A 72,089-nucleotide genomic window follows, 5' to 3' on the forward strand; every position below is an offset into this window, starting at 1 on the left:
ACAGAACAGGGTCAACAAGTCGAACAGGGCAGTGAGCAAGCCAAGGACACACAGGAAGCGGCCAAGGAACAGGAAGAGAAGAAGAAGAGGGATGAAGATGAGAAAAAGAGAAAAGAGAAAGAGAAGAGAAAAGAGGAAGAGAAGAGAAAAGAGGAAGAGGAGAAATGAAAAGATGAAGAGAAGAAGAAGCAAGAAGATGATAGGAAGAAGAAAGAAGAAGAGGATAAGGAAGAAAAGAAGAAGAAGGAAGAGGAATAAAAGAAAGAAGAGGAGAAGAGGAAGGAAGCAGAGAGGAAAAAGAAAGAAGAGGAAGACAAGGCACAAGAACAGAAGAAGGAAGCAGAGAAAAGGAAGAAGGAAGAAGCAGACAAGGCAGCAGAAGCAATGAAGAGCACATAGATGGAGACTCTGAAGGCAACCGGGAGTCAAGCCAAACTGGCTGATATCTCCAGTCCTATCGATCTCCAGTTTGCAAGTGAGTCGGAGCTTATGCAGAGCATCAAGGTTGCTCAAGAGCACCTTGAAATCATCCGAAGGAAAAAAGAGCAAGACATAATTCAGGCGGCTGTAGACACCCTTACCGGTTTGATCCCCGGTACCAATCTTCCTAACACTGAATCATCACTACCACAGCTCAAACTACTATGTATTGTAGTGGATGATCAGGTGAAAAGCCTAGAAGAAGTAGTTGAGGCAAATGTCAAGATAGAGCATCAAAAGGCTCTTAACATTGCTCTAGTGAAAAAGTTGAATGAGCTTCGGTCTGAACTTCTAAAAGACCAAAAGGATATAAGGGACGCTTTGGATGAGGGAAACTTGCTGCTAAGCAAAATATGTCAACCCCATCTATTTTGCGATGATGTGCTAACTCAAAAGCAAAAGCTTCAAACAGACTTACAGTCCTACTTGAGCACATTTAAGCCACCCTATGATTCCTTTGCAACTTATGGGCAAACCGTTCACCGGTTCCAGATCCAGTCAGCCAAAATGGAGCAAGAGATCAGTACATGATCTAGGGATTTGTAGGAGCTACAACTGGTTTTACTTCCACGTCTGCAAATTCTTCAGAAGTGTTATCTGAACCTTGATGCCTTGACAGTTACGCAGGAGCTAAGCACAGTTGATGCCATGGAGGAACAGGTATCCCAGATGCAAACATAGAAAGAAGTGGCCACCTCCCAACTTGAGTCCTGGTCTGTATCAATGAAACAATTTTTTAAGGACTATAAATCAGTTTTTGACAAGTATTATTCATTGTTGTCATAAACTTTTATTATTTCAATATCAAATGGAAACAACGTTGTTCAGCGGTACTTTGTCATTGTTGGCAAAGGGGGAGAAGTACTCTATCTATTTTGGAGACAAATAGGGAGAAGTATCTGGTTTTAAAATTTTGATATATGCTATATGCTCTGATATCTCAATGTTTATGTTATGTATGCAAAATTGCTATACATTGTATTGATTAAGGGATAGTGTATATGCCTAGGGGGAGCAATTTTGTTAAAGGCATGTTTTTGTTGTAAAACACTTAGATGTCAAAATTTTATTTTCCTAAGTGTTGCCATCAATGCCAAAGGGGGATATTGTTGGCATTTTTGATGTTTATGTTGTGATTGTCATTGATGGACACACACTTGTATTGAGATCTCCTTTATATGTATGAGCTAGAGCTCAACCGGTATTTGTTCCAACCGGTATGTTGTATTTTAGTCTTTAGACTATTGGTAATTCTGCAGAATGTGTTTCCCGGTCTGAAATGGCATGTCGACCCCAAGCGGCTCAAAGATCTCAAGCGGTACGAGGAAGCAAAGCGGCATAACACATTCTTACCGGTCTTCATTTTTGTCAAACCGGCAACCGGTATTTTGTATGAACCGGTAATACTCTGTGATGAGTTACCAACCGGCATTTTGTGATGAGTTACCAATCCACCGATTGATTGATGGTGCCGACACACTGACGGTGCTTTTTGTGTCGTGTTACTGATTATGTCTAGATTCATTGAACCTAGGAAATTGTAATGTAATCCTATTGGACCGACATGAAATCAGATTCCTTTAAAAGGACATCATGTCTAGGGTTTTAGGTTGTTGCTAAAAGGGTCTATGTTGTGCTAGGGTTTAAGGTGATTGTTGAGTTGTTGAAAGAGCGATCTTATCTGAGAAGATCAAGTTGTAACTGAGAGAGAGAGATAGATAAGACTGACGTAATGTTGGAATGCATTAGCAGTGAACTATACTAGATCTAACCAAGTAGTCTGTGCTATTAGATAGATCAAACACTTGTTGATTACTCACATCTTTGACAAGTTTGTAGCCCTTAACTAGGTAGGCCCAAAAGCCTATGTAAAATCCTCTAACAAGGTGGTTCACTTCTGTGAATCTAAAATCCTCTAACAAGGTAGTCTTTAATCGGACTTATCTCCTAGCAGAGATTGAGATTCCTAAGAGGATATGTTCTGGTGAAGAACATTGTAAGACCTTAACCGGTCTGGTTTCTATTCTACAGATAGTGACTTGTGATTTCCATCTCACCGTGGTTTTTCCCATTTGAGTTTCCATGTCAAATATCGTGTGTTATGGTTGTATTTCTTTTGTGGGTGAATGCTTTACTTGCATTTTGGTTTGCATGTGTGATAACCGGTATGTCTGCTAAATTGTTTTACCGGTTTGTCTTCAGACTGTTTAAGTGTTTTAGTGCAGAGATTTTTGGCATACTAATTCACCCCCCCCTCTCTTAGTATTCATCAAGATGCTAATTGTCCCAATGGTGATAATGAGCACAAGCGAGACAAGTTCAAGAAGTACAAGGGAAAAGGAAAAAGAGATTGTCTTATTGTAGTTGACGGTGGTATCACTGATGAGGAATCTAATTGTGATGCTAATGAAGACATTGTGTTTGTAGCCATTAAAGAATTATTTGATCAGAAATCTTTAGTTTCACGCATGGATAATTCTGATGATTGGATCATTGATAGTGGTTGTTCACATCATATGACCAGTGATCAGAGCAAATTTCTTTCTTTGAAGGAATTTGATGGTGCAGTTGTAAGATTTGGTAATGACTCACCCTGCATGATTAAAGGTAAGGGAACTATTTCTATTAATGGAAAGAGCAGTGCAGATGATGTCTATTAGGTTGAAGGTCTAAAGCACAATCTGTTCAATGTTGCCCAACTCAATGGCGGAGGATATCCATTGGAGTTTAAAAATGGTATGTGCAAAATCTATGATAGCAAAGGTGAACCGATTGCAACCGGCAAGAAAACTAAAGGTAACCTGTTTCACCTGAATCCTAAAGTCAGCAACTGTTTAATTGCTAAAATAGATGAAAGTTGGCTTTGGCATAGGAGATTTTGTCATTTGAATTTTGATAACATTGTTAAAGTGAGTAAGTTAAAGTCAATGAGAGGTTCGCCTCAATTGGACAAACCGGTTAATGCTCTATCTAAGGAATGTTAGTTAGGAAAGATGACATCCTCAACTTTCAAGAGCAAGTCTTTTTCAGCAGAGCAATTGCTAGATTTGGTTCATACAGACCTATGTGGACCAATAAGGACTAAAAGTATTCAAGGTGATAGATATTTTATGATCTTCACTGGTGATTGCTCAAGGATGATGTGGGTCACATTCTTGAAGGATAAAATAGAGGCATTTGGTAAATTCAAGGCATTCAGGGCCTTAGCTAGAAAGGAGAGTGGAAAGAAGATAAAGTGTCTGAGGACAACTCAAGGCAGAGAATTCACTTCTTAGGAATTCACTAGATATTGTGAAGAGAATGGTATCAAATGACAACTTTCTGTACCTAGGACACCACAACAGAATGTTATTGCAGAGAGAAACAACCAGTTAGTTGTTGAAGCTGCTAGGACGATGTTGATACAAGGAGGTGTAGCGAAAACTTTTTGGAGAGAATCTGTCAGCACAACTGTCTACACTATGAACAAGATTTTGGTAAAAAGAGGTAAGGACAAGACTCCTTATGAATATTGGTATGGTAGATCACCTAATGTTGATTATTTTAAGATATTTGGTAGCAAATTTTTTATTAAGAGAGGTGACTATATTAGCAAGTTTGAGGCTAAAAGTGATGAAGGTATATTTCTTGTTTATTCCACCATGAGTAAGGCCTACAAGTGTTTTAACAACCAGAAACAAAGAATCATTGAGAGTGTTGATGTTCGAGTGGATGAATATCCTGAAGTCTCAAGAGAAACCAATGTAGAGAAAAAGGATGAAGACCCTTTCATTTTGTTTTTGGAACCAAAACCTGTGAAACCTTAAACTGGTAAAGCAAATATTGATGTACCAGTTCAACAAGAATAGGTAGACTCAGAAGAAGATGATGATAATGAAGATGAACCCAAAGATAATGAACATCTTATTCCGAGGTATGTGAGACTCAATAACAATCCTGAATAAATTATTGGAGATAAGGATGCTGGAGTGCAAACTAGAAGAAGAATCGGAGAAAATTCCTGCATGATCTCCACTATTGAGCCTAAACTGCTAAGGAAGCATTTGGTGATGATCATTGGGTTAAAGCTATGAAGAAGGAGCTTGAACAAATTGAGAAGAAAAACACATGGACTCTAGTACCTCGGTCGGTAAATAAAAATTTAATAGGTACTAAGTGGGTTTTCATGAACATGTTCAATGAAGATGGTGTTGTAGTTCGCAACAAAGCTAGATTGTTTTGCAAAGGTTATGCACAAGAAGAAGGAGAAGATTATGGTGAGACTTTTGTACTAGTGGCCAAACTGGAAGGTGTCAAAACTTTACTGGCTTTTGCAGCTCATAAAGGATTCAAAGTATACTAGATGGATGTAAAGTTAGCATTTTTGAATGGAATACTAGAAGAGGAAGTATACATTGAGCAGCGAGATGGTTATTCTTTAACAAACAAGAAGGACATGGTATTTAATTTGCACAAGGCACTATATGGATTGAAAATAGCACCAAGAACATGGTATGAAAGGCTTCATTCACACCTAATGAAGATAGGATTTTAGAGAACTAGTGAAGATAGCAAAATATATCTTAAATCTGAAGGAGATAAAATATTGGTTAGTGAAGTGTTTGTAGATGATATCATATTTGGAGGAAATGATGACATGAGCAATAACTTTGCAAATGAAATGAAAAGTGAGTTTGAAATATCTCTAGTGGGAGATAAAAAAAATTCATAGGTTTGCAAATACAACAAATGAAGAGTGGTATTTTCATCACACGGTATAAGTATGTGAAAGAGGTATTAAATAAATTTGGTATGAGTGACTATAAACCAATTGGGACACCAATGGTTACAGGTTGTAAATTGTCTAAGGAAGATGAGGCCACATCTGTTGATGAGAAAGAGCACAGGTCAATGATTGGAAAATTTCACTATGTTGTTCACAGGAGAGCGGATATAGCTCATGCACTTGGTGTAGTTGCAAGATTTCAGAAGAATCCGAAGGAAACACATTTGATAGCAACTAAGAGGATTTACAGATATTTGAAAGGTATTGTTGACTATGGATTATGCTATCCATATGGAGGAAACTTTGATTTGAAGGTGTACACAAATGCAGACTGGGCAGGTAATGTTGATGACCGGAAAAGCACAATAGGTGGAGCATTCTTTCTTGGAGGAAGACTTGTTTCATGGAGTAGTAAAAAGAAGAGTTGTATTTCACAATCTATTGTTGAAGCTGAGTATGTTGCAGCTTATATGAATTGTACCCAGGCTATTTGGATGAAATACATTTTGGAAGGTTTCAAGATGAAGTTTAGAAAACCTATAAAGATCTTATGTGACAATACTAGTGTCATAAATATTTCAAAGAACCCTGTCTTGCATGCACGAACCAAGCACATTGAATTGAAATATCATTTCTTGAGGGAAAAAGTGCAAAGTAAAGATGTGATCTTAGAGCATGTTTCTACCAAGGAGCAACTTGCAGATATCTTTACTAAAGATCTTCCTAAGACTACTTTTGAGTATCTTAGAAGTCAGTTAGGGGTTGTACCCCTTCATGAGGTAAATTCAGCATGATGTAGATTACATCAGTCCCGGAGCTACTTGCAGAATTTTACAGCAAGATTGGTGTAGAAGTGGAGTTATTCCACGGGGGGAGAATCAAGTTGTAGGTTGTTGATGCTGCACAATGAAGTTTTACATTGCCTGTTTTATTTTTTATTTGGCATTGTTGTCAAAGGAGGAGAAGAACTATGTGATTATTGTGAGAAGAATTGTATGATGTACAACCAACTAGTAGTTTAAGAGAAATTGAAGACAAGATGAAGACAAGGAGAGTACAATGGTAAATTGTAAACCAGGATTCCTATTCACAATCACAACAATCAATGGTATTGATATTTGTATTTCCATCAATGCCAAAGGGGGAGATTGTTGGAATTTGCATGAAGATTGCATTAATGATATGTTATTGATGTCAATTAAGCGGTAATGTTATTATTGTAATGATGTTTTGTAACCGGTAGGAAGAGCTAAGTGAAGGAACTATAATCGGTAGGAAAGTTTTTGGAGTGAGCCGATATTGCTAAGTATTGGAGGGTTGAATCGGTAAACCCTACTTGTTGTTTTGATAAACCCTAACCAATTAAGTTTGGTGAATTGGTTATATTGGTTTATGATTTGATGATGAGTGTTAATGATTATAACACGTATGCATATTGTATGAAGAGAGTTTCAAAGTGATTTTGGTGCATTGAGGTAACATTTTTTTGTCTTGGGAATGAGCAAGTATATTGCATATAATGCAAAGTGCATGATGAGTTACTGAGTTCAATGAAGCAGTGATCAAGGAGCGATTGCGGCTTTCTTGAATGATGTGTAGAGATTGTTATGTAATCCAACGGTCATACTTGAACCAAATTTTTTGTAATCTCTATGAGAATTAAGTTTTTGTTATGTTATCGACCTAGTTGATTTGTTTATAAGGTTGATGAGTTGTTTAGTTTGAGTGTGTTGGAAAAGTTGGATTGAATGTGTGGTTGCCAAACTAGATGATGTATCTGCAATTTGAGTAAAGGCAGATAGGAGCGTGAAAAGGATCTGAACAAGCAAATGAAGTGCTATTCAAACATATCAACAAACTCTTGTTGTTTTCTAACAATTACAGCAGTTAAATCCCCTAACCGGGTAAGCTCTAACAAGCTTGGTGTTATTCAAATCCTCTAACAAGGTGATTTATTAGTTTGGATTCTAAATCCTTTACAAAGTTTACTCCTCACAGGGTATTGCTTCTAACAAGGCATTATAGTCAATCTCTTGACCGGGTGGTTCCTAACAGGATCAGTTCTTAACAGGAGTTTTTGTAGAGCTTTAATAGGCTTGGCTCCTAACAGGGCGAACTTCAGAAGAGTTCAAAATTTCTTGTGAGTTCCATCTCACCGTGGTTTTTTCCATTTGGGTTTCCACGTCAAAAATATTGTGTCAAGTGGTGAATTTTTTTTGGGTTATGTTTCTATGGTTGATTTTCTTAACTACTTATTCCACTTTGATAAGTCATGATAACCGACAGCAATACAAAATGAAGTTTTACTTATGTCAACAAAAGTATTTGAATGGTTATAAGTTTCAAGCTTATTACTGTTATCTGTTGTAACAAACAACCGGTTTAGTTTGACAGTTTTTATCTTGACGGAGATATTGCATTGATAGTTCTAAGTTTACTTTGAGAGATTGATTTTGAGATTGGTGAAGTTTTATCAGTTTTTCTATCTAGTGATTCACCCCCCCCCCCCTCTCAGTAGTTGATCGGATCCTTGTTCTTTCATCATACCATCAGTCAACAATGTGAAGGTATTCCCATTAATCCAGGCAATTAATATAGCATATGCATAGAATAATTTGATATAATTAAAAAATTAACATCAAACAAATATAAAACTATTTATGTGTTTGTCTAAACATAGCCAACGGGGTTCTTGTGGACACTTTAGAGAGTTTTGTATTTCCTCTTGAGATGGGGTTTAAGGAGATAGGTGAAGTTTTCCATATCGTGTTCCATTGGCTAGATTTTGTAGTTTACTTGGAAGACCTTTGTTACAATAGTAATTGTGATACCCTCTCTAATACATCAATGTCTAAATTATGTTTTCCAGGAGAATATTATAGTAGTGATGAGAGATACATATATACTACTTTAAACTTGAAAATTATGTTGTCACTCGAACAAAGAAATTTATAAGATTGCAAAGGAAACAAACATCAAATAGAAACTTTATATGAAACCAAAGAAAAAATTCATTAGTTAAATCTTTTTTGTGATAATTACAATATTTTTAAGATATATCAAATGATTAAAATGATCATGATTACAATTTAGAGTCAAGTCACTTCACACTTGAAAATTATGTTGGACACTCTCAGTGACATTTGTTATGATTATAAGAGTAAGGAACATTAAATAGAATTTTTTTATGAACACAAATATAGAATTTATTAATGATGCCAAAGGAATATATCAAAAGAACAAAAAAAGGGTAAAAAAGAAAAAATAGTAGTAGACAATAATAATTTCATTCCTCCATATATGAAAACATGGAAGATTCCATGTTTATGCTCCAAAGAAAAATAAGGAAGCAAATTTCACCAATCTCGATGCCACCTTATTTGAAGATGCTAATTTCAAATGGGTTCCAAAGAAAAATCAAAATATTAAGAAAGAATAAGTGGAGCCTAGTCCACAAGTAAAATACTAACATAAAAAAAGGTCAATCTACTATTTTGCATACATCAAGCACATTAAACAACAATATATCATGATTAAATTGAAAATATTAAAAATGTTTGTAAAAGTACAAGATGAGAATAATCTAAAATATGATGACCCATCTAACATTATTAATTGAGATTTGAATCTTTTATGCTCCTTTCTTTGGTAATTAAATTGCGGATAAGGACCTTCTCTTACTCTATTAATAATTAGATAGAATTTAAATAAAATATCACATTGATTATAGGCATGATTGAGACAATACATATTTTCTATAACCAAAAAGGATGTAGGACAAGTTAGTGAGAAAACCCAAGATAAAAAGATAAAAAACAAAACAAAACAAAAAGATAAAATGATTGAGAAAGCAAGTCACACTAGAGTCATTAGAAAATAGAAGCACTAAAAACTGTGGTTGAGGGAGATATAAAAAGAATCTTATATGTTCCATAGGGGACTATCTATATATAAGATTTCATTAGGAGTAAGTGTATGAAAATGGGGGGCCAAATGGGGCTCTTAAGTGGCCACTTTTTTCTTTTAAAAAAAGAAAGACTTATAAAATTGAAAATGTATGAAAATAAGAGTTATAATGCACCAAATTTATTTTCTAAACTACAATTTTTTTTTTAAATGGTGAGAAAAAGGGGGGCCACAAAAAGTGGTCATGTTTTTTCAAACCATAAAATACATTTCCGTAAGGATCGTGATGGGCCAAACTAGGCCTCTAAGTGACAATGAAAAAAAAAAGTTCAACAACTTCACATAAAAAATTGAACAAGTTATTGTACTATCGTAAATTGTATACCTTTACAATTTGACACTAGGTTTGGAACCACTTTGGTATTTTTTCAAGTAATTTATGCCTAATTCAACTTAGTTTTACGATTGTTTCTTTAAAACTGATGCATTACCCTATTCACAACCTTTTTCATGGCTCATTTTTCTAGGAATAGAGTGGGGTGCCCTTGTTCAAACAAATTAGACTCAAAATTCAAAAGATGAATGTTGACTTTGCAAATTGTGGGAATTTACTTACCTTTATTAACCTTACCTGAAAATTAATTTTGAAAAGGTTTAAAAGCTACATATAAACACAACTCTCTCTCTCTCTCTCTCTCTCTCTCTCTCTCTCTCTCTCTCTCTCTCTCTCTCTCTCTCTCTCTCTCTCTCTCTCTCTCTCTCTCTCTCTCTCTCTCTCTCTCTCTCTCTCTCTCTCTCATTTCAAACTCTAAGTCTCTAAAACCAAGTTCAACCAAGCATAATCAAGCAATTCAAGTTCAAGTATGCATTCAAGGAGAAAAGCATTCAAGCATACAACTTTGTTACAAAAATCATGTTCGACTACATTGTGTTTCTCCCTAATGAAATCATGCACTAACATGTTGTGTGAATTCACCCAATCTACAACAAGGCTTGTGTGATATTTCATGCCAAGGGTTTCATATTTGGGGTAACATTTGTCAATTCAACATTTTCATTATTATTTTGCCTCTATCCCCCTAGGACATGCACTCTTCTTAGGATGTTATGCCCCTATGATGATATTTATCTTATATAAGTTCCTTTTTGTTATTTTATAATATAAATTTAGCAAAGAGAATGGTGGCCATTGATCTTTCTTTGATCTAATGGCTTGCATATTTGTATTCATTATCAAATCACATGAATTAGTCATCTAATCTTCACTTGATGATATAGTTCATGCAACTCCTAATCAAGACCATGAAATGTCTCAAGGCCCTCAAGCACCATTGGATGACCCCCATTTTTATTCTCCCAATTATTCTTATGGTAGCCATTATTACATAAAATTGCCAAATTGCATTAACTTGCAACCTATAAGGATTGTTCAGAAATTTCCCTCCAAGTGATGTGCCAAAAAATTACTCCAAGGATTGTTTTAGATCTTGTGCTCATGTGTTTGTTGTGCTTTGTGCTTTCATGATTTATTATTGCGGTAATTTTATATAGTTGCGACTTGAACTTTAATTTAAGATTAGAAATTATGTAAATTTTTAGGTCCAGACTAATCCCCCCCCCCCCCACTTCTACCCTTCCCCCCCTCCCCTCTCATTCTTGTGGTGTGTTCAACAAGGAGATGGTATGAGAACAATGCTTTTCAATAACTTAAATAACAATGAATAGACATTTATAGATAAAATATATACATATCCAATCTTGACTATATGAATATTTAGGTTCAACTCCTATTGTAAGGACAATGACAAGACCTTGACTATATACACAAAATTAATACTTATTAAATTTTATAATGAGATATTGCATAGTTTCTTAGGCTCAAAAAGGTATTATAAAATAATTCAGTGGCTAAAACCCGAATTTTATTACCAATGTAGTAAGCTCCAACATTAAAAGTTATAAACTTTATCTAATGCCCTAAGTCCACAACATACATTGCTAATCTTAAAAATGTTATAGTTAATATTGGTTAGATGATCTAATGACATCCAAAATTAATTATTGATCTTGTTTGATTGTCATCTATCACTCATGCACAACTATCATGTGGACATTACATTGACTATAATCATTTGTGCTCTATCTTTTTGCTATTATGTGCAAACAATGTGGTTTTACCAATCATGAAGAACTCGTGGCACTATTTATGCCATTGCATGATCTTACCTCTTCCACACACAATCTAAAGCTTACTTACAAAACTTCATAAATTGTAGAATTTTACTTTCCAAAAGCATGCCCTTACACCAATAGGAAAATGAACATCACTATATCAAGTGCCTAATATTGCAAATGTAAGCCAATTGAAGTTTTGTACTAGAATGTACCTTTAAGTGTTAGCTTGATAATGGATGATAATTGATAGAAGAAAGTTAACTTTAGATTGATTTATGATGTGATTGAATGACATGCATATGCAAATAAAGAGAAGAATTTTTTCAATGTTCTATCAAAACATTCTTGAATAATGTGAAAATGTCTTAGGATGAAATTTTAAAATATGTACACACTCAATATATGAAATTAAAATTTGGCATTCATATAAGTGAGTAATGGTTGGATCTGAGAATTATTAGATTTGAAATATGAAAATTTGTATTTTTTATTTTTTTTTATCGATAAAAGGTCGAGGCCAAAGAATTTTATTAATTTTTAAAAAATAGATAGAATTACATTTACACCTCCATTCGGTGTGGGCACCGGTAGGAAAGAATGGAGGGAAGAAAACCTCTGGTCTAGCCCAGATCCTCAAGGATCAGAAAAAATTAAGAATGCGATACAAAATGGAGATACAAGATCACAAAGGGAACTTGTCCAAAATAATGAAGATTGTCTGTAGAAATCCTCTGTATAATTTTATTGACGATGAATAAGCTATTCAAGTAAGAAATAACATGATTCTAAACAAGAAAATAAAATATACTATTTTAATCAACTAAATTTTAAATTAATAAATACATCAAAATAATCAAATCGTATGCTAAAATGATACAAACAAAGCATTGAAATAAAATACTATAAAACTATATAAATATCACTCTACACATATATAAAACAAGATAACCTGTATAGTAATATCCCACAATTATAATGTTGAATGAACTTAGTATAATTGTGAATACAAAACCACACATTTATTGTAAAGGTCAACAATATTCCTACTTTGACAAAACAAGTAATTGTCTATTGAAATATCTTACCTGAATGATAAAAGTTATAGTCTATGGAAATTTCTTATCTGAATAATGAAAGTATGATCTAATTTGGGTTCGATTTTTTTTTTCATTTAAATTTCTGGCTTTACTTTTACGAATGCATGTTTAATAATATCCCTATTTTTACACCAAGGGTGTTGATCACCTTGAAGATTTATCTATGATAAAAAGAGAATACATGATCTAGTGATGGCACTATTAAGGTATATTCTTGGGTAGTACCCCATAATCAAGAAGTTATATGGTCAAATCCAATAGTTGTAATCATTAGTTGCTTATAATTTTGATTTTAGTAGTTTTTATACTTTGTGTGTTGTGCTAAATCACATTAGACAATAAGAAGGGTATATTTTTATTAGTACCCTAGGTATTTCATGGTAGAAAGAAGAACTAAGAAATAATTAACCATGATGCCTCATTATGTTTTAAAGCCACTCATTAATGGAGACTGGACATACATGGTCACTCTTGTGGTCACTATTGATATCATAATAAATTTATAAATACCAAATAATGGCTATTATACGAGTGGAGAATGATAGCTATTGACTTTTTAGGTGTTTCAACTATCAACTTGTGCTTGGCCCCATTAGAGATGTTGTAGGTCTCTATATACGTAAACAAAAGTCTAATTAATTCAATAGATAAGGTCATGTAGAAGGAATTTGATTAGCATGTATAGAACATACTATTTATAATAGCCAACTCTCTATAATGTATGAAAAATACAAGGCATAAAACGAATTCAATAGTTGATAAGAATTTGATCTAGAGTAGATTTATTGGCCACATCTATGCAAAAATGGTATTAAGATTTGAGACTAATACTAATAGGCCCTAGAGATTGTTACGTGGTCATTTGGTAGAGAATTTAAAAATGCGTGATCTTTATAATCTTGTATAAAATTTCATATTATTTGGTTTACAAGCTATCAATGTTATGTTTAATAGCTAGATAATACGGACCTTCTGTTGAGTTTGGATCTATAGTGGTCACATGTAATTAAGTTATATTTTATCTTCAAAGAAATTCCTAGTATTTTAATATTCACTCATGAACATTAATGTGTATAGTATGTAATGCATCAAAGTCAAACAATTGACTTGGATATGAACATATTGTTTCATAATTTAGGACTAAGGTAAGATATTAATCATTGATGCATAGAAATTAAAATTTTAAGGAACACATCAAAACTTCATTATTAAGAGACAAAGCTTAATTCATGTTTAGGTTTAAAGACCTTCATCATAAGCTTAGTTTTAAGAATATATTAGACCCTTTTAATATTTATCCGCATTGGCCTCATGTTTGAAGATGTTACGCCCCTATAATGACATTTTATCTATTTTTTATATTATAGACTCTGACTTCACACCTGCCATTTAATTTGGGTTGCAAGTTTCTAAAGCCTTTTCAACAAATCCATTTTGTTAATCCCCTACAATCAAGGGGTTGAGAAATTATTTCTTTGAGGCAATCTATCAAATAATTCATATTCCTTTTCTACGCTTACAATTTTTTGTATACACGGACCTGCAAGGGCATTTTCAACTACATGTAACAAAATTAATCCTATGTAGTTTGTCTTGTGATGGATGTTAATACCTTTCTCCAATGCTCCCACTTGCCTTTTGAAATATGGAATTGTCACACTGATATCTAGTGAATGGACATTTTTTTATAATTTTTTGTTACATAATTTTTTTTAGTTAATTTTTGAAGATAGAGTAATTGTAATTTGGACAGATGCATATTTTGTAATGCATAACTCTTTTTTTATGCATTTAAATTAGCTTCTTCTTTTTGTGTTGAAATGAGGATATCAATACCTAGGGAAAATATATTTTTGTACAATTTTTATTTTCTATTTTTCAAATTCTCCACATGTGTGAAACATGTCCTTAATTTTTGATGAAAAACCTAAATTCATAAGAAATAAAACATAAATATATTAAGGAAATTAAATATATTTAAAATTATACTATTTGGAAAGCTTATAATAAGGACTAAATACTTTAAAACTCAAAAATTTTAAATGAATTCATTTGACCCCCAAAACCTAATGTAAAGGTGGGTTTTAATCAACATTTTGATAGTTGCGAAGGAGACTCCATTGCGGGTATGATTTAGAAGTAGAGAGACTCTATCCAAGAAATTTTGATCTAAGAGCCTTTGATCTAACTCTCCTCAATTAATTACTTCAAATGGGACCTCTTCTAGCTTAAATCACTATATTTTCTTAAAAAATGTATGATTTCAACAAAAATCAAGATGTACCAAAAAGTGTAACCAAGTATTGTGGGGTCACCCCATTGTGAATTTATGTGTGTGCGACACTTTCCTTTGTGTACACGTCACTATTTTATGTGAATGTGGCATAGCAACCTGCAATTGCATTACCAATTAAAGCAAATGTAGTGAAGATTCCATGAATGCAGCACATAAAACTTGCAACTTGTAAGATTTAAAAACCCACAAAATAGATTTAATTAATGCATGATTTCACATCAGGTTCATCAAATGTAACGAATATAAAATGTGAAACATGTAATAGATCAAACGAGAAACCACAAACTCAAATCAACTACTAAATTCTCAATCGCGATCAATGTAAGAGTAAAAAATAAAAATCAATAACAAAGTAAACCCAATGTCAAATTCATGAAAGAGACTTCCATTGCTCTCCTTCTTTTTGTGTTGTATGTGATGGCTCTCAAAATCGTCAAACTTTTCCTACAACATGATAACAAAAAAATTTGAAGACTATGATTATTGATGAATGATAATTAGGTTTTCTTTTATAGATTTCATGATATTGATCAACAATTCACATTAAAATAGAAACGGAATTATCAATGGCTGAGGATTGTTGAGACAATTTGATTGAGAGTTGATTTCTCATGTGAGTCAGACTGACTGATTAGCCAATTGGCTTGATTGATGTATTGGGATAGATGACTAGGCTATTATCTGAATTGATTGGGAGTGAGGTAGATTAATTGGCTCGATCAAAAAAAGGTGATTATGAGTTGAAGTGGAAGTCGGTGGTAGTTAATGGGAGGGAATAATTAGCCATTTTAAACATATGTTGTAGGAGAAATAATTAAAATAAATATTTTATCTATTTTGGAAGAAATTGATTTTTGAAAAGGGATGGACAATTAAATAAACCGGTAAATTAAATAATTTGGAATAATTGTTTAATTGTGAGAAATTGATAGGAAGAGATATTTAATTATAGATTATTTAATTAAATGGGATGAGGGGGTTAATTAAATAATAAAAATATCCAATTAATATTACAATAAAATAAGATGATTAAATAATTAAAAAATATTTAATTATGAGAAGAGAGGGAATTTTAATTTTTAAATTTAGAATAGGAAAATAAAGTTGGATGAATTAAATATTTTTTAAATTATTTAATTAGTTAAGAGGAAAAATTAGTAAAAGTGGCATTCACGGGCGTTAAGGCAATTCTAGATGTCTACACATATATGTGAAAACATGAATTGTAAAAATTAGGTTGACATGAGTAAGATATTCTTGAATTGATTCAAGTACAATACAATGTTCACTGTCATTGATTAGGATGCATGCTACTTAATTAGAAAAATAATGTACACCGTGTAACTTCTATGAATACAAAGGAAACCTTTGACAATATTGAAAATACCATGGGATGACCATCTTGCCTCTTTCAATTTTTTATATATCACCAATCTCTTCCACAAAACTTATATATGCGTCATTTATTAATTGAGACTAGCAAAACCTCATGCCTTTAAAAACATTTCAAGATAATGAGATAATTGTCAAATTCTTGGAACTCTGCAATGGTATTAAAATGAGAGATCATATAAAATGATTTGAAATCAATCTTGATACCACTATCTATTTTGGGGAAGAGGAAGAGTTCCTTAGTCGTACTTTTTTTTTTTTAAATCCCCTAGAGAAACCCTCTCTAATGTGCTATCAAACATAGAAAAGATGAAAATAAAGATTTGTTTAGTGATAAAAAATTCTTAGAGGCCTTATTACATGAGGAATCCAATCTTCCCCTAGCACTTCCACAATGAAAATATCACTTAGCAATCTTGATTGAAAATAAAAAAGACATAAATTTGTTGGTATTTTGATGATGTTTAGTTGTGATTGTCATTTATGGACACACACTTATTTTATGTATGAGTTAATCTCCACCGGTAATATGTGTTGTATTGTTCACACCGGTATTATATGCCATTGAATGAATAGTCTTTGTTTGTAGAAGACTATCGATGTTTTGCATAAAATGCTTTCCGGTCAAAGCATGACTGAAGACCTCAAGCGGTATGAAGCCCTCAAGCGGAACAAGGACCCCTAGCGGCAGTCAATATTTTTTATCAGAACACTATGTTCCAGTTTACCAGTCTTTGTTTATCGGTATATTGTGCTTAAGAAGTAAAATGGTAGAGTGTGATGAGTTATCATCCACTGACACTTTGGCAGTGCTTCTGTGTCGTGTTACCAAATGTGTCTAGATGCTTTGAACCTAGGAAATTGTAATCCAATCTCATTGGACCGACATGAAATCAGCTTCCTATTTAAGGACATCATGTCTAGGGTTTTTATAGGAATGAATGTATGTGTGTATGTATGTTGAAGAAGTGGAGTTGTTATAGAAGCATCGTGCGATAAAGATTGAACATGAAAAGGATAGAAGACTAAAGTAATGTTGCAATGCATTAACAAAGAGTTGTCAAGAATCTAATCAAGCATTCTATGTTATTGTCTAGATCATTCACTTGTTGATTACTAATCTCTTCGACAAGTCTAAAATCCTTAACCGGGTAGGCTCAGTCAAACCTTTTGTAAATTCTCTAACAAGGTGGTTCACAGTTGTGAATCTGAAATCCTTTAACAAGGTAGTCTTTAACAGGATTTATCTCCTAACAGAGATCTGGATTCCTAACAAGATCTGCTCTGATGAAGAAAATTGTAAGGCCTTAACCAGGCTGACCTTAACTGATCTGACCTTAACCGGTCTGGTTACTATTCTGCAAATAGTTGACTTGTGAGTTTTACTCACCGTGGTTTTTCCCATTTGGGTTTCCATGTCAAAATATCTTGTGTTATGGTGATTGTGCTTATGTGGGTGAATTCTCTATTTTCTATTTGGCTTGTTTGTGTTTTAATCGGTTTATTGTTTAAACTACTATACTAGTCTGTAGTAAAATTGTTTAAGAGTTTTGTTAAAAGTTTGGGCATAGTAATTCACCCCCCCCCCCCCCCCCACCTCTTAGTATTCATAAAAATTTGGGGATAAAAAATAATCTATATATTTGCATCTTAAAATCCTCCAAAAGAACACAGAGTGTCATCAATTTTGCAAAGCACAGTTCATATATTTTTATTGGTCCTATGCTAACATGTTTGGATTGGACCCTTCTATTTTGGTTCACCTCCATGCATGGTTTTTTTAATGCTAAGTTTCAATTAAGGGAAACTACATTAGATGCATCCTAAAATTGCCCTACTAGTCAAAGAAGAACTACAAAAACTTTTAAATGTTAACTTCATACTCCCAATTGACTATCTTGAATGGATATCCATTATAATTCATGTCAAAAAAGATAAAAGGAATATGCATATGTATAGCCTTCAAATATGTTATTGCATCTTGCCCAAAAGATGATTTTCATCCTTCCAACATTGGCATAATTATTGATCTCGAAGCTAGTTATAAAATGCTATCACTTGTGGATAGTTTTTTGAGTTGTAATCATATTTGAATTGTTATTATAGACCAACACAAAATTTCTTTCATAATTCCCCTGAGGTATCTTTTTCTATCAAGTGACACCTTTAGATGGATAAATGTGGGACCTACTTATCAGAGGGCAATGATAGTTACATTTCATGACATGCTCCATAGAAATTGTGGAAGTTTATTTAGACGATATTTCAAATGGGAAAATAGAAAATAAGAGAATACCACTCATGTCCTTGAATTTATATTTGAATCCTTATATATATATATATATATATATATATATATATATATATATATATTAGTTCCAAGAAATTTATTTTTGGTATAACATCAAAAAAATCTTGATCTTTATTATATCTCAATGATATATAGATGTTTATATTTCTAAGTTTGCAACTATCATGGATATGCCACCCCTTTAAAATTTTAAAATAATATAATTGACTTCAAGGAAAGCTACTAGCCATATGAAGATTAATAGCACAACTTTTTACAAATGTCAACCATTTCCCCACCTTCTCAAGAAAAATGGTGGGTTTCAATGGAATGAATCCTACTGAGAATATTTTGATCATATCAAAGACTATATTGCATCACCAACGGTTCTTATGTCTCCTATTAAAATAATCACATACTTCTACATATCAACTATATTAGTCTCCTTGGGCGCACTCTTAGCACAAAATGATAAACAAGATTGTGAGAAAACAATCTATTATCAATCAAACACTCATGAAAAATGAGCTTTCCTATATTTCTATGGAACGGTAATGTTTAGTAGTCTTTTTTGTATACAAAAATTGTGACATTACATGCTTAGTCACCAAGCAAATCTCATTTATTAATTGGATCCATTCAAATGCCTCTTATTCAAAAATTCTCTTACAATTAATATGGCTAAGAGGGTAACGTTGTTAGGTGAATTTGACAGTAAGTTTTAAGATAAAAAAGAAATTAAAGCATAGGTTTCTATGGATCAATCATTTAAGGCACCTCTTATAGATAATCATCCATTCGCTATAGATAATCTTGATGAATCTATCTTTACTATTGAAGAGCCCTCTATATAGAAGTTATGTCTCGATTGTTCTTGTACTAGTCATGGAGCAAGCGTTTGAATCTTGTTTATACTCAAGGAAATTCGATGTTGAAAGCATTTAGATTTAGCTTTCCATGTGCAAACCATGTTGTTGAATATGAAGCTTTTCTTGTTGGTCTTAATATAACAATTCAATGGAATATCCAACACATCCTTGTTCATGGTTATTCTAAACTAATAGTGAAAAAGGTTAATAATGAATATCAAACAAAATATGATGAATTGATCACCTACAAATACATGGCAAATAGTTTCAAGAATAATTTCTTGCAGATCTAGTTGGAAAAACAATCTAGTTGATGATACTATAGCCATAATTGAATGTGTCTTGGATATGCCATAGAATAGTCGACATTCTAAGTTCTTGTTGAGAAATTATTAATACCCACACAATGTCCCTAATTTTGAACTTATATGATAGCTTATTGGTCCTTATTCGCCCTAGTATCATGATATTTACGCTTACCACCATGGTCAAACTTCACCACTTAACCTTTCACATAAATAACACAAAACTTTCCTCCAATGTACACCATACTTCACTATCCTTGGTGATATTTTATATCAAAGAGGCTTTGATAGTTTATTACTAAGGTACTTAAATATGGCATAGGCCAATTTCTTTGATAGATTGTTACTAAGACTACAACTTGTTTACACCATATGAAATAGTTTATGGGATAAAATATTTCCTTCCAATTGAGTTTGAACACAATACATTAAGGTAAAAACTTTAATTCATTATGGACTTATTAGCAGCCCAAAAAAAGAGAATGATGCAACTTAATGCTCTTGATTTTATCTTAAGAGAAACCTTCCATCATATTGAGATAGTGAGAAAATATTAAATTAAGTGGAAAGACCTCTTTATCAAGACAAAAATGTTGCAAAAAGGTGAATGGACTCTCCTTTATGACTCACAATATAAGGATCATAAGATCAAGATGCAAATAAGGTGGTTAGGACCATATTAGGTTGATGAAGTATATCTAAATGGTGCGATTCATTTATCCACTATTGAACCAATCTATTTTTTTTGGCTGGTCAATGTTCACTAATTAAAGATGTACTAAAGGCATTAAACAGAGATTTTTTAATCGAGCAGTTCAAATCACAAACCACAAACATCAAACATGCAGCATTTCAAAAAGATCTTAAATTTTTCACAGCTGTGATTTTTAATATTATTACTCTCATCTTAATAAAATTCTTTCAATATTACATTGTAATTTGTTTGGAACATTTTTGGTCATACTAATTCCAATAGTAGTAGAATGCCTAGTTGCGCTTACACAACCATTAGTCTTGTGTAGTCACAAGTCGAGTGTGCTGACGTTTTTTTTCCAAAATTGCACCCATTAAAACCTAAAGCTTTGCGATTACTTATTCTTGATTTTAAATGTTAGTTTGGCCAATGAACAAAACTCAACCCAAAGGTTGACACCTTTTGCTCTTTAGGCTCTGCTAGACCTAAAGGTATCCCTTATCAAAAATGATATATTATTCAGCAACAAGAAGCAGATATAAAATAATATGCAAGATTTTCTCAAACTGACAGTGTTCTTGACTATCTCACTTCTTAAATCAAAGAACATGGAGAATCCTAAGCTAACAAAGCAAAGAACATAACTGAAAATAAAGTGTTCAAATGATTCATCTTTGAATTCCGATGAATGCTTAGACCTTTGAACAAATAACTACTCAGATCAGTGCTTCATCCGGGCAACAAAGTCAAATACCAAACCATGCAGAGACTCATCATGACACTACAAATTCACATCCAAGGGGCGCCTTTGTATTATTACATTATAGAAACACTCCCACCAATAGACACTTTCTGCAATTCTTCCGAGAAATCCAAAGATGAACATACATTACTCCATATTCCATTTAGACCAGATTAATCCATTCCTTGAATGAAGACAGTAAATGGAAAATGCAACTCAGAAAGACTAAGAAGACCAATATCAATGTCCTTGACATATCAATTTGAAAGCAATGCACACTCATCCATGGAGACAACAACAAAAAATCAATTTATTCAACCTGAAAGAGAACAATATCATGAAGAAATCTGTCTACAAAGTGAGCATATTCTCACTGAAACCTATGTATTACCAAGATTTCCTGTGCATATGTCACAATATTAATGATATCTTTTCTTATTTCCCCTGTAGCAGGATTAAGGTCTTCACTGCAAAATTCACTCCTTTAAATTTCTCTGACTGTGAGACAGCAGTTTGGAAACCGCCGTTCGCGACGGGGAAAACGCGAAACGAAGTTCTCCCGTCACGTTTCTGGTAACATAGCAGTTCATAGGACATTCCGTTACAAAACTCTCTTTAAAAATTTCTTTCATCGGATGAGAAGTCCTTCAAAAATTTAAAAATCATAGTTTTGTCCACATCTTTCAATGATATCACCCCTCGACAAATTAGAGCCCCAAAAACACTTCATAGGACATTCGGTTACAAAACTATCTATGAAAATTGCTTTCATCAGATGAGAAGTCCTTCAAGAATTTAATAATTGTAGGTTTGTTTGCATCTGCTAAGGATATCACCCTTCGACAAATTAGAGCATAAAGTCTTTCAAGTTCTGAGATTCCATAACCTTCGGTACATTTCACAAAATTATCTTCTATTGATTCAATCTGTACTGCCAAGTGATTGCTTATTGGCACTTTGGAAGAGGATTTGTGTTCCGGTTGATTCATTATTTCTTCTTGATTATTTGCCTCACATTGCTGCACACCTTTAAATGCCTCATTTGTCACACTACCATGAAGGCATTTTGTTTTTAGAGTATTCTGCCCAGGTGTATCAATCTCCATGGGTTGTGATCTGTCCTCAGCAAATGGATCAGAGTCCCCAGCCACAACTTTACCTGTAGAAAAAACACATTCTGAGAATTTCAATACAATTGTGCTTCTAATTCTAAATATCCAAAATAAAAAAGGATTACAGGTGGCATGGTGCAAAGCATAATTCCACCTTGATCAGGATCACTATTCTGCTTTGAGCGCTTCAAGACCTCGTAACTTTGAGATACATTCATATCAGGCTGAACGTTGCGTAAGCATTCACTTGCTCTTGTAATATGAACTGGTTGAGCAACAGGATTCGAAGGAAAATTTGTAGTTGAATCCTCTGACAAACGAGTTGGCCCACCCTGAGCAGCAATTTTATCACAAAAGGCAACTAGTGCAGGATCCATTTGGGAAAGCATGCCAAGAATCTGATTATGCGTAAGACAAGGATTAGCAAAGTGAACAATAAATGCTTACTACTTGACATAAAACATTTGAACTTCGATTACTGTATGTCTCTATTATTAGCATATTTAACCATACCGCATCCCTTAGTGCATATGCTCTGCTGACAATTCGAGCTCCATTGTAGTCATCACCATTATATGCCTGTTATGCAAAACTAATGATAGTTATTATCAGGAATGAATGGAAAACAAATTTTTGTTCAACCCCATAAAGCTGATAGGATCATAGGCATGTCCAATCATGCTTACTTTTGCATTGGCTGGAATTAGTTCCACATCTTGCAGGAATGCTGAGCATGTCAAGTAACGTCGATTATCTACTCGCTGCAGTAAAGTAGTGATATCCATTGGATTTTGAACTATTGCATAATAGTCAGGAGCGTCTTCATCCATGACAGGGTAATGGAAGACACTGAACCGTTTTTCATACAGAAGTCTGCACATTGTATGTGGATACATATAAGCACTCAAAATTAATTTTCACTTGGTAAACACATCCTCAACAAATGAATCAAATAATGATTGATGCATCACTACAAAACCTGCTGCAGACATCCCGAAGACACATTCGGAGTCGTCGAATAGCATGCTCCTCTGCTTCTACCTTGGCACGTAGCTCAGTTTCACTTGGTCCTCTTGCTGCTTTTGGTACCTTTGGAAGTTCAGGATTAGAAACATTCTTTTTAGGAGTAACTACTACTTGTTGATCAGGGATAGTAAGAACAGCATCAACCAGTTGCGAGATGAATCTACACCTGTCATCTGAACTTGGTTTTTCTACTTGGTAACTGCACATAAAGCAAAAGAATGTAATCCATTCAGGATTTTACTTCTATTATACTAAACCAAAATAAAATTTGCAATGCATTCAAGGTGTACCAGATACCATCGAATTCATGTACACTCAATTCAATGACAAATTCAATTTATACAGAGCCGGAAGCTAACGAGGTACCTGGTACTCAATGCTATACAGAATGGATTCACATGCCTTAGCATAATCTTGAACAAACTAAGCAGAAAAAATACAAAAACTAAGACAATGATGTCCTTGATACATACATATAGCGACGACCAAACAAGGATGCAGCTTCTCCATCCAATTCATCAGAGGGTACAGAGGAGGTTGCAAGAAGTAATAAAGGAAGGTCTGATGGCAATTCTTCCAGTATAGATAGTAGAACAGCTCTTAGCTGATCATGGGCCTATGAAGCTCAGTGAAACAAACAAAATCAGATATATAGTCATTTTAGGAAGCTCTAGCAATAAAAACAAAGCGATTTCAAATATATCACAGGAAATCCCAAAGGCGTAGAGCTTTAAAAGTATAAGTGTACTAATGTAATGATATACACACCGTCTCCCACCAAAGTTGAAGTTGAGGCAGATACAAGATAGAAGGAGTAGTCCTCCTTGCTTCTCCCACAATGTGTACTAGTGCTTCCTCAGGGGTCCGTGCACTTGGGTCGGACAAAAGTGATGGAAGCCCAAGACAATGCACAGGGAACCTCTCTAATTCGTGTAAAACTGCAGGGCCAATGTGATCCTGGCAAGAAAAGTAGAAATATAGCATCATTCAGAAATGTAGCTAGATTAGAAGCCAGCCAATTCAAAAGTTTTAAAAAACAGACTCATGTTATAGATGTGTAAACATCTATGAAAGCAATTTCTAACCGTACCAAGCCAGCACCCTCCTTCCCACAAAGTAGAAGTCTTGGTCTGTAAACAAATGGAATGGAAGAACCATAGGGAAATCCAAGTAACTTGGCAAGATGGCGAGAACTGTCATTCAGCGAATCTTTTTTATCACCCTTGGCCACTACGTAGAAGATGTCAGAAATATAATCACTGATTATTTTTAGTTGTCCTTGTAAGCATGGAGCTATTACTGGGGACAATGGCCTTGACTGTACTGTTGCACCTCTATGGGCAGCAGGAGTAATAGTAGACATAGCTTCCAAGAAATCATGCTTCTCTACTTTCACAGAATCCAAATCTATGACAAACTTATCATCACTAGTGTATATTTGAGGATATTTCTCACGGAAAGCATTAATTGCAGCTTCTGTGCACAAAGCTTTTAAATCAGCACCACAATACCCCATACAAGCTGCTGCTAATTCCATTCTTATTTCCTCTGATAAAGGATTCTTCCACTTTCTTGTGTGGATCTTTAATATCTCAGCTCGTGCTTTACAATCAGGTAAGGAAAATACAAATTCACGATCAAACCGACCAGGCCGACGAAGAGCTCCATCAATAGCATCAATCCTGTTTGTCGCTCCAATAAGCACTACTTGACCTCTAGAGTCTAGACCATCCATTAGAGCAAGAAGCGTAGATACAATAGAATTGTGAATTTGTTCTTGTTTACTAGACCTCACTGGGGCAAGACCATCTATTTCATCAAAAAATATTATGGATGGTTGGTTCCTTTGTGCTTCCAAAAAAAGTAATTTCAGCTGCCGCTCAGCTTCCCCAACCCACTTGCTGAGCACATCAGCTCCCTTTCGCATGTAAAAGTTTACTTTCTGTCCTGCCTTGGAAGCTGCACATGCTAAAGCCCTTGCAATCAACGTTTTTCCAGTTCCCGGAGGACCACACAATAAGACTCCCCTTGGAGGAGAGATGTGATAATTTGCAAAGAAATCAGGATAGAGAAGAGGGAAAAAAACCATTTCTTTCAATGCATCAATGTGGTCAGAAAGCCCTCCAATATCATCAAAACTCACTGTTTCATCAACTTGCAAGGGTTGAATGTCAGCTCCACCTTTTGAACTAGGCTCAGCAGGTTGTGCACCTACACCTCCATAACCAAACGTATCACCTTGGTGTCCCCATCCAGATGCTGCAACTTTCAAACCCCATGCAGTTGCGTTATGCATGTCAAGTCCGCCACAAACCCATTGCTGACCAAAGTTTGTATTTCCCACATGCATCCATGATGACGAACCAACAGGACCCTGATCCATCTCATCCACAAGAAGAGAATCATCTGAATCATCAACTCTTTGTGCACAACGATGTTTTTCCGCCCTTGAGCCACCTCGTCTCGCATCACGTGCATTTTTTATTCCCATTCCTTTATGCAGTACTTTTCGTGGTGGAGACTGCAGTCGTTGGTTTTCTTCTTTTTCAAGAGAAAACCTCCTCGCCTCAGTGCGATTTCGGAGAGCATACCGTCTCCTTCCTTCTTGTTCTTTACCCTCCTCACCCTCTTCCTCAACTTCATCAACTTCATCTTCCTCTCCTTCATCCCCAGCCTCCCCTTTATTTCTATCATCTTCCTCCTCTGTGCATTCCTGGTCTTCAGAATCTTGAGAAGAATGTCGGATGGTTGACTTTCGAGGCCGAAGTCCTTCTCGCCGTGGCAAAGATATAGTATCTCTTGTCCTCTTCTCTTGCATTGGACTGGACTGCTCATCCAGGCTAGGGTTATTCTCAACTTTAATAGTAGCTGGCCGATATGTTCGTCTCTGCAGCCATTGATACCCAAACTTAAAAAATTATGCAACAAAGTATTAGGCAAGAGAAGTTATATCTTCACAAAAACCAGAAACAATGGAGATTGGAGAAAATCCTACCATCAGATCTGCATCCTCTGTGTCTATGTTATCTGTTTCATAATCCTCTAAATTGACAGAATTTGTCCTGTTTCTTGTAGAACGAGGTAGAGTGGACATATGTGACTGCCAGTATAAGCAACTTCAGCATACAAATTTAATCATGAAAGATGCCTACATATTTGACAACGTAACGAGTACAAATTTCTTGGAAAGAGCAGCTGAGAACTCTATCGGTTACCTGCACGTTCATGCTCTCTGTCTGATTCGAAGGACCAGCAGTTTTATGCACCTGAGAAAAGAAATCAAAATAATTTAGAGGCTTTTACCAGATAAATGAGAAATCCACAATGATCTACATAAAAAAGCATAGAATGACGGATGTATTGTAATAAATAAAAGTCTCAAGTATCCATGACCCAAAAAGCACAGATCAATGAGAAGCGAAGAAAATTTTCAAAGTAAAAATGATTTATTATTTAAATCAGCATAAATATTCATCTCTGCCAAGTAAAATACTGAAGAACACTAGCATACTGAAACAAAGAAGAAAATAGACTCAATTTAAAACTTACATAAACAAATTATAGAGCTTTAGTATGGTAGTTGTAGCCTAACACCTTAATTGTGAGATTATCATGCTGACTATGCCTTATAGAATGGGGCCCTTAGAAATTTGTTCACTGAACATTGTTGTTTTGTATGGTAGTTGTAGCCTAACACCTTGGCTCGAGAGATGATAAAACGCTATAACATTTGTAAAGGGGTTTGATATCGTGGCAGATGATTATGTTCAGTCACGCTTGGTACAAATTTTGAACATAACAATTTGTGATAAGCAGTTTGTGAAATGATAAATACTGTTTTTGAGTATCACTTCTGATTGCAGGAGTTATTGTAAGGAAACCACAAATGATGATTTTACTCCATCATTACATACTGTTCATGAGAGGAATACATATATGAGATATGTCTAAATTTATTGATTTATAATTTGTTGGATGAATATGTCTGAATCCCCAATTAGAGGGATAAATTTCCCAAAATGTAGAGGTTGTATTAATTAGAGAATGTGCAAGATGTTTGATCTAGATGACAACATGAGAAGTTAATAATAATAACTTGGCTTAATCTTAACATCCATAAAGAGTATGTATTAATATTGGAAAATGTTTAGTCAATGAGAAATTTCAGTGGGCGGCGTGAATGTCACTGACATCATAGTTACCAAATAGAGGTGGGTAATGAATAAGATCTCAATTAATTAAGTCTGGTATCACTCCTTCGTGTCGTACAGTCTGTAACCATATAGATTGTTATGATTGGATATTGACGTATTGGTAAACTTAGGTGGTAGATTGGTATTAAATATATCACGAATAAATTGAACATGGCTAATATTATCTGTCTGACTGCATTCTCAACATGTTTCCTTTCTCCTCTTATGACGATTTATGGGCAAAATCTCTATACTCATCAAGTTCTTATATTATCACCTCATGGTTTGAGCAATTGTACTCTTACACATTCTTCCTTCCTATATTACTCTTACACATTCTTCCATCCTATAGATTTTCATAGCATCGTCATGTTTCAGTAATCCCTATGTTGTCCTTCCCATGTTATTAGGAGTATGAAACCCATGTTTGCAAAAAGAAGGGCCCAGGTGATTTAAAATAATCACCCCATTTATAAGTACTCATAAAGCATACTCATGGAATAACTAAGCATATTCAATAACATTGAAACATGTAAGATAAGGGGCATTCGTTCAAAACAAAAAGAATTCATGCTGAAAGTTGTCATGCCCCCCGATCTGACATCCCTTATCAGCAAATCTGAATATAAAATTGTCTTACAAAGTAAGACTTAACAATTTTATAAAATCAAACAATGTGCTTTGATCGCCTATAACATACAGTAGGGTTTGTTAATTATCATCAGCCTTAAGGGATCCACCTTTCCTTTCCTATGGTGCAACGATCCTATTCACAAACTATTAGTTAATTAAGAGAAACAGTTCAATCAAACAAGGCATCTCTTAGCAAAAGTCAAATATGAATAGGCAGCGGTCAAAGAGCATGACTCTCTAGCATGGAAAGAGGATATAAAAAGATCGTCTTAGCAATTCAAAAGGGGGGATGAAAGAAATCAGACTCAGATCATCATCGGAAAAAGCCAGACAAATTCAGCTATCGAGAGCCAACATATATTAATAATCTATCTGCGATCTGGTATGAAAAGAATATCAGTTAACGATATGATAATGACTACTTGAATTACTCTTTGAACAGCATATGGGTTGGTTAAGAAATCATATGTTCATATAATTTTGAGCGTATTAATAGGGGCAACTATGCATAATCTTTATATGTGATCATACAATCTCTTATACTGAATTAAGGCAATAATGCATAATCTGTATATGTTGTTTAATACTGTCAACCATAATTAAGAAATAAAGATACAAGGAGGGGAAACGGTGGTGAGGTCCTCTCCGAAGTACGCCGCCTCATGGTGGTGACTGAATGGTTCCATGAGGCCAAGGGGGCACAAGGAGTGTTGCCCTTGGGCTTCGGAGGGAAGGATCCTCAGGACACCCTACTGCGGTCATCCGAACTTCCCTATCATGATTGGCTATGGGAGTTAAAGAATTCATATTATAGGGCAGAAGATAAAGGTAGCATGGTGAGGGGAATGGCTACGGGATTCCTCACTAGGTACACCACCCCATGGTAGTGACTGAATGGTCTCATGGGGCCAAGAGGGACAGAGATCTGCTCTTGGGCCTAGGGTAGAGGAACATTCAGGCACCCTAACCTACCCCTTTGTCTTAGTCTCCCTATGGTTGAGATCCATCATTAAGTTTTGCTTATCTTATAATCAGGTTAATGTTCCTAAATCCTAGTAATGAGATCTATGTTTTACTTAGTATATCTAACAATGTTTTGTTTAATTATATTTCAATGATTATCTAACATGTTTGCAGGACCTCAATTGAGGTGATCTAAGTTGGTACATAACCCTACTCCATCTCCTACTTCCTTGGAAATTTGACTTTTAGGCAAACTAGGGCATTTGATAAAAAGGGGACATTACAAGTGGTATCAGAGCATGTTCCTGCCAGCCTGAGGGAATTAATCGATGCAATTAAGCCAACGAACCTTAAGGGCTCTAGAGAGAGAAAAAAGGAAAGCTACAATAGCCATGGAACATGAGTTTAGATCCTTTATGGAGCAAACTACTCAGGCCCTACAAAACATAACAACCACCATAGGCAATCTTAGGACAAATCCAGGGAATGAAAGGGAAAGATCTCCAAGTCAACCAGAGAATAATAATAGGACCACCCGGGAGTCCACCCGTAGAACAAATGCATCACCTTTTCTATTTAGGGAAGAGCCATCCAGAGGTAGTGAAGAAACCCATATCCCTGGCATGAGGGAACTTGCTGCATAATACGCAAGATTAGAACCTGAAATTAAAAGAAGCATTCCCTTCTCTGAATTTTGTGAGGCTGATGCAAGGAGAAACTATAGGAAAAGGAGGACACAGCCTAACTTGGAGATACAAAACAAAGTGGGGAAAATGACCATTACCAACTTCGATGGATCCAGGAAAATCTCAGCTCATTCATGGATTCAAAAATTAGAGACTCGCCTCACCCTTTATCCTATGACCGAAAGGGATGTTATCACATTTGCCGTACTACACCTAAAAGGAACAGCACATGAATGGTGGCATCATATGGCCTAATTACACAAGATCACAAGAATGTTAGGACCTATGATTCCTTCAAGAGAAGACTTATCGAGAGATTTGACCACACCCATCCCTAAAAATATTACAAGGAATTCACGAGGATAAGACAAAGAGGAACTCTTGAGGAATATATCTCAGAATTTCAAAGATTAGCACTTATGGTCTCTAGAATATCTGAGAAAGACTCATCTATCTATTCATAGAAGGACTAACCGGTGCAACCCGAGGACTAGTGAGTGCTTTTGATCCATCTACTCTCCAAGAAGCAATCCTTAAAGCTACTTGGTTGGAGGCCGCTCAAACCAAGGGGTGGGATCATTCTAAAAGGACAACATCAAGAGATAAGCACTTCTATGAAAAGGACAAGAACAAGAATATTTACCTCTCCCATGACGAACGAGAAGAACTAAGGAAGAAAGGCCTATGTTTTGATTGCAAGAAGAAATGGGAACAGGGACACACTTGTAAACAAGATGAAACCCAAGAAGAAAAGTTATGCTTTAAATGTAAAGAGGTATGGGGGCCTGGACATAATTGCACTTGAAGGGGCCTTAAAAGTAAACACTTGTGCTACAAGTGCAAAGAGAAGTGGGAACTAGGACACATGCGGGAAGAAAAGCCAGCTACGTATAATAGGGACAACATCAGATGAAGAAGTAGAGGGTAGCTTGAACAAGAAAATAAGATACGACAAAGGAGGTCTTAAGAGCAGCCCATCAGAAGAAAAGGGGATAATTAACAAATGGAGCTTTGTGGAGGAACCAATCTAGCAATCCCAATGCCCTCATATTCCTAAGATTTCCTCAATAAAAATTGTAATATGTCAACTCATAAGATGCCAAAGCTTCCTTGTCAAGTAATTATGGATCATGTGCATACTCCATGTTCGATGTATGTCTACTCCATGAGTATCTATGATTACCATAAAATCTAGAATATGAGAATAGCAAGAGAAAAAGACTCACCAAGATAACGAACGTGCAAACATGTTGCCAACCTAATTAGTTTTCCAAGTACAATTGGATGGCCTTGATCCTTTTCCTCTAGAAGAGAGAAAACTTGTCTTAAGTTAAATCTTGCTAGTTTGGAACTATTTCAATTAAAGGAGGAAACTCGTGGGTCTTAATTCAAATCTACAACTTATGATGATATTTGAGAAGTACAAGGTGGGTTAGGATTCATGATCATTCTACTATTGCTTGAGGACAAGCAATTTTGGGAGGGGTAGACTGTCATGCCCCCCGATCTGACATCCCTTATCAGCAAATCTGAATATAAAATTGTCTTACAAAGTAAGACTTAACAATTTTATAAAATCAAACAATGTGCTTTGATCGCCTATAACATACAGTAGGGTTTGTTAATTATCATCAGCCTTAAGGGATCCACCTTTCCTTTCCTATGGTGCAACGATCCTATTCACAAACTATTAGTTAATTAAGAGAAACAGTTCAATCAAACAAGGCATCTCTTAGCAAAAGTCAAATATGAATAGGCAGCGGTCAAAGAGCATGACTCTCTAGCATGGAAAGAGGATATAAAAAGATCGTCTTAGCAATTCAAAAGGGGGGATGAAAGAAATCAGACTCGGATCATCATCGGAAAAAGCCAGACAAATTCAGATATCGAGAGCCAACATATATTAATAATCTATCTGCGATCTGGTATGAAAAGAATATCAGTTAACGATATGATAATGACTACTTGAATTACTCTTTGAACAGCATATGGGTTAGTTAAGAAATCATATGTTCATATAATTTTGAGTGTATTAATAGGGGCAACTATGCATAATCTTTATATGAGATCATACAATCTCTTATACTGAATTAAGGCAATAATGCATAATCTGTATATGTTGTTTAATACTGTCAACCATAATTAAGAAATAAAGATACAAGGAGGGGAAACGGTGGTGAGGTCCTCTCCGAAGTACGCCACCTCATGGTGGTGACTGAATGGTTCCATGAGGCCAAGGGGGCACAAGGAGTGTTGCCCTTGGGCTTCGGAGGGAAGGATCCTCAGGACACCCTACTGCGGTCATCCGAACTTCCCTATCATGATTGGCTATGGGAGTTAAAGAATTCATATTATAGGGCAGAAGATAAAGGTAGCATGGTGAGGGGAACGGCTACGGGATTCCTCACTAGGTACGCCACCCCATGGTAGTGACTGAATGGTCCCATGGGGCCAAGAGGGACAGAGATCTGCTCTTGGGCCTAGGGTAGAGGAACATTCAGGCACCCTAACCTACCCCTTTGTCGTAGTCTCCCTATGGTTGAGATCCATCATTAAGTTTTGCTTATCTTATAATCAAGTTAATGTTCCTAAATCCTAGTAATGAGATCTATGTTTTACTTAGTATATCTAACAATGTTTTGTTTAATTATATTTCAATGATTATCTAACATGTTTGCAGGACCTCAATTGAGGTGATCTAAGTTGGTACATAACCCTACTCCATCTCCTACTTCCTTGGAAATTTGACTTTTAGGCAAACTAGGGCATTTGATAAAAAGGGGACATTACAAAAGTACATGAAACAATTGCATAAGATACAAAGCACATCCATGGATGAACACATGGGAGGCAATACACATAGAGGCGGAAGCATACATGAGAAAGGTATACAGAAACACTTTATGAATGAATCCAATACATCAAGTATGAAGCATACGGATGAATACATAAGGCATGAGTCATACACACGAATACACGTAAGGTGTAAAGTACAAAGTATACAAATGAATTACATAAGGCAAGAAGCATCCATGCAAAACATAGAATATACACATAAGGCACGAATACATGTAAAGCATGAAGTGTACACATGAAGTATACACATGAATTCACTTAAGGCATGAAGCAAGTATACATAAGTACCATAAGACATGAAGTGCACACAGGCATGAAATATAATCCAAGAAATTATAATAATGTCCACCATTAACAAAGAATTTGGTTTACATTTATATGATTTATTTCTTCATTTGGCTACAAACACTGCATTGTTATTGACATGTCTTTACAATAAGTGTTCATTAACTATGATATCAACTGAAGCTGTTAAGACTTAAGAATATAACAGCAAATGCCCCTGGAGCAGGGGATTATTCTACCCTATGTAAAGCTGAAAAAGTTATATATCTTCCAAACTTCAAGTTCATGGACAATCAGATAACTTCATAGACATATAAAAAGAAAATTAGGACAACTCCTATACTAGATCACCACCAAACAAGACACCATTTTGATGTATGAGAGTACACTCATGCAAGCATTTTCCACTAGATGATTTGTTTTTTCCATTTACCTTATGTTGCTTTGAACTATACAACCCTACCCGCTCCAAATTTATAAATAAGACATCAGTTATGTTCCATAACAAAACCTAAGCCATTGCAAAAATTAAAACAGAGACGCATTGTAAGAGATTGACTTACACTTAAATAAGCTGCATTGCGTAGATTAGGTGTGGGCTGCAGCATTTCGGCGAGGCGGGACGCCGATACAAGGCACCTTTTCTTGAGCTTGGGACTATGCTCGTGCTTATGCTTGTCATGATACATCTGCAGGCTGTGGTTGAGATTCTGCCTCTTGCGCAGGGCTCTCTTTTGCGAATTCTTCTTCTCCTTCTGTTTCTGTTTCTTTGACTCTCCACTGCGTTTTGCGGGCGAAGGGGAGGTTGACGCTTTTCCATCCATAGCTCATACAAAACAAAGCAGCTGCAGACAGCGATCTGCAGACAGCGACTCTTTCTTCTTCTTTGTTTTTTTGTTGTTAAGACAGCGACTCTTTCTTCTTCTTTGTTTTTTTTTTGTTAAGACATAACTTTGTAGTGCCTCTTTATTAGTTCACAAAACAGGCGGCAAAGAAGTGAATTAACCACTGGTTTTCTTACATTAATTACCTAATACCTGCTGATACCTGCACAGCCTGTACTGTTATTGAATTCCCGCGATGTCAAAAAAAATTTCTTTATAAATCTACAACAAAGGTAGGTGCTTCTTCGTGCTTCTTCTTATTAATTTTATTCACTTGTGAATTATGTTTTTATTAAAGATTATATATATAATAGTTTAGATTATTTTATTCACTTGAGAATTATAACATTTAGAAGATTATATATTTTTTATAATATTATTGTATATATTGTCTAGATTGGTAAAGGTAGATGCTTCTTCTTATTATTAATTTTATTCACTTGAAAATTATGTTTTTATTAAAGATTATATATAGATAGTAGTTTAGATTATTTTATTCACTTGAGAATTATCGCATTTAGAAGATTATATTTTTTTTTATAATATTATTGTATATATTATATAAATTGGTATAAATATTTTCAATATTCTTGAGAAAATCTAAAATGATATCAATTTTTAAGCTATTTCATTTATTAAAATTTATTTTATTTTATTGCAAACTATTATATTTACTATTATTTTACAAAATATCAAAAAACATATTTTATTAAAAGAAATTAATTTTCCTTAAGATCTGTCAATATTTTTTTAGATTCATTTTTAAAATTTTATTTTTATTTATTTTCAATATTTTTAATTAATTATTTATTTTAAATACAATTATCTAAAAATATATCTGTATTTTAAAATTTTATTTCTATTTGTTCTTTATTTGATTTAATATAAACATAATAATTTCAAAATAATTAAAAAATAAATAGAATTTTTTTAAAATTAAACTATAATTTTTAGATAAATATAGAAATACAATTGTTTAAACTAAATAATAAAAAGAAATATTGAAAATAAATCAACTTTTTGATGTCTAAATGGTTGTCAAATTGAAGATACAAAATAAAGTTCTTTGTTAACGTATTCACACCTTTACACTCTACCTTTGCTACCATTGTACAATGATTCCTTTCCTCCTCAATTTAGAAAGTGCTCTATATGATTGAAAGTAAGGAAGGCTTAAGAACTAGCATATATACCTTAAGTTGTAATTTAATCTATATAAAATAGATTAAATTAAAATTTAAGGTATATATGTTATCCAGAGTTGTGCGGCATGATATGGAAAACATAAAATAAATCAATATATAATTTTATATAGTACCTTTCTATTAAAATAAATTATATTATTATATTATTACACAAAGATATATGAAATTTTATATATCTATTTAGACTATTTTTTATAATATATATGTGTTGCAAGATCAAAGCAGATACTAAAATCTAAGATATATTAAACTTTATTTAATCATGAGTATTATGGTTATGGTTGGTGATAGGGTTAAGGTTAGTGTTATTGTCAGGGTTTAACGTTTACATCATGGTTCGGATTAGGTCTACGATTAGGGTTAGAGTTTACCGTTAGGCTTATGATAATGATTAGGATTTCTATCATGGTTAAGGTTAGCATCAACATTAGGGTTTGGTTTTGGTCGAGGATTATGGTTACGTTAGGGTTTAGGATTACAATTTGGATTGTGTTTAGGATTAGGGTTATGGACGCGGTTTAATATTAGGGACATTTATGGTTAGGGTTTAGTGTCAGGGTTACAATTATGTTTAGGGTTTACATCAAAGTTAGGGTTAGGATAAGCATAATAGTACATTATTTATCTTTAAAAGATGTCAATTATGACATAAACCTAATTTGTTAGTTTCTCTGCGATTTAATTGAACAATCAGGTTATGATGAGAATTTAAATGATATAATAGCTATGTTTAATTATACAATCAGATTTATTTATCTTGCTCGGTAAAGGGAATATAGTCGTTTTGTATTAATATAAGCAAAAATTTACATCTTAAAAAATAAACCTTCTCGGATCTCTTTAAATCATATATTGAGCCATATCACTACTAATTTATCTCAGAGGAGACTTCTAAGCTACAACAATCCCTAAATAGAAAAATAGGGATGGAAACCATAGTAGATCTACTATCTCTGACAATTAATAAAGCCAGAGATAATTTAATATCATATCTCGACCATACATACCTTTCTAAATATTATCATGTATATATTATCAACACCATGATAGGGCTATAAGTCAATATAGGGCTCACTCCCTCCCTAGAACTGGGCCTTCCTCATATTCTTCACTGTTGTTGCTACTCCCGCTCTCTGAGAAAGGATCATCTTTGTCACACCTTCCAGTCAAACGTTTGAACTCACGAACCCACTATAGAGTGACATCAATATCATCCCCTATAGGGGGAACCAAAACTCCATCATCTGCAAATCCCATAAATTTTTTGATAAAGTCTAAGCATCTTCTCTTCAAATGAATACTCACTTCCCAACACTCTTGATCCCATATGAAAAGTATTGGAAACCTAGGCCTTGGGACTCCATTCCTACTTGCTAACCCGTAAAAGGAAGATGGAGGGATAGTAAGGTTGTGATCGTTCTCATAGAGAGCTCTGTCCATATCCCCTAAAAAGCCTGCCTTAAAAATCCTCAAACATAATTAGATTTTGCTACCACTTTGGATTCCCCCAATTTCAAGATAGTAGCCAAGCAATGAGTCGGGATGTCGGTATTGACTCTATACCTATGGTTGGCTATGAGAAACTGAACTCCTGGAGTATGTCACAAATTACATCCAACAAGAGTGGATGTGAAATATTTGTCACTTGTTGAAGCATTTTACTTGTGATAGGACCCAAGAGTGCCATTTATCGCTTCTTCGCTACCAGCCTGATATTAGAATCCACTGAAATTATCCACATAGCTTTGCTAAACACAAAGAGAAAATGAATGAAGAATGGTTATAAAATCTCGATTTAATAGAGGCGATGAAGTTTCTCACACAAAATTTACATCCCATAATGAATGCTTGGAGACATACAAAATAAATCTATTGCAATATCTGTATCCAACTCCACTCGTGTGATCACTGTAAGACTTTAGGCTAAAGAGTTGGCAAGGGAGTACTTCCTTCGACATATCTGGCAAAAAGTTCTTGAATCCTCGCTCAATTACGTTATATGATGATGCTATGATCGCATGCTTTCTTACTCATCAATACTTTCCCTAACAATTTGTCTACATCACTTCACTTCTTATTACTTTTTACTTTTTAAATAAAATATGCCCGTTCTTATTATTGATGATGTGTCCTTCCAACTTAAATCACTATGGGCCTAGAAGTCTCCATTTTAATTTTCAAAATTCGGATTGAATTCCCGCTCCAAAGGATTTTAAAACCTTACCAAACCAAAACTAATAAAAATAATTGACAAACCAAACATGACTTAAAGTAAATACTCTACATCTATACGAATACTGTCTGCTGCTTTATTAACCAAAACATTTGCTGCCCAATTTCCTTCCTTGTAAATATGGCTGAAAACCACTCTGCTTCAAAGGAGCTAACAATACTTAAAGCTTTTTTTAATAATGCATTTAATATTTAATTTGGTGTTATCTCTCTTCTCAATTCATTGATTGTTGGTACCCTATTCTAAAGGCTCTGTCATTTTATCTATGATCCTTCCATCCCATTTTGAAATAAAAAATCCAGCACCTAATATTCCTCGATTTCCTCTGGCTACTCCATCAAAGTTTAATTTATACCATCCCTCCTTGGGCAGTTCCCATTTACATTCCAATCTATCCCGATTACTAGCTAATAGGGATAACTTTAAGAAACCACCCCCCGATCAAAAGTGTAAAATCCTTTCGAATCAAACATTATTTTTTGGGGGGAAATTTCATATTGATGGCGAAATTTTTTTCAAATTTGAAAAAAATAATAATTTGTATTGGCGGATTTTTTTTTAGGGTATGAAAATTCCATAAAATCCTAGCGAATAATTCATTATTGTGTGGGGAAATATATATAATGTATGAGGCAAATGTTTTTCATTTAAAGGAAAATATATATAAGTGTATAGGTGAAAAGTTATACTCCGAAGGAAAAATCATTTAAGTGTATTAGCGATTTTTTTTTTTTTTTTTAATCGATAAGTGCTATCTTTTATGGGGATAGCTCCCTATATTACTTGAAAATTTTGAAATTACATTGTAATAGATATTCATATACCCTAAGACCATTTAAATCAACCCAAATACATATATAAAATACTTTGCTTAATAGGCCCATACGGTTATCCCTCCTGCTACTTCCAAATTTCCTCCACTGACCCAAACGCAAAACCGGGGTTACATCTGACCTCCTATGGCTTGGTATATCACAACGGCATGCTCACCTATCGCGATTGCTTTACGTGTGGAACTCTCCGGAAGCCACCACTCTTCTGTCTCAGTGATCCTGTGAAATGGTTCAAGGTTTCCATTGAAGATTGCGCATCTAAAAACTTCCCATACCTCATCCCCAAAATTCTTCCTTCTCTCCCGCTCTTCCCTCCACACTTCTCTGTGGACCATCTCTCGAATCTCCTCACTGCTCACAGAAGCCTCCTCTCCTCCATCACTACTCTCACTATCTTCTCCTTTAACAACATCGTCACCATCACTCTCTTCCTCATCCTCAGAGTCCGATCGAAGGTAATTTTGAAATTGAAAATAAACCTTCAGTATACTAACTCTGACTCCTTCCTCCAAACCCAGAATGGCTTCTGCTACCGTATCTACTATGAAGGGTTTAATGAAACCTGCTATTAATTCAACCACTTTTTCCTTTGTTTCAATGATATCCGCCAAAGGAAGAAGAACAGCTTCCAGCACCAAAGCATCGCACCAGTGTCTGTCAGTGTTTAAGGTAATGCCCACAAGCCCCCTAATGGATTCATAAACATTTTCTTCAGTATTGAACAAGTTTTTCAATTGTGCGATCAATGCATTTTCACAGTTAACACAACTGATCCTTCCGAAAAAGCCATATTTAGCACAAATCCTTCTAGTCTCCCCTAAGACCTTGTCCAAAAAATCACTTGGCAAAAAAGCCTTCACCTTCGCCTTAAAAGGATGGAAAATGATTTGGCAATTTCTAACTTTGTCCTCTTTCTGCTAGAATCTTACTGACTGAATTCATATCTTTTCTGAGTTTTCTTTTTTGAACTATCTGAGCCTCTCGGGAGCCATGTGACTTCCTAGATCCCACTTATTGGTACCCGAGCATAATCTTTTCTTGCTTGACTCTTCTTTTAGTCTCTGTCTAAACGTTTTTCTTTAAGAAAAGTTCTCAGATGTGACAAGCCCATAATGCTATGTGCAATCGAGGCATGATTGAAACCTTCACGTTTGTCCTCGATGCACCCTTCTTTTCACAGAAAATCTTTGTCAACCGATTCCAGTTTTAGGAAATCTGCCTCTGTCTGCAGCAAGGATCTCTATCAATCTGTCTGGTAGCTCCTCCTTCTCTGTCAATTGTATTGAGTCATCACATTCGATGCCTCTATTAGCCAGCCAGTCCATTGCTGCGTTGCCCTCTCGGTAGATGTGTTTGAGGGTGAAATTGTTTAAACTTTCGCTTATTTTATGGATATTGGGTCGTACCGCCTCCAGTTTCCAGTTTTCAAAATTCTTATTTGAAATGCCATTCAGGATAATTTGTGAGTCTCCCTCAACATTTACATCCTGAATGCCGTGTGCCACACACCATTCCATTCCAGCTAGTAATCCCACCAATTCTGCCATGTTGTTTGTATTGATTCCCAGTGAACCATATTTTGCCCCTACAAAATTGCCAAACTCATTCCTTATAATGGCACCGTATCCAAATTTTCCTGGGTTGCCTCGGATAGCACCATCAAAGTTCATCTTGAAGTTTCCTATCTTTGGAGGAATCCATACTACACTGGCTCTATTCTGCTTCTTCTCCATTAGTTTGTATCCACTATTTTTTGTTAAATTCCAGTGTCTTTCCATCTCTTTGTCCCAAGAAGAATACATACAATACTTCCCTCCCACTACTTTCACATTGATTACCTCTTCTATGGCTCTTTTTATTTTTGGAATTAGCATATCATAAGACAGAGCTTCCTCATTAAATACTCTTTTGTTTCTTTCCTTCCATATATGCCACACAAGCAGCGATGGACTTACCACCCACAGTATACTCCATTTTGATTTATTGATATTGGTTGGCCATGATAATAAAAAACTTTTTAATTTAGATTTCTCACTGATCCAAACTGCATTTTATCCAATAGCCAATCTCAGACTTTTTTAGAGTACGAGCACCAAAGTAAAAGATGATCCGCTGTCTCTTCATTTTCCTTGCATAGGATGCATACACTTGGTCCAGCAATTCCAATAGTTCTCAATCTGTCCCCTGTTAATATGCGGCCATGCAAAGCTGTCCATAGGAATGCCCCTGCCTTAGGCAATACTAATTTATGCCAACACAACTCTGAGGGCCATTCCACATTCTTTATTCTGTTCCTAAGGATCTCATATCCCAGATTGACTTTATATTTGCCAGTTTTAGAAACACTCCATAGTAACTGATCTTCTTCGTTAAGATATATAATTTTTTTTTTCCTGTTTAGAATGTCTTTTAACTGCGTGTTCTTTTCCATCTTCCATTCCCCAACTGATTTCCATTTAATCCAATCCAATTCCTTCTGCCCTTCCAAAATATAATCCGTCGCATAATAGCCTACCTCTGTTTCCACTTCATAAATCCATGCCTTGTCGTCTATTTCTTCTGCTAAAGAAATGTCACCATTCCATGAATCTCTCCAAAATTTTTCCTTTCCACCATTTCCTATTTTCCATGTCAAGTGCTCTGTTAATATACTTCTGCTTTCCCAAATATGTTTCCAAATTGGGGATCCCTTAATTGAGTTGGCCACTATAAATATCCTTTCTGCTTAGGTTGAATCCAAATATTTAGCAGCCATAATCTTACACCATGATTTATGAGGTTGAGAACACATTTTCCATGCTAATTTAGCCCCAAGAGCTTGATTGTGCAAATCCATTTTTCTTAGACCCGCTCCTCCCTCCAATTTTATTAAATAGGTTGTATCCCAGTTGATGAGAGGAAACTTCTTTTTCTCCTGAGCTCCTTCCCACAAAAACTTTTTGAATAGACTGTCTAATTCTTTTGCTGCCTTAAATGATAGCCTAAAGCATGACATTTGGTAAGTGGGAATCGCAGAAAGAACAGATTTAATCATCTGGATTCTACCTGCCTGAGTTAACCACTTGTTCTTCCAGGAAGAGGCCTTTACTTGACATTTGTTGATAACGTCCTCCCACATTTTGTTCTGTTGTTTGCCGGGATCTAGCTGAACCCCTAAGTATTTTAGTGGAAAGTTACGTTGAGGATAGCCCATGATTTCCTTTATTTTACTTTGCATTCTCTCATTAGTATTGAAGAAATATATCATTGATTTCTCCTTGTTCATACTCTACCCCGAGCCTATTTCATAGTCATTCATAAGCTTCTTAATAACCATTGCTTCCTTTTCAGTGGCTTCCCCAAAGAGAATTGTATCATCAGCAAATTGGGAGTGGGAGATAGGATCAATACTGTTATGAATGAATGCTCCTTTCCATAAACCCTTTTTAACTAAACTCTTGACATTTCTATCCAGAATCTCAGCCATTAATACAAACAAAAAGGGAGACAATGGATCTCCTTGTCTAATACCTTTTGAAGCTTGAAAAAAACCTACTATAGAACCATTTACAATGATGGAGTATGATACTGACGATACACAGTGTTTTATACAATTTATCCATTTAGAATCAAAACCAAATCTTTCAAGAACTGAAAAGAGGAAAAGCCAATTTACCCGATCATATGCCTTACTGACATCCAGTTTTATCACCATCCCCTGTGTCTTGTTCCTTTTCATCGAGTGTATAGTTTCAGCAACCGTGATTATGCTATCGGCAATTTCTCTCCCAAGAGTAAAACCATTTTGTTCTGGAGATACTAGCTTATCTAAAACCATCTTCAATCTATTAACCATGACTTTGGATATGATTTTATATATTGTATTGCACAAAGATATTGGCCTATAATCTGCTATACTTAGGCAATTTTGCTTTTTTGGAATCAGGGCTATCAGAGTATTATTTATTTCTTTAAAAAATTTGCCTCTCCTTCTAAATTCCTCCACCACCATCCAAATGTCATCTCCCATAAATTTCAAGCACTTCTGATACACCTCCATCAAATGTTGCCTTTTTAACTTCATCTTTTGAAATTGGGGCCAAAAGAGCAGCATTATCCTCATCCATAATCTGTTTGTCAATGATGTCTAGTAGATAATCAATTGTTTCATTTCTCTCCCCCTCCAAAGTTCCCAAGTTGTCTTCAAAATATTTGACTGCAATGTTCTCCACATCTTCTGCTCTACCAACCATTTTACCCTAGATATCTTTCAGTTGATTAATTCTATTTTTATTCCTTTTTGCTTTAAATGAGGCATGAAAAATTTTAGAATTTGAGTCTCCTGCGTCTATCCATAATTCCCTAGATTTGTCCCTCCAATACATTTCTTCTCTCAGGAGTATTTCTGCCAGTTCCACTTTAAGGGAATTCTCTTCATGGAATTCTTCATTCGTCATCCCCTTCTCTATCACCAGATTATTAATCCTATTTAGTTCCTCTTCCACTCTGATTTTTTTAGCAAAGATGTTCTTGAAGGAAGCCACATTCCATATTTTGATCTTGTTTTTGAGATATTTTAACTTTTGAACAAAACAAAAACTAGGAGTGCCTTTAATATCTTTACATTCTTTCCACCATTTTTCCATGTTTTCTTCAAAGTTTGAATCTCTCCACCACATGCTTAAGAACTTGAAGTTGCCTTTCACCTTCATCAATGGTATTGTGCAAGTTAACTGAACCGGGTAATGGTCTGAAAGTGTTATGGGCTGGATTTTTGATTCCAGATCAAAACTAGCTCTTATCCAAAATGAACCAACAAATATTTTGTCCAATCTCTCGAAAATTCTGCAAACGTTTGCCCTCCTATTGGTCCAAGTGAAATTTCCAGTTTTAGGAACAACATCAAAAAGGTTATTATTTTCTACAAAATCTCTGAAATCTTCCATCACTCGGGTATTCATTCTTAAACCTCCACATTTTTCATCATTGTTGAGGATTGCATTAAAATCTCTTGCTACAATTGTTTTCTCCAGATCGAACATTCTGATCTGATCTGTAATTTCTTTCCAAACCCTTTTCTTTTCCTTTGTCTTTGTCAGTCCATAAACATTGATTAGGGAGAATTCCAAATCTTCCTGCAATGTTCTTACTTTACAGTGCATCCAGTTATCTTGCTTATTAATCAATTCTACTATCACTTTATCTGGATTCCATAGAGTCGCCAGTCCACCCATGGAGCCTTTTGCCTCTTGAAAGACACTATCCCACATCCTACTTAAAGATTTGAAAAAGAAAGCTTTTTCTTCATTGAGCTTGGTCTCTTGCAACATGATGATGTCTCCTGAAATTCTTTGAAAAACCCTCTTGACCAAGCGTTTTTTGTCAGGGGTCAATAGACCCCTGACATTCCATGTTGTTATTTTCATTGATTTCCAAGGGAGACTCCTCCTCCCTTGGTTTTCTTTATGTAATCGAGTACACCAATAATACCCTTCTCTTTGGCTCTATCCTCTCTCTTCTGTTTATTGCTTCTTCTGCCCCTTATAGTGTATTAGTGATTTTTATCTACCATTTGAAAATTATTTAATTTTATTGGCTAATATTTTGTTATTTATGGAAAACTAAATATTTTATTGGCAATTTCATAAATTCATTGCCATTTTCGTTATCTATTAATAGCCATTTTTTGTTATCTAATTAATGCAACATCGCGTCGAGTTCGAACTCTACACGTTGTACATATACAAGCTTAGATTATTTTATTTACTTGAGAATAATCGCATTTAGAATATTGTATATTTTTTATAATATTATTGTATACATTATATAAATTGGTATAGGTATTTTCAATAGTCTTGATAAAATCTAAAATGATATCAGTTTTAAAGCTATTTCATTTATTAAAATTTATTTTACTTTATTTCAAACTATTATATTTACTATTATTTTATAAAATATAAAAAAACATATTTTATTAAAAGAAATTAATTTTCCTTAAGATCTGTTAATAATTTTTTTTATATTTAATAAATTTTAATTATGAAATAATAGATTTATTTTTTAAAATTTTATTTTAATTTATTTTCAATATTTTTAATTAATTATTTAATTTAAAAAATTATATTTATACAATTATCTAATAATATTAGTGTAGACACCTAAAAATATCTCATTAATTCTACACTAATTATTCATCTATTTAATTAAGTAATTCTTTAATTATTTGATTAAGTTAAATATTTATTCTGATCAGAACATTTAACATTTTTAATTATCAAATTCTTATCATTTCATCATTTAATCAATTAACCCTATCTCAATTATTAATTAAATATCAATTATTTAATTAATTGCAAAAATTTCCTTAGTTAAATAATCTTTATGATTTAATTAATTCAATTTCCTATGATTAAATAATTTCATTTCAGTTAATTAATTAATTAATTCTTCCAATCCCCAAATTATAATTCCAATTAATTCCATCTAATTTCATGTCATTTTCCCCTAATTCGAATTTCACTTCATTTCAATTAATTTCATTTCTTCCAAATTCATTTTTCACCAAATCTGAATTTCAGTTACTTTCATGTGCATTTTAGCATTCAAAAGTCCAAATTCAAATCCAAATTGAAAATGAAAATCAAATTCAACTTTAAATTCCTACAACACATGCTAAAATCTAAACTGATTGATCAAATCTGTTATCTAATTAGTTAACGCAACTAACTCATCAATCACCCTTTTTAACTCTCAATCACCTTTTCTGAATGATCAATTAATCTACTTATCTCTCCAATCAATTCAGGCATCTGATTCATCAACTCAGTCAACTAGCTAATCTATTCAGTCTACTAGTTAATCGATTGAGTTGACTCCTCAATCAAATATGTTAACAGATCAATCTAATGAGTTAACAGATCAATCAGTTTTAGTTGTCTATCAATCAACACTTGAGTTCAAATTCTCACCTTCTTTGTGTTGAAAATATATAAATTCAACCTCTTTTTCTCAATTCAAGCTAGAATTAGAGTCTTCAAAGTTATTGTCCATCTTATGCAAGAAATCAGTGCAATACCTAAGAGCCACCTACACCAACAATTATGGAGAAGAACAATGGAAGCACAAGTGGAGAATATGGAGTTTTAATTTAGTTTAATCTTTCTATTTCTATCATTTATTTCATTATACAGTGTTTAAAATCGATTTAATTAGTTAAGGATTTTGTGATTCGTCCTTTTAGTCTAATTAGCTTCGATTTCATGATTTCATACATGAGAACAATTGGTGAACCTGACATGAATCAGATCTAACATTCCTCTATTGTTTTAATTGGTTTTGCAGATACGTGCGTGCACAAAAAACCAGAATCCACAATAGATCAGACATAAATTCGCAATTGCAAATATTTATCCACAATTGCCATCAAAATCCATTGCAATTGACAGTAAAATCCACTGCAATTGCTCAAAAAAGGGGAAAAATAATTGTTTATTTGTTGTTTCTTAATTAGTTGATCTTGCGCACCTAACCCATAAAAATCTTTCAATTCTGAGAATTTTTTATTTTTTGCATAAAATGTGTCTAATCCAATGGTAGGAAAGGTAACCTTCGAAATCTCAAGTGCAAGGAGGGAAAGACAAGATAGGATAGAACAAAGAGCATACAAAAGACTCCTAAAAGAAGATAGAGAGCTTCGCGAAATTGAAGAAAAAGAAGCAATCGCCCAATATCATAGAAGCATCCATTGATTCATTGCCAAATACAAATTTTATGACGACATTAATGTGATGGCTCGTGTGATTTTGGATAACATCATTACAGAATCAAATTTCTATCTTCTGTCTTTTGTTGTTGTTTATTTAAAAATAAATAAAAAATTTATTTTTGCATTTAACTAATGAGCGATTAACCTGATATTGCTACACAATTGCTCAAATATCAATTTGCAATTTCTATCACAATAATTCGCAATTGCTAGTTTAGGTTTTTTGCATTCTATCTCTATTTAGTTATGGTTTTTATCAAGATTGCTCTCTATTTGTGAAAATATATAGATTTTTAACTAAGAAAATTAGGCTGGATAGCCCACCATATGTCTACTAACGTTATTTTCTCTGCAGGGTTAGAGTAGAAAAATTCTTTTGGTGTTGTTAAAAAGAACAATACAATTTCCATCATTTCTATGACAGTTAAAATGAACCCCATGCCTTTTTGGAGTAACATCTCTAATGTTTAGAAAACATTGCAATGAAGGTTTAAAAGGAATCATTATTCTTCCTGTCTTCAAGGTGATAGGTGCTCTCCCCTTTTTTGGGTAATCAAAAAGTTATACCCACCTTTTTCATGCTTTATTTCATTTTCTACATTAGGATAACACCTTTAGAAGGCTCGCCTCCCAAGTATCCCATAAGGCCAAGTGAGAGGGAACGACCTAAGTGGCAATGACTAAAGCCAAGTAATCCAAGACACTCTAAATAAATGTGTATGTGATAAAAATCATATGCGATGAGTGTTACATGTTGTCACAACAACATTATGCCTCCCTCAGTGCCTATACGGTACGTTAAAATCTGTAGAGTGTAACTTCTACAGACTGGGAGACCTCCCTCAACAGAGTGTAAAACAATGCTGATTGTGACCACTTGAACGAAACTCTTTCTAAACACCTTAGAAATTAGAAGCCCAACTAAGTCAGTAACTAGACACTTGGATTATCACAGTGCAAGGGTGGGGAACAATTTCCCCCCAAGACACTTACCATATATCTCCTAGGATAATAGGCCAATTGAGGAGCAATCTGCTTTGGTCTAATTTCCTAAAAAAGGTTAAAAAATGGGCGCACCCTAGGGTGTGACAGGGTTGTTTGAGCTAATGGAGTATCAAGATGTGGTTTGTGGTAATACTTGTGACCTTTTGACCATTAGGAGAGTCTGCTTGATGTTCTATCGATTGACCAATTACAACGAAAACAAAATGGGGTTTTGAAAAAGACTCCAATATTCATGAGAATTTGAAAAAGCTCTTTAAACAAGTATTATTTATGTGTTATTATTCTTTTTGATGTGTCTATTGTGTCCTTTGCTACATTTCACCAAATTCAAACATTTTATAAAATACCAAACACAAAGTGGAACCTCAACCAGGTTTAGTCAAAACATCAACAAGATCAAGTCCCTCAACAAAGTCAAGTGTCAAGATCAATGCCAACATCAAACCAAAACTTTTGCAAAATTCAAAGATGAAAAACATGTCTTTCTCAAGTGATCTTAAGTCGTAGACATCTAGTTAATGTATAAGTCCTTTAGTGTCATCATACTGCACAAAGTTTTTGCACAAGTCCTCACATCACAAAAAGAGTAGTCTTCAATCAAGTTGCATCCACTCATATAGAATTAAGTATTGCATTAGAGTCTAAGAAACATACCTCAATACATGGGTCTGAAAGTAGATGACGAATTTCCATTTGAGCAACCCGATCTTGGGCCAAACAATGACCAATTAGGAATAATTGATAGTTTGGACAACCTTGCTTGGAAACTAAAAGTTGATCGTGCTCAGTATGATATAGTTGAGACCATCATAGATAATGAGATTCGGAAATCTGTTCATCTTGATGAAAAATTGAGGAAAAAGATTAAAAAAAAGGCATCTCAAAAGGAAGCCATCAGACAATTGGTTGAAAAGACTATAGCAGAATTTCTAAATCCTTGTTAGATTCCTTAAAACAAAGTGTCAATCATTCCTAGGTTTTCCATATATTTTGCATTATAATCTTTAGCATATGGGTCTAAAAGGAGATGGCAAATTCCCATTTGAGCAACCCAAACTTGGGTCAAACAACGTTCAATTAGAAGTAATTGATGGTTTAAATATTCTTGCTGAAGAATTGGTAGTTGATCAAGACCAATACGACATAGTCCAAGTTGTCATAAATGAGGAAGTTTGAAAGTCAATACAAATTGACATAGACCTCAAAAATCAAATCAAAGAAGAGGAAGATTTTGAAGCATTTCAGCAATATGCTGAAGATCTTGTGTTTGAATTCGGAAATCCTTGATAGCAAGTCTTCACTCATAGATTGCATTGTCTGCATTTTAGTCTTTAGAAAGTCTTAGAAGCATACCTGGTTACATTTAGTTGAGTCTTGCATTCGCATTTTAGAGAGTCTTAAAGAGTCAAGATCACGTGACCCTTCGGTTAACCCAACATGGAATATGAACTTGTCCACAAATCAACAAACACCGGGTTGGAGACCCGCAAACTTATCAACAAACATAAACATGATGCCCTCCATTGATGAAATACAACATAATCTAACTAAAAAAGAATTGGAACCAGCCCAACAAGATCTTGCAACACTCTCATCAATAATGATAGAGACAAATATCTTGCATGATTAGTCCAAAATGGGGCCAAATTACCTCCAAGAGTGAACATTTCGGCTATATTGCCGCTAGGTGTGACATTGCATTAATTTTGTTCCTTGAGTATCTACTATTACACAGACTCAAGCAACACTTGCAACATCAACCTAGGGTGTATCTCAAAATACTCAAGCAACTACAACTTCAACACCATCAACAGTTGCATTGGCAATTACTAGTGTTAAATCTCAAAAAATGCCTAGTGTAACAATGCAAGCTAAAATAGCTCAAAACCCTTCTTCAACAAGTATAACCCAACCTTCAGTTTTAGGTGGATCTACCTACAGTGGCCAAAATGTGAATCAAGGGATAACAAGATCAACTCAATCGAATGTCAATACACAATTTGCATACTTTACACAGCCTAGTGGGACTTATTGTACACAACTACATGGTCAATCTACATTTCAGAAAGCTCAAGTTACTCCAATATTGTTCCTTTTGTGAGAAATACTCATCAAGTCAGTACACCATTGATGCAAACATAGATCCTGACTCAACAAATGGAGAATCTTCAAAAACAGATGACCAGTATGCAAACAGTCAATGATAAAAGGAGCTATACAATGGAGGACCTTTGTCCATATCCTTTTGACAAAAAGTTATACATGCCACCTTTTCCCATGCATTTTGAAACTCCAAGTTTCGGCAAATATAGAGGGAAAGGTGATCCTTGAGATCATGTTAGTGAATTCTTCATGATATGTATCGAGGTAGCCCACGATGATACATACTTAATGAGGCTATTTTCCAAAAGTCTTGGAGGGACAACATTAGAATGGTTTTCACACCTCCCACCTAAGATTGCTTCGTGGGGTGAACTGGTTGAGTTATTCATATCAAAATTTGCATTCAATATAGATATTCCAGTTACCTTGATAGATCTATCTGCAACAAGGAAAAAGAAAGGAGAAACCTTCACTACATTCTTGCAAAGCTGGAGAGGTTTATACCACAAATGTCTTAGTCATATCCCTGAAGCTGAGCAAGTAGACATTTTCAATGAAAATCGTGTACCTCCAATTAAGTATCCATTACAAATGCAATGCCTAAACAATTTTAAAGACATCATGGAAAAAGGCATCAAATGTGAAAGAGGCATATTAGAGCAAGGGATAATGAAACACCACAGAGATAATGGGCCAAACACAAGTACAAACAATGAAAGACCAAAATTTTGGTCTAGGAACAAGAATGTCACAAATGATGGAGTTGTTGATGCATGTGTTGTAAATAGAGCTCAACCAATATTATATCTACAAGGACCAGTTGATCTTGCTAGTAAGAATCTAACTCAAATAAACAACACCAACGTACTACAATCAAGAAATCCAAGACCACCAAGGGCAGGCGCACCCAAAAGAATATTTACACCCCTTGGTGAACCTATTGAATTAACACTCAAAAAATTGATACAAATTAATTCCATAACTTTACCAAAATTGGACCTTATGAACTAGGTCCATTTTGATGAATAATGATGAACAAAAGATACCCTTACTGGTACTAAGAGGGGGGGGGGGGGGGGTGAATCAGTATAGTCAAAGACTTTCTAACAATCTTTTCAAGATAAAACAACACTAACCGATTGTCTTCATTACTGAACTTAACCATGGAAATACCGGTTAAACACAGTAAGACTTTAGACAACATAGATAAGTCTGAACACTTCAAATACATTTAATACTTGATAGCTACTTTACCAATAAACATATGAATGTGGTGTGTCACCAATACCATAACCATTAGCTCTGCATGCATAATCACTTAATCATCTCATGAAAAATGCACAACACATGACACACAGATTTTTCACGTGGAAACCCAAATGGGAAAAACCACAGTGGGAATGAATACCCACAAGCTTGTTTTTGAACTCTTTTGAAGCTTTCTTTGTTAGGAGCCTAGTCCGGTTATAGACTTTACAATAAGGTTCTGCTAGGAACCAATCCTGTTAAAGATCACCCGGTTAAGGGATGGCTATATACCCTGTTAAAGGTTACCTTGCTAGAGGATTTGAAGAACTTAATGAATCTTGAGTCACCTGGTTAGAGGATTTGCAGTAAGCCTGTTAAAGCTACCCAACAAAGGGATTTTCCTTCTGTTGAAATGGTTAGAAGACAACAGGTAAAGCTTTGATCTGATAACAACACTATATGCTAAGGCAGATCATTTTCAGTTCCTATACTCCTACAATCACACTCTATAGTTTTCTCTTACTGGTCTGTCAAGTATCTCATCACTCGGATACACACACAACATTAGCCAACAACTTACAATAACAAACATCATCGACCTTATAGACAACAATTAGGTCGGTAGCATAAACCCTAAACCCTAAGCATTTTAGGTTTACAATAGAAGCGGTCCAATCCTGACCGTCCAAACACTTTGCATAGAGCAATACAATTTCAAACAAATCATAAGACAATCTACATCGTCCATTCTTCACTGCACATAGAAATCAGTACCTCGTCACACTTTCTTCTCATACCACTAAGAAGAATGTTCATTCCCGAGGTAGACATTTAATGCAGTCGATCTTCTCGTGCAAGATCCTCAAGGAAATCCTTCATGTGCACAAAGCTGACGTGGCATCACAATCTCATCTTCATCTCTTAGCTAGCTTAACACAAAATGTCATCGGTTGCATCGCACAAGCGAGATTGCCAAACCGAAAACCCTAGAACTGAGATTACCAACCGGTAGTCACACTCAGTGAAACCTCGACACCGGTTCACTGCATTTCTTCATACCGGTTCACCAACTTCTTCCAATCTGCAAACTGATTCACTTACACTTATTGACATCAATGACAACATAAATTATCATCATATCAACATGTCGATTCATCATATGCCAACAATCTCCCCCTTTGGCAGTGATGGCAATACTCAATGTAGCATTTCAACTGTAGACATCATAGACCAGTGTATTCTGCATCATCAGATATATTCTCCCCATACATCAGATATCTTCTCCCCCTTTGACAACAATGCCAAAGTGGAGGCACAAGCTTCCATTCTCCACTATGTTGCTCCCCCTATGGAGTAGCATCCTTCAACACATCAATCTTGAAAGATTTGACACTGTAGTACCTGACTAATGTGGATCACACAACTTTAGTTGACTTCATGAAGGGGCAGAACCCCTAATTCACCTCTCAAATAAGTAAATGTAGTCTTTGGTAAGGGCTTAGTGAATATATCTGCTAGTTGCTCCTTACTGGAAACATGTTCTAGTACAAGCTCCTTATTCTGAACCTTTTCTCTCAAGAAGTGATACTTAAGCTCAATGTGCTTATTTCCAGCATGCAATACCAGATTCTTGGAAATATTTATTGCACTTGTGTTGTCACAAAATATATTCACCGGCTTAGATATAGGTACTTTGAAACCTTCCAATACATGTTTCATCCAGATTGCTTGAGTGCAGTTCATAAATGCTACCACATATTATGCTTCAGCTGTAGACTGAGAAATACAGCTCTGCTTCTTACTCGTCCACGAGACTAGTCTTCCACCAAGAAAGAATGCTCCACCAGTTGTTCTCTTTCGGTCATCCACATTACCTACCCAATCGGCATCAGTATATACTTTGAGGTTAAAGTCGCCATTATATGGATATCACAATCCATAGTCAACTATTCCTTTCAGATATCTAAGAATCTGCTTGATAGCTACCAAGTGGGATTCTCTTGGACTTTTAAAAAAATGAGCTACTATGCCCACTACATGAGCAATATCTGGTTTGTTGTGCACCACATAGTGCAGCCTACCAATCATTGACCGGTACTCCTTCTCATTCACCAACACTGAATCATCTTCCTTAGTCAATTTACAGCCGATCACCATCGGTGTACCAACCGGCTTGCTCTCCTCCATGCCAAAGGTCTTCAATACCTCTTTAACATACTTGGACTGGGTAATAAAGATACCCTCTTTCATTTGTTGAATCTGTAAACCAATGAAGAACTTTATCTCTCCAATCAGAGACATCTCAAACTCTTTCTCCATTCTATCTGCAAAAGCATGACTCATTTTATCATCTCCTCCAAAGATTATGTCATCTACAAATACTTCACAGATCAAAATCTGATCACCTTCAGATTTTAGATAGATGTTGCTATCCTCACTTGTTCTCTGAAATCCAATCTTCACAAGATGAGAGTGTAACCGTTCATACCATGCCCTAGGTGCTTGTTTTAATCCATACAGGCCTTTGTGTAATCTACACACCAAGTTACTATCTTCTGATAAGGCAAACCCTTCTGGTTGCTCAATATATACTTCCTCTTCTAGGATTCCATTGAAAAACATAGACTTCACACCCATATGATAAACCTTAAATCCCTTAAATGCTGCAAATGCAAGTAGCATTCAGACACCTTCCAGTCTAGCCATAGGAGCAAAGGTTTCTCCACAGTCTTCTCCCTCTTCCTGAGCATATCCTTTGCATACAAGTCTTGCCTTGTTCCTCACAACTATGCCTTCTTCATTTAGCTTATTCCCGAAGACCCATTTGGTACCTATGACATTCTTGTGTTCTGGTCTGGGTACCAAGGACCATGTTGCATTCTTTTCTATTTGGTCTAGCTCCTCTTCCATTGCTTTAATCCATTCTTCATATGGAAGTGCTTCTCTAGAAGTCTTGGGCTCTAATTCAGAAATCATGCAAGAGTTTTCTTTCACCTTTCTTCTTGTGAGTATCCCTACATCTTTATCTCCTATGATTTGCTTCAGATCATGATCCAATTTTACATACCTAGGAATGACTCTAGCTTGTGCTGCTAGTTTTTCTTCTTCTTCTTCACTTACCTCTTCTTCTTCTCCTACTGCAACTTCTATCGGTACAGGAACACCGAGATCTTTACTTGTTTCTTTCTTAACCGGTTCCTAGAAGGCTATACGCGGTTCATCTTCCACTTCTTCCCTGCAGGTTTCCTTGGGTTTTTCAGGGGATTCATCAACCCTGACATTGATACTCTCAACAATTTTTTGTGTTCTATTGTTGTATCACTTGAGAGATTTGCTCTTAGTAGAATATCCCAGAAATATCCCTTCATCACTTTTAGCATCAAATTTGCTCAGATGCTCACCTCTCTTGATATAACACTTACTACCAAACACTTTAAAATAACTCATAGTGGGAGTTTTCCTAGTCCAATACTCATAAGGGATTTTAACTCTACCTTTCTTGATGAGTACCCGGTTCATAGTATAGACTGCAGTGCTCACTGCTTCTCTCCAAAAAGTGTGAGCAACCTTTCCTTGGATCAACACTGTTCTAGCCACTTCAATTATAGTCATGTTATTCCTTTCTTCTATGCCATTATGTTGTGGTGTCCTTGGGGCAAACAATTGCCTCTTGATACCGCTATCTTCATAGTACTTGTTGAATTCATCAGAAGTGAATTCACCTCCTTGATCAGTTCTTAGGCATTTTATCTTTTGACCACTTTCCTTCTCTGCTAATGCTCTAAAGGCTTTTAACTTTTCAAATGCCTCAAACTTGTCTTTCAAGAATGTGACCCACATCATTCTTGAGCAGTCATCAGTAAGAATCACGAAATACCTATCTCCCTGAATACTTCTAGTTTTCATAGAACCACACAAATCAGTATGCACAAGATCAAGTAAGTTTTCTGCTGAAAAAGACTTACCTTTTAAAGTTGAGGAAGACATCTTCCCAAGTTGACATTCTCTACACAAAGAATTATCTGGTTTGTTCGGCAAAGGCAATCCTCTTACTGCCTTGATCTTACTAGCCTTTACAATATTATCAAAGTTCATATGACAAAGTCTCTTGTGCCATATCCAACTGTAATCAAACTTTGCCATCAGACACCGACTTATCTTGGCATTCAACTGAAACAGGTAACCTCTAGTCTGCTTACCGATGGCAGTAGTTCACCACTTTTACCATTTATACTGTAGACTCCACCTTTGAACTCCAGAACGAGTCCTTTATCATTTAACTAAGCAACACTCAATAGGTTATGCTTAAGACCTTCTACCTAGTAGACATCATCTACACTGCTTTTTCCATTAAGTGAGATGGATCCTTTACCTTTCACCAAACATGGTGCATTGTTTCCAAATCTGACAACACCTCCATCATATTCTTCTAGAGACAAAAACTTTCTCCTATCACCAGTCATGTGGTGAGAACAACCACTATCAATTATCCACTCATTAGAGTTGTCAATGCAAGAGACAAGTTCTTTCTTGTCAGGCACTTCTTCCTTTACAGCTACAAATACCATGTCTTCATTTTCTTCATCCTCAGATTCTTCATCAGTAATACCTTCATCCACTGCAACAAGACAATCTCTTCTATTTCCTCCTTTATACTTTCTAAACCTCTCTAGTTTATCCTTATTCTCATTGTTAGGATAGTTAACAACTATATGTCCTATCTTATTGCAGGAAAAACATTTTAAAGGAAGCTTACCTCTGTATTTTCCAGTACCTTTTGGAAGTCTCTTGGCAAGAAGAGATTCAAACTCCATCAGAATTTCTTCATCATCCATACCTCTTCTTTGCATGGATTCATAACTGGTACTTGCTTCTTTTCCTTTTTTGGTTGGTGTAACAGATTCTCTAAAAGATGACTTAGTCTTTTGAACACTGCCATCATAGCTATTCAACTCATATGCAGTTAACTTTGCAATGATAGAGTCTAAGGATACCTTGGGTTTGTCAATAGACCTTAGTTCCTAAATAGTAGCAACTCTGATTGCATGGACCGGTAACAATGATCTCAAGACTTTACTGACAATGGTGGCATCCTCAATTGTTCCACTAGGTTTCTTGATATCTCCAACAACAGTCTTGATTCTTATGTCATATTATTGAATGGTCTCACCTTCAACCATCCTCATGTCTTCAAATTTTCCTCTAAGGCTCTCTTCCTTAGATTGTTTTACATGCTCACCACTGCCATAAATAGTTTCCAATGTGTCCCATACATCTTTAGGAATGTCCTTATCTTGTACATCAATGAACTCAATATCAGACAAAATGCTAATAAGGGCTTCCATGACTTTCCCATTTTCTTGAATCTCTCTTTTTTTATCATCAGTTAAAGTGCCAGTGGGAATTACATAGACATTTTCAACATAGATCCAGTGTTGAGCACCCAAACTCTTGATATAGATCTTCATTCTATCCTTCCATATTTTGAAGTTATCTCTATTAAACTTAGGACCTTCCCTCTTCATCATTAAGGCGGGATCTTTTACCTCAAGTGGTTAAGCTTATATCACTGAGGACCTGGAGTTGCTCTGATACCAATTGATGAATAATGATGAAAAATAGATTCCCTAACTGGTACTAAGAGGGGGGGGGGGGGGGGTGAATCAGTACAGTCAAATACTTTCTAACAACATTTTCAAGCTAAAACAACACTAACTAGTTGTCTTCGTTACTGAACTTAACCATGGCAATACCGGTTAAACACAGTAAGACTTCAGACAACATAGACCGGTAAGTCTAAACACTTCAAATACATTTAATACTTGATAACTACTTTACCCATAAACATATGCATGTGGTGTGTCACCAATACCATAACCATTAGCTCTGCATGCATAATCACTTAAACAAAGAACACTTAATCATCACATGAAAAATGCACAACACATGACACACAAATTTTTCACATGGAAACCCAAATGGGAAAAACCATGGTGGGGATGAATACCCACAAGCTTGTTTTTGAACTCTTTTGAAGCTCGCTCTATTAGGAGCCTAGTCCGGTTAAAGACTTTACAATAAAGTTCTGCTAGGAACCAATCCTATTAAAGATCACCCGGTTAAGGGATGGCTATATACCCTGTTAAAGGTTGAAACCCTGTTAAAAGTTACCTTGCTAGAGGATTTGAAGAACTCAATGAATCTTGAGTCACCTGGTTAGAGGATTTACAGTAAGCCTATTAAAGATACTCAGCAAAGGGATTTTCCTTCTGTTGAAATGGTTAGAAGACAACAGGTAAAGCTTTGATATAATAAAAACACTATATTGTAAGGCAGATCCTTTTCAGTTCCTCTACTTCTGCAATCACACTCTGCAGTTTTCTCTTACTAGTCTGGCAAGTATCTCATCGCTTGGATACACACACAACATTTGCCAACAACTTACAATAACAAACATCATCAACCTTATAGAAAACAATTAGGTCGGTAGCATAAACCCTAAACCCTAAGCATTTTAGGTTTACAATACAAGCGGTCCAATCCTAACCGTCCAAACACTTTGCATAGAGCAATACAATTTCAAACATATCACAAGACAATATGCATCATCTAATCTTCACCGCACATAGAAATCAGTAACTCATCACACTTTCTTCTCATACCACTAAGAAGAATGTTCATTCCAGAGGTAGACATTTAATGCAGTCGATCTTCTCATGCAAGATCCGCAAGGAAATCCTTCACGTGCACAAAGTTGACCTGGCATCACGATCTCATCTTCATCTCTTAGCTAACTTAACACAAAATGTCATCGGTTGCATCGCACAAGTGAGATTTCCAAACTAGAAACCCTATAACTGAGACTACCAACCGATAGTCACACTCAGTGAAACCCCGACACCGGTTCACTGCATTTCTTCATACCGGTTCGCCAACTTCTTCCAATCTACATACCGGTTCACTTACACTTATTGACATCAATGAAAACATACATTATCATCATATCAACATGTCGGTTCATCATATGCCAACACATTTAAGCCCGCTTGGTGGAATGACAATGATTTTTGTGAATACCACCGCAATAAAGGTCATAATACAACATGTTGCTACAAACTAAAGAACCTCATACAAGATCTCATTGATCAAGGCGACATTACTATGGATTCTAGTAAGACACCAAACACAGATCATACCATCTTCAAAGATAAAAGGAAAGGCTTCTAGTTCCAATGCACAAAACAATAATGCCAATTATACTAATGTTGCATTTTATTATGCCATAAACGCACTCAGTGCAGTATATGACATAGTGGCTACAATCACAATAAATCCCACAAGCAAAGACTGTGTTGTCACCACTAAAAGATCAAAGGTCACATTGCAAGGGGTAACTTCAAATCCCCCTTCAACAAATAGCATTTACAATATGGTGGATCAGATGAAGCGAAATCTAGCTCAAATTTTATTATTTGAGTTACTGTGCATCTCGCCAGCTCATAAGGCAGTCCTTGACAAAGCATTACGAGATTCAGTTGTTGCCAGAGATATTAACAAGAACACATTCCATTCCATGGTTGGAAACTTGGCAACTTCAAAGGTCGCATTCATTGAGCAGGATGTACCTACATATTGACCCATGCATAATGATCCTTTACACTTGAAAGCTTTGATTGACCGAAAGAAAGTTCGAAGAGTACTTATAGATGGTGGCGCTGGCCTTAACATACACACATTGCATTTGATTAAAGCTTTAGGATATTCAAAACATTATATTGATTCTACCAAGAGAATCAATATCAAAGCTTATGATGACGAGGAACACCCTTCTAAGGGTGTAGTGACTTTGTCAATACAAATAGGACCAGTCACAACAGACATCACCTTTCAAGTCCTAAACAAAGAATTGGGGTACAATATGCTATTAGGTCGTTAATGGATACATGCCATGTAGGAAGTACCTTCAACTTTTTACCAATGTGTGAATTTCCCATACAATGGCATTGAAATCACCATTCATGGCGACCCAAACCCTTTTCAACACTGCAATTATTTAAGGGCGAGCATAGATCAAGTACCAAACAATCAAACATCTCCACTTCACTTACAAATGGAATCATTGAAAGTCACAAAAATAGAAAAAAATACACCTACCACATCTTCTTTACAAATTAAGGAAGTTGGTTGTGGGTAATATTCCATTTCAAGTACCTTGAATGGCAGACAATCATCCCTTTTTCCTAGGTCTTTTGGGAAGCCTCAGAACATAGTGATGAAGCAAGATAAAGGAAAAGAGATAGTGAAGTACTCAGATTCATACTCTTTCATTAGATGAGGAGACTTACAAGAAGAATCTCTAAAGGGAGATTTTAATTAGTGGATATATAGAGAAGAAGACGACATGACAATACCCAGGTTACCTCTACACCAATATGGCAACAGTTTCAAGATGCTACAAAAACATGGGCACGATGGTACCATAGGATTGGGATTAAAGAAGCAAGGCAGATTAGAACCTGTTTTACTACATGAAAACCCAAATAATCAAGGTTTGGGATATAAACATGTACCAAAGATAACAGAGGCAAGGCAACGTACACTAGATATACTGAACAAGCCTAGGCTACCCTCAAAATACATACCTCATAATTTATTAACAATATGAGTATTTCCCTCTTCATCTCAAAGAAGCAGGAGAGCACCAACATATCCTAGTATGGAATCAGATGGTGAAGATATGAGGCAACTTCTACAAGAAACTAACACAAAATCATCTAGCAATACATTACCAAAAACATCTGAACAAGCAAATATGGTAACAGATATTGTCATGTGTGTGAAGTAGGATAGCTGCAGCTGCAAAACAAACACTCCATAGATCATTACAAGCATGGCTAGCAAATTGAAATCAAATGAAAGATAAACAGTGACAAAGAGACCTATCGCCTCCTAAGAGATGCGAGTATGGATTTGCTCTCAGATTTGGATAAGCAATCCTAGTGACTTGACTACACGTAGATGAAGGATTTGAAATGATGATGATATGAAAGCTAGATGAGACTGATTATGATAGATTGATCAAAGAGTATAATTAAGCTAATGATATGCATGACTAAACTATGATGTTGATGCAATTAAGCTAGAAAATGATCAAATTAAACTAGATCTAAGATGAAATTGCCTATAATAACAATGCTCAAATGATATTCTAGAATGGATATGCCTATAGTAACAATGCCTAAATTAATATGAGATGGGATCCTTTGTGCTCCAAAGTGGGGGATATTTATAAGTGTAGATGGAGGAAATGGATTGAATACAAGATTCAATCTTCCAACATCCAACAATGAAGTACCTGCAAAACACACACATGCAAATGCAAATATCTAAGCTAAAACACACATGCATGAAACAAAAATCCACTCCATTGCACTCCTATTCCCCAAGATTTTACATTTAATATATATTTTCTCTCAGAAGCACTTATGCAAAAAGCTATGAGGAAATCAAGATTTGAGTATGCAAAGATAGCGGATAAGATTATAAGATAATGGGATGCAAATTGACATAAGTTCGACGCATAAAGATGAGATTCCCAAATAAGAGAGGGGGCCTTGTTTAAATAGATTTTCTCCTGGCGAGTTCATGTTGTCGGATGAATATGGGATAATGCAAGATGAGTGGTATAGGGAAGATGAGTGGTAAATGGGAAATGGTAAGTGGTAGGAGGAGATATTTAAGGGTTTTATTAAATAAATAGAGAAATGTGTATAACGTGAATGCATGAAGGTGTATGCATGAATATGATATAATATTTTATTTAATAAATTTAATGGATAAATGATAAGATATTAATAATAATATAATAAAAGATGGAAATTATGAATAATAAATTATGGAGAAATAATAATGTAATAATAAGGACTCGGCCGATGTTCGGAGAAATTTAAAATTAAATGACAAATTAATGGAAATTTTTATATGTCTACATTTTGCCCCTCTTTGAGACAATGCAGCTTGTCGCATTGTTTCAAAGAAAATGATCAACTAATATATGCCCCAGAGGTGTCCTGGTAAGGATAATGATTGATTGGCTATGCCCCCTTGAGAGATTGATTGAACATAATGATGGAGATTGATCTCTCGATAGATCGCGAAAGAGAATATTGGATGATTGATATTGCACAAGTGATTAGATTGAGATGTACATTTAATAGAAATGCACAGTTGATGAAGCGTAACTGAATAATTGATGGAAATGAACAATATAGTCGAATTGATAAGCTGATTAAGCTGATTGAGTTGATTAAGTTGATAGGGATTGATGCTAGCACAAGATAAGGTGATCCAACGATTGATTGATTGATCCAGGGCATTGAGATTGCAAGAAGCAAGGTGGCTGATAAAGAGATTAAAGATTCAAAGACATTGCATCAATTAGATAAAGTGTTTGATTGACCACACTAGAATAAGAAGAACGAAGAAGATGATGAAAGAAATGATGAAAAAGATAGATGAGAAGGATGATGAGAAGAGAAAAGTAATGATTATGAAGAATGATGAGAAAGAGGATATGAAAGTGATGAGAATTCTTGTGCTTTTTAAGTGCTTGTATCGTCATCGATCTTATTATAGCAAAAGGCAAAAATTCATTTGGATATCAATTAGACCTAAATGAATCAGTCACACCAATTACGAGAAAGAAAATATATCAAATAGTAAAGGAATGCCTCAGTGTGTATTAGACCAATATGTCCTTGATGATCTTAAGCGATCATGCCCTAAGACGTGTCATCATATTCCTAAGGAATATCCCACAAGCAGCAAACAAGTGAACATGCCCCATCCTTGCCTTTATAGTCAATGACATCCTGGAAATAAAATCTCTAGTCAGAGACATCCTGGAAAAGCTAAAATATATGTCACCAAAAAATAAAATCAGAAACAATCAAGAGAAAATAGGCAAACAAGCAAACAATATGTTTCATGCCGAATGTTTTTTTTGTTCACAATTAATGTGTTTAGTTTTAATAAGCCGATCAGATGTTTTATGTTTGCTCGATCATAATCTCGTCATGTCATGACTTCGTTGAAGTGTAAAATTGCATGCTTGTCTTAAGTGTTCGTGTCTTCACAATGTTCATTACATTTTTTTGGATGTTTATGGTTTTTTTAGGCTTTTTACGAGTGTTTTAATTTTTAGGCTTTTTTCAAGATATTTTATGATTTTTATGGTTTTTTTTAGGACATTTTATGATTTTTTTAATTTTTTCAAGACATTTTATGATTTTTAAGATTTTTCCAAGACATTTTATGATTTTTAAGATTTTTTTCAGGACATTTTATGATTTTGCAGTCAGAAGGATATTCTGGTATATACAAGGGATACTTGATTATGGACTATGGTATCCCAAGAAAGGGGATTTTATCTTGCATGCCTACACTGATGCTGATTTGCAGGCTGCATTGATGACCGTAAGAGAACAAGTGGTGGTGCATTCCTCCTAGGTAATCGGTTGGTCATGGCACAGTAAGAAGCCGGATTCAGTTTCTCTATCTACTGCTGAGGCATAATATATTGTTGCTGCCACATGCTATTCTCAGGTGCTATGGATGAAGAAGACCCTCAAGGATATTCAGGTAGAGATGTCTGACCCTATTTCCATCCAGTGTGACAATTCTGGTGTAATTAACATATCAAAGAATCCGATTATGCACTCAAGGACAAAGCATATTTCCATCAAATATCATTTTCCCAGAGAGGTGATAGATCTATGAAGTCAAGGTAGAGTATGTCCCTATAGGTAAACAAGTGGTTGATATCTTCACCAAGCCTCTACTAGTAAAGAGTTTTGAGTATCTGAGACACAAGTTAGGAGTGGTATCACCTATTTCGTGCACTTAAATGTGTATGAATATCTATGGTTCATGGGGAGTTCATTGTAAAATCTCCTATCTCTTGGACCATATGTTGGACATAGGGGGAGATCAAGTGATTATGCTCAGTATCGACATGCTTGAGCTTTTGGGTAGTACTCATTGGTCCTCATTTGAAATTTCCTTCAATGTCTATTCAATTTTTACTTTGATAAAAATCACAATTGGACCATCGGGTGAAAGGAACACTAGACAAGTGTATTGGAAGAATAAATTGCAGAAGAAGGAAATTATTGTAGGAATACCCAAGAGAATTTCATGATTAGGAGAATCTACTTTCCCAATTGGTAGCACTCATAGTACAATCACATTTGACTGTTATGAACAATTGATGTCAGTTGGTGTCTCTATCCTCCATCTTATATGTTGTTGGTTGAGCGGATAGAAATCAAACAGGGAGAATACACTGTATAACCAGTGGAGAATGAATTAGATGGAAGGATGCCCTGGCCCTTTGTCATTGTTGTCAAAGGGGGGGAATGGTCCAATGGGTAGGGTGAAGGAATAGAGTGTGTTGACATCAATGCCAAACAAGGAGATTGCTGGTATTGTGTTGTCATTGATGTCAACCGGTATGGGATTATAATTGACCAGTAAGTATTGGATGTTTGAAAACAATGAATCCAAGAACACTAAGAGGGGGCGGTGAATTGATGTTCTGGTAGTAATATAAGATTTTACCTTATTACAACATACACATATAAACCGGTAAATGAAGAAACATTTAACATGAAGTAAATAAACAAGCCACATGAATGAACATCATAACACACAAAATTTATACATGGAAAACCTAAAAGAGGAAAAACCATGGTGGTATTTATGACCCACAATATCAATTCACTGGCCATGTGAAAGATATTGCATAGTATGGGGGCCTGCACATGCAGGAAGGCACACTACTCAACACAAAAAAAGTCTCACTGACTACAAGATTCTGCTGAGATAAAACAAGAATGGTGAGCTCACAAAATGCATCTGCTACGCCAAAAAGAGTTTTGGTTATAGCTCTTTTCTGTAACAGTTCTTAAACCCTTTTACCGATATCTCATTTTCTTCAAGAATGCTTTACAAACCATCTACTGGTCATTGCATGATATTACTTTCACATACAAATGATCTATATACATGTCCTTAGCATCACACTATTCTGCTTCCTTGTCCTACACACTCTTCTATATCACAATGACCTAATAAACTAACTTATATACCCTTTACAAACAATATGCCTTATGTCAGATTACAATACATTACAAAAGATATTCAATGTCAACCCTATACAATGATTATAAAATGATTAAATAAAACTTTTCAGATCCCAAACTGATGTCGGCTTCACATAAGTGTTGGATGTCAATGTCGGTGTTGGTTATGAACTTGATTACTCCAATGTCGGTATCTGTCGATGTATGCCTCCAATGCTGGTGTATGCCTTCTACAAAATCTTGCTACCTTCAATGACCACATATGAATCCAATGAGTGTCAATTGACAACATTGGAAACCGGTACGAAATGACAATTAGTAGGTATGTTATCAGTATGAAGATGCCATAAGGAGATCCACCGGTGAGCATGTATGGACATGAAGAAGAAAAACCAACATAGTGAATGATTGCTGGATCACATGAAGTATGGACACAAAACCAGAAGAATTCCAAGTCAATATGATCTATCAGTAGGGTATATGAGCTGATAAAACACCAGTCATGTGTCTTGGTCAGTGAATGAACTAAAATCAACATAGAAGACTGGGTTGAGTTGGATGGTGTCTGAGGATGACACGTAGGTTCCCTGTGGCAGGCATGCAATGGTAGGAAAACCGTCCATTGATGTGATAGGTGATGAGATGGTCAACTTTAAATAAAGAACCCGTGAATCATAGGTCAATGATAGAAGAAGTGTGGCTTGAGGCGGATCGAGATGTAGAAGGTTTTTGGTGAGATAAATCAAGTAGGACAATTTGATATTTGTGCTCGATGGTCAAAGGAAATACCTGAGGCATTAATGGTGAATGATAGAGAAAGGCTGGAAAAACAAGTTGCAAGTTGCTAAAGATAGAAAGCGCGTATAGATGTCATCAGAAATGGTGGTGGTGTTTGATCTAATGCAAATCATCAATCAAGGAGAGGAGATCTGATTATATTTAATACAGACATACTCAAAGGAGAAAAAACCCTAACATGCCTAGTTTGAATCCAGGTGTTGATGGGAATAATCAAGTATAAATATGTAGACTAAAGACTTAAGATGATGATGCTTGATGCCGACAAAAATAGAGTAATTGAGAGAGTAGAGAGTGGTCAGAGAGAAGATCAAAATCATCTGAGTCTTGGATTTTTTGACAGAGAGGTAGAACCGGTAGAAGGTTTATTAGAGGTTTTACCGACAAGGTTAGAGCAATCGGCAAGCTGCCAAATAGAACTACAATTGTTTAAACTAACAAGGGGGATTCGGGAAGAAATTTGTAGAAGGTGAAGGATATAAGAGAGTGTACCAGTGAAGGCTATGCAAGATAAAATATGGGCAAAAAAAGGTATAAACAAAGAACAGAGAACCGACAGAGAACTGAGAAAGGGAGAACCAATTGAGAAGAGTTAAACTGGTGAAGTTTTTCATTGTAAGAGTTACAAAACTCATTTGTAACAAGATTAAAACTATTGTATTAATATGATCTTTAGTACATCACTAATTTGGAGCTCGATGTAAGGGTTGGTTCTCCTTGGGTTGGTGCCCTAAACTTTGTAATCAGTGCTTATTGTGAGGTTGTAACGGAGCAATAGTCTCCAACAACATTTCTCACCGAGGGTTTTCCCACATTGGGTTTTCCTCGTATATCTAGTGTTATGTGTTGAGTATCTTTGTGTGTTTTCATTTGATCTCTTTCCTTAGCTCATCGGTATATCCTCCTTGTGCTTGATTTGCTAACTGGTACCAAGAGTTTGGTTTAAAAGGTTTAGAATATTGGGAACCATTGATTCCCCCCCCTCAAAATGGTACATTGTGTTCAACAAATTTTTCTTCGTTGCCAATAAACTTTCTTCTCTTTGTCTTTAATGAAAGATCTTCCAGAGCTCCTTTTCTTATCTCCACTGGTTTCACTATAGGGACATTTTGTAGCAAAGTGTCATATTTTACCATAGTTGAAGCATTTGAGTGGCAACTTTCCTTTATACTTACCAGATCCTCTCTTGAGATTTCTAACAAAGTTTGCCACCTCTACATCCGAGTCTTCACTGGATCCTTTATGAGAAACCTCTTCCTTTCCCTTTTTGATGGATTTGAAAGCAACTTCTTTCCTTGAAGATCCTTCTCCGGTTGTCCTCATCTCATAAGTGGTTAAGGAGCCAAATAAGTCATCCATTGTGAAGGTTTTTTAGATCATTGGCTTCATATATAGCAAAAACCTTAGTATCATACTTAGATGTGAGTGATCTAAGTACCTTTTTGACAGTAACTTCATCAACAACCTCTTCTCCAAGTTCCCTAATGGTGCTCACAGTTTCATCTACCCTATAATGATAATCTGCAATCTTTTCTTCATCTTTCATCTTCAAGCCTTCAAGATGACCTCTTAGTGATTGCAGCTTGGCCTCCTTGACTTTGGCATCTCCTTCAAATAATCTCTGTAATTTATCCCAAGTCTCCTTGGCAGATGAGTAGTGCATAACCATAACAAACTCATTATCTGATAGTCTACTAAGAATAACATGTTTAGCCTTTGCATTTTTCTCATACTCCTTACAATCCAGGTTAGTGGGAGGAACACTAGGGACAATATATCCATTCTTTACAGACATCCAAAGATCAAATCCTAGAGAGGATAGATATGTTTCCATTATTATGCACCAAAAAGCATAGTTGGTTCCATCAAACATGGGAGCTCTAGAAGAGGAGGAGAACTCATTTCTTGCCATTGTGTTCTAAGACCAGAATTTACCCAAGATAGAGAAAGCTTATCTGATCGAGAACCTAGGCTCTGATACTAATTTTTGAACACAATGTACCGCTAAGAGGGGGGTCAATTAGTGCTTCCCAATATTATAAACCTTTTAAATCTAAATCTTGGTACTGTTTAGCAAATCAAACACAAGGAGGATATAATGGTGAGATAAGGAAAGTGATCAAATGCAAACACACAAGGACACACAACACATAACATCGGATATACAAGAAAAACCCAATGTGGGAAAAACCTCGATGACAAATTCTATTGGATTCTACTGCTCCAATCCAGTCTGAAAATAAACACAGTTACAATATTTAGGGAACCAACCCAAGGAGCACCAACCCCTGCACTGAGCTCCAACTCAGTGATCACAATGATTATAAACAATACAATAGCTATAGTCTTGTTACAAATAAGTTTTGTAACACTTGCAGTCTAAATATGTCACCAATTTAACTCTTCTCTACCGATTCTCCTCTGCTCAGTTCTCTACTGGTTCGCTATCCTCTATTTATATCATTTTCGCCCTCATTCTGTCTTGCAAGACCTCCACCGGTACACTCTCTTTTCTCCTTCACCTTCAACAACTTTCTTCATGAATCTCCCTTCCCGGTTCACACAAATTTTATCCTTTTTGGTATCTTGTCGGTTGCTCTAATCTTACTGGTAAAACCTCTGATAAACCCTCTTACCAGTTCTACTTTTCTTTCAGTCAACTCCAACACTTATATGCTTTTGATCTTCTCTTTAATCACTCTTTTCTCTCTCAGTTACTTTGTCTTTTCTGACATCTAGCATCATCTTCTTTCATTTTTGGTCTGCATATTTGTACTTGGCTTTCCTGCCAAGACTAGAGTTCAAACGGTGGCGTGCTAGGGATTTTCTCCAACAACTCAATCCGTATCAAATCTGATCAGATCTCATCTCTTTGATTGATGATCTGTAGTAGATCAAACATCACTACCATTTTTCTTATGACATCTATACACACTTTCTATATTTAGCAACCTGCAACTTATTTTTTGACTTTGCTATGTCAATCACCATTAATGCCTAAGTTGCTTCCTTTAACCAATGAGAATGAAGATTGGATTGTCTTGCTTGGTTTACATAAAAAATATTCTACATCTTGATCTTCCTTGAGCCGCACATCTTTTGTCATTGACCCTTTATTTACAAGTTCCTTATTTAAAGATGACCTGCTCATCACCTACCACGTTGATGGACACTTCACCAACCTCTAGATGCTTGCCACTTGGTATCCACCTGTCATCCTTGTTGGCATCCACCTCTATTCAGTCCACTGAGTTGGTTTAGATTCATTCACCAACCAAGAAATATTATCAGTGCTTGCTCATCGGTTCACTAACCATGTCGGTACATGTCACCTTACCGGTTATCCTTCATGCCTTCTTTCCTCTATTATGTCGGTGGGTCAACTTGACTTTTCATTAGACACACCAATTCTTCCACTAAGTCTATTTATCAGTGATATTACACTTGCCTTCATACCGGTATTATCCTTGAGTAAAATATGTCATTAATGTACATCCTTATAATCATGCCTACGGTGGATTACACTCTTCTCTGTTATATTATGCTTTCTTACCGATGGTCATGTTGAGTTACCGGTGAACATCCATGCTGGTAACATCTCCTTCTTGCATCCTGCATTCACCTTGCATACCGGTAACCAGCCATACTGGTGACATGCTATACATACCGATTGACATCAATGAAAATACAATGCCAACAATGAGCTCTAGGCTCTTGGCCTGATTGCAAGTGTAATCCCCATTGTAATTATTTCACATACTGCTACGGAAGTATTATCTAGTTGTGGGTAGGGTTTACCACCATGTTTTTTCCCTTTACTGGGTTTTCCATGTCAAAATATTGGTGTCATGTTTACTGTTCTTTCATGCTTTATCTTTCATTGTGTTGTTCTTCGGTATAAATCTTATAATTTGCATTAACTGCCATACTTGTGAGAACATTGATTCACCCCCCTCTCAGTTTTCTACCAATATAATTTCATTCCAACAATTGGTATCAGAGTAAGGTCATCTCTGCATAATCTTTACTAGTTGAGGAGATTTGATGGCATTAGCATCAAGTTCTACATTCAACCCCTATCAGAAGGAGAGTCCTAGATTTGATGGTACAAATTATAAAATATGGAAGGAGCGAATGAAGATTCATTTGAGATGTATTGGAAATGGAGTTTGGGAGACAATGGAGAAATGGTATATACCTCATGATCCTGATTCTGGAACAACAACATCTGTTGATGAACAGAAGAGAGATGGAAATGATGTTAGACAAAAATAAGCATTGTTGAGTGCTCTATCTGATGAAAAGCTATTGAATGTCATAGAGTTGGAGAATGCAAAGTAGATTTGGTTTAAGCTTGAAAATATTTATGAAGGTGACCAAGCAGTAAAGATTGCAAAACTTGAAGGTTTCTAGGTGAGATATGAAACTTTGAAGATGATGGAAGATGAGAAGATCAGTTCTTTCATGGATAGAATAAATGAAATTGTCATGGGAATCAAATGTTGTGGTGGATCAGTTAGTAAGGATGAGGTTGTGTCAAAGATTTTGAGAGTTCTACCTTCGGCTTACAAGATGAAGGTTGTCGTAATTAATGAACTCCAAACAATGTCAAGTTCCCCTTTTACTAGAGATACATTACTTGGGAAATTGACTGCTTTTGAGCTTGAGGAACTTGGAGTTTGAAGTGCTACTAAAACTAAAACTGCATTTAAAGAATTTGCCTCCAGTAAGTAGAAGATAGATTGGAAGGAGTTGTGTGCTAAATATTTGGAGGACATTGAAAGAGAAGACCAAGAACTTGAAGAGTTGGAAGCCCTGATTGCTAGAAGAATTCCTAAGGGACCGGATGGAAGTAAGTATGAAGGAAAAGTCCCTTTTAAATGTTTTTCATGCAATAATATTGTTCATTTTTCTTCTAGATGTCCTAAAAGAGCTGCTAGGAATCATGAAAGATTTGTGAGGAGTTATAAGCCTAATACAAAATATCAGAGTAGACCTAGACTTAGAAGGAATAAGGATAAATCATGTTATTATGTTGGTTATGATGATTTTGGCATTACTGATGATGACAATGATGAACCTATAAGTGAAACCAATAATGGAAGCTCCAGTAAAGATTGGGTCTTTATTGTTATCAAGGATGATTCTCCTGAACTTGTCATTGAACCAACTAATATTGACGAGAAGGCTTTAGCCGCTAAAATTAAAGAAAATGATGAATGGGTTATAGACACTGGTTGCTCACATCACATGACCGGTGACAAGAGAAATTTTTTAACACTGCAAGAATTTGATGGAGGACTAGTTAGATTTGGAGACAACAAGGCATGTAGGATGAAAGGCAAAGGAACAATATCATTGGATGGTAAGACTAATACTAATAATGTTTACTATGTTGAAGGCTTAAAGAAAAGCCTTTTAAGTGTAGGTCAGATGGTGGATAGAGGATTTCATTTGCAATTCAAGGATGGAAAATGCAAGATCATCAATAGATCTGGATTGGAAATTGCTTCTGGAACCTAGACCAAAGGAAAAATCCTTCATTTAAACTCCGGTGAGAAGGCTTGTTTGATTTCTTAGATTGATGAAAGCTGGTTTGGCATAAGAGGATGTGTCGTGTAAATTTTGATTGCATTGTGAAGATCAGTTCAACATAGGATGTCATAGATTCACCCAAGATTGTTAAACCTCTTAATCTTGTATGTGGAGAATGTCAAATGGGTAAGCGAGTTAGAACTTCTTTCAAAAGAATACATGATAAATCAAATGAAATTCTTGATCTTATTCATACTGATCTGTGTGGACCGACAAGGACTAAATTTTTTCAAGGTGATAGATATTTATGTTACTTAATGATGACTATTCTAGAATGATGTGGGTTGCATTTTTAAAAGAAAAATCAGAAGCGCTCGAGAAATTTAAAATCTTCAAAGCTATTATTGAGACTGAGACAGGACTGAAGATAAAGTGTTTAAGATCAGATCAAGGCGGTAAGTTTACATCCAGTGAGTTTAACAACTTTTTTGTAAAGAACGGAATCAAAAGACAACTTTCTGCACCTAGAACTCCTCAACAGAATGGATTAGTGGAAAGAAAGAATATAACCATATTGGATACTGCAAGGACAATGATGATTGAAGCTAAATTGCCTGATATCTATTGGATGGAAGCTATCAATACTAAGGTATACACTTTCAATAGAGTACACATAAAAGGTGATACCGGTAATACTCCTTGTGAATTATGGTTTGGTCATACTCCTACTGTTAGATATTTCAGAATTTTTGGAAGTAAATGCTACATTAGAATAGATGACACATTAGGAAAATTTGATCCTAGAAGTGATGAAGAAATATTTTTTGGTTATTATACTAAGAGTAAAACATATAGATATAACAAAATATTGAATAGGAGAATGGAGAGCATAAATGTTAAGGTGTATGAGGAAGACAGTAATCAGATCAAATCATACGACTATGGACCAGAAGATGAATTTATCAGACCATAACTGATAATGAAAGAATCTATCCAAAGCATTGAACCAGTGACTCAGACAACATTAGAAAATAAACAATGACTGTTGAACAATAGAAAGAGTCAGTAATTCAAGAAAATTCAAAGACTCCCAAGTATGTGAAACTAAATCATTATGAAGATCAAATCATTGGAGATTAAAGGAAAGGTGTGATGACTAGAAGAAGGTTAGCTGTTGAAGAGGTATGTTTAATTTATCAAATTGAACTAGAATTATTTATTGAAGCAGGTAAAGATGAAAATTGGATGAAAGCAATGGAAAAATAATTAGATAAGATAGAAAAGAATAAGACATGGGAATTAGTTCCCAGACCTAAAGATAAGAATATTATTGAAACTAAATGGGTTTTCAGCAACCAATTAAATGAGGAAGGTCAGATTGTAAGAAACAAGGCTATATTGGTTTGAAAAAGTTATTTACATGAAGAAGGAGTTGATTACTTATATTCTGGTTGCAATAATTGAAGCGATAAGACTATTTCTTTCCTATGTTGCACACAAGAACTACAAAGTATATCAGATGGATATCAAATGTGCATTTATAAATGAAGATCTTGAGGAGGAAGTCTAAATTGAGAAACTTGATAGATTTTCTTTATCAAAAGATAAGGACATGGTTTGCAGGTTGAAGAAAGCTTTATATGGATTAAAACAAGCCCCTAGAGCATGGTATACTAGATTGGATAAATATCCTTCAAAGCTTAGTTTTAGCAAAGGTAATGCTGACGGTAACCTATGTTATAAAATTGATCATCATGACATATTAATTATTGAAGTCTTTGTTGATGATATCTTTTTTGGAGGTGAATAAAGTCTATGTATGAAATTTGTTGATGATATGAAGAATGAATTTGAAATGTCTATGATTGGTGAGATGAATTTTTTCTTAAGTTTGTAGATTAATCAGACTGATAAAGGTATTTTCATTTGTCAAACTAAGTATGTGAAGGAATTTCTTAAGAAATTTGGACTTGAGAATTCTAAACCTGACGGTACTCCTACGATAACTGGTTGCAATTTGTCAAAGAATGATGAATCTCCTAAACTGAATCCAAGTAGATACAAATCAATGATTGGTGGATTGTTGTACTTAACTCAGACTAGACCTTATATAATGAATGTTGTTTGTATTGCTTCCAGATTTTAGTCAGATCCTAGAGGAACCCATGATATTGTCGTTAAGAGGATATTCAGATATTTGGCAGGTACAAAAAACTTTGGGTTATGGTATCCAAAGAATGATGATTTCATTATGTGCCTATACAGACTTTGATTGGGCAGGAGATGTCGATGACCAAAAGAGCACTCCTGGTGGTGCATTCTTTCTTGAAAAAAAGTTGGTTTCATGGCTTAGTAAGAAACAATCATGCACTTCATTATGTACTGCTGAAGCGAAATATGTTGCTGCTACAACCAATTGTACTGAGATTTTATGGATGAAACAAATGTTGAAAGATATAAGGGTAAGTTATGATGAGCCTATTGTTATTCACTATGATAATACTACTTCTATTGATATGTTAAAGAATCTGGTATTTCCTTCTAAATAGAAACACATTTCTATAAGGTATAATTTCTTGAAAGAAAAGGTTGAA

The 72,089-nt window shown here is 35.2% G+C and overlaps 2 protein-coding genes across 2 annotated transcripts; both read right to left on the reverse strand.

The window, feature by feature from the left end:
- Positions 1 to 21,760: 21,760 nt before the first annotated feature.
- LOC131865461 (ATPase family AAA domain-containing protein At1g05910-like) lies at positions 21,761 to 33,454 on the reverse strand. The gene is made up of 11 exons (XM_059215324.1): positions 33,329 to 33,454; positions 26,365 to 26,415; positions 26,145 to 26,249; positions 24,240 to 26,036; positions 23,918 to 24,106; positions 23,623 to 23,765; positions 23,103 to 23,348; positions 22,810 to 22,996; positions 22,637 to 22,702; positions 22,278 to 22,521; positions 21,761 to 22,170 (listed from the first exon to the last, which is right to left on the reverse strand). The coding sequence occupies exons 1-11, from the start codon at positions 33,452 to 33,454 to the stop codon at positions 21,761 to 21,763; spliced, it is 3,564 nt and encodes a 1,187-aa protein (XP_059071307.1).
- An 8,704-nt stretch (positions 33,455 to 42,158) lies between these two features.
- Positions 42,159 to 43,169, reverse strand: LOC131059364 (uncharacterized). Its single transcript, XM_057992611.2, has one exon. It carries the CDS (start codon positions 43,167 to 43,169, stop codon positions 42,159 to 42,161), a length of 1,011 nt encoding a protein of 336 aa, XP_057848594.2.
- Positions 43,170 to 72,089: the final 28,920 nt, after the last annotated feature.

Source organism: Cryptomeria japonica, unplaced genomic scaffold (genome assembly GCF_030272615.1).
Source record: "Cryptomeria japonica unplaced genomic scaffold, Sugi_1.0 HiC_scaffold_112, whole genome shotgun sequence".
NCBI classification, from domain to species: domain Eukaryota; kingdom Viridiplantae; phylum Streptophyta; class Pinopsida; order Cupressales; family Cupressaceae; genus Cryptomeria; species Cryptomeria japonica.

What these genes read in the sequence shown, in the direction of transcription:
- LOC131865461 (XM_059215324.1), bottom strand. Translation starts at nt 33,454, where the DNA reads ATGTATCATGACAAGCATAAGCACGAGCATAGTCCCAAGCTCAAGAAA. An exon ending in GGAAGGAGGGTGCTGGCTTG is followed by an intron (nt 24,107 to 24,239) that starts GTACGGTTAGAA and finishes TTTTCTTGCCAG; the next exon opens with GATCACATTGGCCCTGCAGT. An exon ending in TTCAACTTTGGTGGGAGACG is followed by an intron (nt 23,766 to 23,917) that starts GTGTGTATATCA and finishes TGAGCTTCATAG; the next exon opens with GCCCATGATCAGCTAAGAGC.
- LOC131059364 (XM_057992611.2), bottom strand. Translation starts at nt 43,169, where the DNA reads ATGTGGGATAGTGTCTTTCAAGAGGCAAAAGGCTCCATGGGTGGACTG.